The sequence below is a fragment of the Dermacentor silvarum genome, chromosome 7 (genome assembly GCF_013339745.2).
Source record: "Dermacentor silvarum isolate Dsil-2018 chromosome 7, BIME_Dsil_1.4, whole genome shotgun sequence".
Classification (NCBI taxonomy): Eukaryota; Metazoa; Arthropoda; class Arachnida; order Ixodida; family Ixodidae; genus Dermacentor; species Dermacentor silvarum.
In genome coordinates, this window is record NC_051160.1 from 94,399,864 (window position 1) to 94,471,952 (window position 72,089).

The following is a 72,089-nucleotide window of genomic DNA, read 5'->3' on the forward strand; positions in this document are numbered from 1 at the left end:
TGGCCCGGTTCACAATAATTAACTATAGCACGTGTAAGGTGGGTGACACAAGCGAAATCAAGCTGAAAACAACGACACGCAGCTCTATACCAGCTTACGTTTTGAGTCAAATAAAATGCTTATCGCCGCCCATTTTTCAGAACAGCACAAAAAGCAGACCTGTGTACTAGAAAGGTACTTAAGTTTTTCCGACATTCTTGTTTTTTTTCATACCGCTAGTATTATTAAATGGCTGGTTCCAGTCACAATGGTAACATGCTTTTATGCAAGGTAGACATGCTAGAGGATCTTTATATAAGTTTCTTTTTTAAACGTTAACAGGGTTTTTTTAGGACAACCCTGCCACGTAGCTCGATTCTAATTCTTGAGCAAAAAAAATTAAATTGTGGGGGTTCACGTGCCAAAACCACGATCTGATTATGAGGCACGCCGCAGTGGGAGACTCCGGAAATGTGGGCTACCTGGGGTTCTTTAACGTGCACCTTAATCTAAGTACACGGGTGTTTTCTCATTTCGTCCCCATCGAAATGCGGCCGCCATGGCCGGAATTCAATCCCGCGACCTCGTGCTGAGCAGCCCAACACCATAGCCATTGAGAAACCACGGCGGGTCTACGTTAATCTCAGAGATGAACATTATTTGCACGAGAATTCATATTGAATATTTGACTAATCAACGAAGTTTCGCTAAATGACCATGTAACTGCCGATGACTAGTTAACTCGTCGTGAACTTCGCGCAATTTTTCCACTTCCCTTTATCAGCAGTTTCTTTTCATTTTCACAGATCAATAATACACAATGGGTTTTGTTATTTCTTGCTAACAGAACAAGTAAAAATAGAATAGGCATTCCTGGTGTCATGATTTTAAGCGAAGCTTTAAATGGCGACGCGAAACGAAAAAGCGTCTGTTCATCATCAGCATTGGCTCGAGCATCGTCGTCTTCTTCCGCAGCTGGCTCGTTGGCGCCCCCCGGGGTTGCGCTCGTGCTTGTGCTGGGCCCGCACTTGTGCCACTCCTCCCGTGTTCGTCGTCGTTGTCTTCTTCCACAGCTAGCTGCGTTGCCGTTCATCGTTCCAGCGCAGAATTTCACTTCTCTTCTGTCGTCGTAATGGGGAGACCGCGTCTACGAGGGTATGAGCCATTGCTTATGGAAGTATGAGCCATTCATTGTCTTACGTAAAGGACAGAATAAATTTTGAAGCAATTTAATTTCGAAGAATCGCAAGCGGCAATGGCGAGCGAATGCTGCTAGCCACGCCGCCGAGCTAACTCGAGACATCGAACACAAGTGACAACGGTAGATTGCGGGCATACCGTCAATGACGTCTTTCTCTCTGTTGTAGCTTAACGTGTGTGTAACCTCATTAAGAAACGCAAAGACGTAACCAATATTTCAGAAATATTTTAATGAACCATCGCGATTAACCCAGTGATAAACACCGGGGCCGCACGTTTCAGCTTCGATGGTTAACCATCTGTACGGAGTGCCTGGGCGGTGATTTTTTTAATAAATGCGGCAAAATACGCAAGTTTAAAAAAATTCTGTTTTTTCTAAGTTGATTTTTTTTATTTGTCATGGTAGTTAGGGGGTCCAGTTTTCTTCTAATTACTTTATGGCAAAGACAGCAATGAACAAATTGTAGCCGATGACTTCGAAATCGATATCCACTTTGAACAAATCATGCAAAACACGTTTCGAGATATGCGTTGCGAAAGTATGCGAATAAATGCTTTGCTGTTTCCGTAATTTTTAACTTCGATGCACAAAAACTTAGAAAGTTATTTTGGTTAAAAGTAAGTAGAATAAAAGGGCATTCCTACCACAAGTTGGGCAGCGCTTATTCCGAAACTGTGTGTTAGAAATTCGCTCTAAGTGATTGTGCCATGTGAAATCACGGGCTTCGATTTATTTATTGCAATACGTGAGCTATAGTAGTAAGTTAAAATGTTGATTAGTGAAATTTAGTTTGTTAAACAGTTATGCATTTTGATTTACACTGTAAAAATATCAGTCTTTTTTGAGTAATCCAGCTCACTCTTTAGTTCAGTGCTATATTGATTGATTGATGGGTTTTAATGGCGCAAGGGCATCTTTGGCCAAAGAGCGCCAAGTCTATGGATACATTCAATGATTTATAATATAAATATAAAAGTCGTAAAAGAATGGTAAGGATGTTGAAGTGTGCCATACAAAGGGGTAAAAATCTCGTAGTGACAAAGGTGTAAAAGGCCTAGTTAAACAATGGTGTCACTGTTATAAGAGGCGTTTCAACTGTTGCATGGGTTAAAAACAGATATCGGTGACTATGAGCGATCAGTTGGTATGTTAATCTGCGTAACATATAGTTAGCATATATTTGTAGTTTTTAGTGAGTATAAGAGATAAATACTTGCCTCGAAGCCATCAGCAAAGTACTTTTACCATGCGAAAAATCTGCGAGACCTCGAGGCATTCAGTACCTCAGGCTCCTCACCTATGTGATGGAGCATGGTGGCTTGGATTGTATTACATAGTATTTAGGAACTGGACGTTGGCGAGGTATTTAAAAACTCTGTTGACAATAAACATCGGGTCATGGGATCAAAATAATGCAAGATGAGGTCGTATGTTGTGTGTGTAAAGTTCTCTAAAATGCTGTACTCTTGTTTGGTGAAGCCTTGGACATTCAATTAAAATGTGCCGGACAGTGAGTTGTTCTCCACATTTTTCGCATATGGGTGGTCCTCTGCCCGTTAACCCATATGTGTGTTGCGTATGTGTGTCCTATACGTAGCCTGTACAATGTGGTTTCTGTTAGTCTAGTGACTTTTTGCTGGAAAGATTTGCCTAGTTGTGGTTTTATTGCATGTAATTTGTTTTCCGTTTCCTTATCCCATTGGGACTGCCAGTGCTGTCGTAGCCGGTTATGGGCGTAAGGTTTAATATCTCGACTAGGGACCATAGTAGCTTCAATGTCACCACGTAGAGCAGCCTCTCTAGCACTCTGATCAGCTGTCTCATTTCCTGCTATGCCACAATGCCCCGGTACCCAGCATACCACGAGGGAAAGTTCTTCATTGTAAGCGTTATAATTGGATCTTAGCAGGTGATTAAAAATAGGGTTGTCTCCCGTCTTTCCCGAAGCTAGTGCAGTTACGATCCTTAGTGCATCTGTGTAGATAACAGCTTTTTGTATCCTATGTTGTCGTATATGATCCACAGCCAGTCGAATACCATATGCTTCGGCAGTGAATATGCTGCAACTCGTATTAAGAGTTATTGTAATATTATAGCCGTGACTATGTGCAGCACATGAGACTGCCTTGTGCGTCTTTGAGGCGTCTGTAAAATAGGACGTTGCGTTGTACTTCTCTTCCAGTGATAGGAAGTGTTGCATAATAGCCTCGCGTGGCACGTTTTTCTTGTAAAGTGCTTTAAAGGACATGTGTCACACAGAACTGGGTGGAGGCACCAGGGAGCAAAGAGATCACTACGCCCAGTTTCGTGGACATCTGAGAAACTAAACCCAAGAGTTTCGGCAACAGTTGTGATAGCCAAAGGGAACGGCTGAGCTAGTGATGGCCTATTTGCCTACAGCTTTTCCGATGTTCGATTATTAATTAAGGTTCTGCAAGGGCTCCGAGGTAATATGTTGAGGGCATATGTAATTCCTAAATATTTTCTCTGATACTCCAGGTGCCATTGATTGGACTCTGCATAGAGGCTTTAAGTAGGGCTAGTCCTAAAAGCACCAGTAGCTAGTGGAATGCCTAAATGGTATATAGGGTCAAGCATCTTTAATGCTGTTTTAGATGCTGACTGAAATACTACGCTGTCATAGTCCATCTGGGACCGCACAAGACTATTGAAGAGTGATAGCAGACATTGCGTGTCAGTTCCCCAGGAATAATGCGTAAGGATCTGACGTTCAACGATTTTAGGCATTTTAGTTTTAAATTCTTGATGTGTGGAACAAATGTAAGTTTGCTATCAAAAATGACGCCGAGAAATTTATGTTCACTTTTGACCGGCACTGTGTGTCCATTTAATTCAATGGATGGATCATGGTGCATGCCTTTCTTTCTTGTAAATAGTATGCATGTTGTTTTTTTCTGTATTAAAGCGGAAACCATTCTCGTTTGCCCATTTCGATAGTCTATTTACACTAAGCTGAACTTGACGCTCACATATGGATAAATTGCAAGATTTAAAGTTGACTTGCAAATCATCTACGTAGACGGTGTTGGTGATACAGAAGTTCGAAGAGAATTCATTTTCACATTGAACCGCGTACAACTACGTACACCTCCCTGGGGAACACCGTTTTCCTGCACAAAGGTTCGAGAAAGTCTGTTTCCTATCCTCACTCGGAACTTTCGATCAGAGAGGTATTTCTGTATGACCTGGAGCATGTTACCGTTTATCCCATATGCGGTCAAATCTTGCACTATGCCATACCGCCCTGCTGTGTCGTATGCCTTCTCGAGATCAAAGAATACAGAAAGGCAGTACTGATTATGGACAAAAGCGTCTCGTATGTACGATTCGAGGAGGACCATGTTGTCGGTTGTTGATCTACCTGCACGGAAGCCGGCTTGGAGCGTATCTAGTATACCATTGTTTTCCAAAAAGTGTATAATGCGGAGATTCATAATTTTTTCAAACAGTTTGCATAAGCAACTTGTTAAAGCTATCGGACGATAATTTGCAACCATGGAGGGATCCTTGCCTTGCTTGAGGATCGGTATAACGATTGCCTCTTTCCAACTGTTGGGCAAACAACCAGCGTCAAGGATTTTGTTAAAAAGGCCCAGCAAACATTCAAGCGTCTGCTTCGGCAGTTTCTTTATCATGTCGTAACTGATCTGGTCCTTACCCGGAGCTGAGCTTCGGCAACTGTTTAGAGTGATGTTCAGTTCGTGCATTGTTATAGTGCTGTTATAGCCCTCTCGACTTCGCTTATGGGAAAAAAAGCGGTCTGCGTTCAGCCTGTTTCTTGTGCGCTTAAAACTCTTTCGTATAGTGATGTGAACTAGAAATGCTTTCAAAATGCTCACCTAGTGTGTCAGCTTGTTGTTCTAGGGTGTCGCCAAGATTATTTACCAATGGGAGTGGGCTAGGAGCTTGGCCCTTAAGCCTTCGCACCCTCGCATACACCTTCTTTTTCTAGTAGAAAAATTCTAGTAGAAAAAAACTGTCGTGTTTTCGTCGGGGGGAAAACAGCAGACGAAGGAAGAAGGTCTAAGCAAAACCAAACGTTGTTTATTTCATGACGGCTCGTAGTGGAATGCAGCTCGGTGGCCACATGACTGGGCTAATATAACAAGCGGTCGTCGCGCCGCCGCTATCGCTCTAGCGGCGATAATACCACAACACTCCTCCCTTTTATTTTAGAGGATGCACTTGTATCCTTATACAATAGTTAAAGAACGGTCTTCGTGTCGCTCGGGTGGACGGCGTTGTCTTGGCGGGTAGCGCCTTTGCGGAGCTGATGTCTCTGATGGAGGAGCGGGCGCTAGAGGGACAGACTCCACGCGCACCAGCTCTTCCAACGTGGGCTGGTCACCAGTGTGGCTTTGAGGGAACACCAGGAACCCCTCCATGAAGTATGAGTCGGACGCCCTTGGTGTCACCGTAGGACCTGCGCCAGCCAGCACCTGGTCGAGATGTCGACGCCAGATGAACTTGATTCGGGGTGTGGTTACCATGATTTTGTAAGAGACTGGTCCAGTCCTCTTCAGAACGGTTCCACGAACCCACTTCGTTGAGCCTCTGTAATTGCGAACTAGAACACTGTGATTAACACAAAAACAGTCTCTGTTGCTCCTCCGCTGATGCATTTGGGTGAACTGACTGTGAATCACCTTCCCCTCCACTGTAGGCTTCATTGCATCCAGCCTGGTGCGCAATCTTGTACCCATCAACAGGTTAGCTGGAGCTTCTCCAGTCGTAGGGTGAGGCGTATTTCGGTACGCCAATAAGAATTTGTGAAGTGTTTCTTCGACAGACTCGCCGGCAGGCGACTTGCGTAGAGCAGACTTCAACGTTTGCACCAAACGCTTCCGCCAGACCATTTGTGCTTAGGTGATAAGGAGCGCTCACGGCATGTCTGGCCCCGACGTTCCGCATAAACGCCTTGAACTCTTCGGACACCAGTTGTGGTCTATTGTCGGACACCACCGTCCCCGGCACTCCGAATCTGCAGAAACGTTCACGTAAGCAGGCAACAATACGCTCGGACGTTCTGCTTCGCATAACGAACACTTCCGGCTACTTGGAGCGCGCATCTACAACCACTAAAAACATAGTTCCTCACAAAGGTCCCGTGAAATCCAAGTGAATTCACCTCCACGGTGCGGTCGTCCATGCCCAGGGATGCAGAGGTGTCTTAAATGGATCATTTCGCTGTTCCTGGCAGGCTTGAGAACTTCGTACCTTTGTCTCTAAGTCTGCATCAATTGACGGCCACCACACATAGCTGCGAGCCAGCTCCTTGCTCCGGACAATGCCGGGATGACCTAGCTGCAGTTCGTCGAGCACAGATTCCTTAAAAGCGGACGAAATAACAACCCTCAGGCCATACATGAGGCACCTTTAATGCACGCTGACCTGCAAACGTCTGTCTAAAAATGGTTTTAAGCTCGCATCTCGCAAGTACAATGGCCAGCCTATGCTTGTAAGCTGGACCACTTTACTGAGCACCGGATAACGTGCTGTAGCGAGCGCAATCTGTTTCGCGAACACAGGCATAGAGTCCAGACGAAGGCATAAAATTATTCAGGACCCTGGAGCGGCAACCTTGAAAAAAAATCTGCTTGCGCGCTGAGTCGCGTACCTCAGGACTTCCATTAAAGTTTTACATCCATCCATCCATTCTGCGTTGTCACTGCACTTTTTGTACACGAGCGAGTACTTGTAAGCGGACAACGTGACCACCCATAGCTGTAAGCGTGCTGCTGCAATTGGTGGAATGCCTGTTTTTTTTGCCCCAGAATTGTTTGTAATGGCTTGTGATCCGTAATCAACGTGAAACATCTTCCATAGGTGTCGAAATGAAACTTTTTCACGGCAAAGATAACGGCCAGCGCATCTTTTTCTAGCCGACTGTACTTTTTTTCGGAGTTAGTTAATGTGCGCGACGCATAAAACACAGGCCGAGAGCTTCCATCCTCAGTTACATGAGACAGTACTGCGCCCACACCGTACTGGGAAGCGTCACATGCCACTTGCAAAGGTTTATCTGGGTCGTAGTGCGCCAGGATCGAGGATGACGCCAACGCATTCTTGATTTCCTCGAACGCCTCTTGACACGATTCATCCCAGAGCCATGGCTCGTCGCGACGCAGCAGTTTGTAAAGTGGACTCGCCAGAGTAGACAATCGAGGAACAAACTTCCCGTAGTAATTTACGATGCCCAGAAACGATTGTAGTTGCTGCTTGCCTGTGGGTGCGGACGCTTTCATCAGTGCTTCTATTTTGTCTGGCATTGTGCTGACACCTGCTGCACTGTTAACATGACCCAGATAGTGTAATTCTCTTTGGAAAAACGAACACTTTTCTTTCTTTACTCGGACCCCGCGCTCCGTCAACCGCTTCAGAACCGCTTCGAGGTTCTCAAAATGCTCGTCTGACGTCTTGCCGCTGATGAGAACGTCATCCAAATAGCAGCTGACGCCTTTCAGGTCTTTCAACATTGTTCTCATAATTCTTTGGAAAATGGAAGGTGCTGAAGAAACCCCGAACGGCAGCCTGTTTACCGAAAAAAAGTCCTTTATGAGTAATTAGTGTCTAGTACTTTCTTGACGACTCCGACATTACTACCTGCTGATAGGCTCGATTTAGGCCAATCTTAGAAAATTCTTGGATCCCTGCGAGCGCCGTGAACCACTCGTCGATTCTCGGAAGTGGATAACGGTCAGTTTCAAGACAAGGGTTTAGGGTAGTCTTACAATCGACAAGTGGTTCACAGCGCCCTCGTCGCCTATGTGGTGTTTTCGTCGGGGGAGGAGGGGGGGGGGGGGGCGCAGACGAAGAAAGAAGGCGCAAGCAAAACCAAACGTGGTTTATGCCATGACGGCTCGTAGTGGAATGCAGCTCGGTGGCCACATGACTGGGTTAATATAACAAGCCGTCGCGATAGTCGCGCCGCCACTATCGCCGCTATCGCTCTAGCGGCGATGATAACACAACAAAAACATTACGCGTCATTCACTGCAATTATCCCCATTCCCCGACAATTATGATTTTGTTTGTTCGGAATCGTGGTGTATGGGGCGGCGGACATCAGATGTAGGATAAAGCGGGGTAATTAGAGGGTTAGTAAGCTAACGTGACGTGATTACGTTTTAACTGGTTCACTTAAGATGCGTATGGCAATAAATAAATTGGAGTGACTGGTTTGTACATGCTACATCAGCGTTTAGATTACAAGCATTGCGATTCCTCGTGCCTTTTTAGCGCGACAAATCTCCATATCTGTGAGAAACCGAAGCTCTGACGCTAATAAGCGCATGCACCCACGCCCTCACAGAGGCATCACAAGGTTCTGAAAAAAAAAGTTTTCGTTTTAATAACGCTATAAATTATCATACATTAGGCTGATAATATCGGATAATGGCGATGAAATAAAATACCAACACTGATACATCATTCTTTTACCCAGGTAGACGTACCCACTTCTTCTTTGTCTCAGCTGAATCACAGAAGTCATGGAGGAAACGACATCGGTCAGCGTGTCTCCGGAGAAATACAATGACGTCCTGGGAACGCTAGATGTGGGGTTGCTTCAACACCTGACTGCTTTATTTCAACGGCTTTGTGTTTTGATATGCGGTGGATCAATACACAAAAAGGAACGCGCCTCTAAATAAAATAAGAATGTTCCAACATGAACTGCGTCGGGGAATAAATTAGGATCTCTGAATAAAAGCATGGGAGCGCCAACCTATAATGAAAGTGCAAAAGGAAAGACCCAAAATGAGATTATGAGTGCGAACGTTAGATTGTACTTCAGTCATCTTCGGCTCACTTGTCATCATAGGCAAATTCTCGTGGCACTCGCGTAGGAACGTTCTGCTACTGCCACCGTGGACTAGTTGTAGAGCGCCCGCCTCGGCTGTAGGAGGTTGTGGTTTTGATTCCCACCGCCGCCACTGGTTCAAATGGGCACAAATGTACCCCGGCCTGGCGTTCAGCTTTCTTCGGGGGTAATACGCTTTGGAAAGGAGCCCGCGCCCTAATTCCTGTCAAAACTGTTGTGAGCACAAAAAAGTAGGTTTGGGCCGCTCCCATGGTAGCCATTTCCCATGTGGCGCCCCAAATACACCGCAAGCCCCAAAATTGTGCAGATCCCACTCACAGGGGAATCGGTTCTGCGAAAAGCATAACCTTTACAATTATTGGCTAAATGTATGTCTGCGTATGTGGCTCTATCGGTAGAGCATCCGGCTATGAGCTAAAAGATGCTGATTCTTATGTCACCCCTGTACAATTCTTTTTTTATAGAAGAGGTCACAAACCAGGCGAGACAGGAACCTACCTACTGCATGCGTTCCGCAAAGGGGCAAGGAATCTGTTGCATTAGAACTCAGATGCCTTCCACTCGATTCCATGCTACTGTTATCGTCCACCGTTCACGACCGGCTGGTCCCGTTGATAACGTGGGTGGAGAGTCGCCCCCACGCGATAAGCTCGAAAATGTATATAACCGGAAAAGGCACCGCTGTAATATTGCGGCCCAGATACTCCGATGACCAATTTCTGTGGGCGATCACCATTTTTAATCAGGATTAAATGGTTTACGTATCACTGTCACCCTCAATTGGTTGTTACTCCGTCTTCAGCTATACCAAACTCGCCCGGCACCCACAAGGAAGATGATCTCGCGCAGGCCTTACCACGGCTAAGAGCATAGCCAGCAGACCTAGCGGTATGGGTTATGCACAGGTGCCAAACAACAGTGTAAATACATAGTGGCTGCCCACCGTCATGTGCTACCTGCTCCCAAAAACTGATGAACTGTTCGAGGGACACCACCTATTGATCCTTACTGGCCACGGCTAGACAAACTAGGCTTCCATATACATCGACAGGGGTAAACGAAAATCGGGGCATTTAGGCAACGCATTTCATTGCTACACCCACGCAGACCCTGCACCTCCAGACCCTGCACCTTTTCGCCTAGTTAATGTATTCCTTATTTGGAAGAGTCTGCACCTCAGAAAGAATTACGGTTTGGGGCAGGCACTCAGGGCAGGATGAGTAGTCGTCTGCTTCCTGTGCCCATGTCACTCAACTCCACCACATCTCAAATCTGTGCCGGGTCTCATAGTGAACGCATACAGCGACTCAGCCTCGCAGATTTCTAGTTGCACATGCAGGATCATAGTGTACCCAGAGTAACCCAAGTGAAATAACGAAAACCTGTAAGCGCCTGTTTGCTGTTTTGTTACGTTATGTCAAAGGCACATGCGAGGACGTAACTTGCGATATTATCGTCAACGGGCTGAGATGGTCCGCCTCGGTGGCCGATATTTCGTGGGGTCAACAGCTACGTGTACAGTGTATCCCGTGTCCGCATTGAAGACAGCTGAAAATCGAAGAAAATGCACCACCCGGAATAACACAATATGAATATCCTTTTGTTCTCCTAGGCAGCATACTAAATTTTCTTGCAGCTGGTTGTCAGGCTCATTGGTCGGGACAGTAGAGCCAAGAAGCACAGTTCAGTGTTCAGTGGTCGCCTAAGGGTATCTGCATGTAGGTGCTTGTGGAAAAGTCTGCAAGTGCCTTCCCGGCTCTGGACAGCTGTGGCTCCTACACCGTCCTTCCTGAGGTGTCGGCATCGCTTCGAAGTACCGAAAATCACATGGCGCTTTGTATGCCACATAAAGTCGAGTTGCAGCGAAATTTCAGCTCGGCCTAAGTTGGTTATGCTTATGAATGAGTAGCGCTACATGCTACGATATCAATTTTGGTATGGGTACGGGACTTGTAAATGTATGATTTTGTTTTAACAGCGAAGCTATTCTAGTTAACCGTAAAAAGTGGCGCCGTCTGCCGCAAAAACCTCGCCTAGCTATGACGTCACTGCCTTACCTAGCAACCACCTCGTCGAGCGGCGTATGCTTCGCCTCCTCTCCGTGCCGTGCACATGTTGCCTTGACATGGGACGTTAAGGAGAGGGATGGAGAGCATGCGTGCGGCGCGCGCAATGCTCGGGAGAGGGAAAGAGGGAATGAGAGCGAGATAGAGAAAGAAATTGTAGCTGCACCAACGAGGCAACGCACAGAGCTGCTGCCAACGCCGCCCGCGTTGCCTAGCCGCGCATGCGCCGAAGCAGTAGCGACGACGTCACCTCGCGTTGCCTAGCAACCGCCGGCGCAGGTGCGCGCTCGCTTCGCCCGACACTGACACGGCTCCTGCCTGCCTGCTTTTGTGGCATGCCAGGAACGCTGTCGCTCGTAGGCGCTGACGCGTCCAGCGCTCGTCACGCGAAATGTCGCGAAAGGCAAGGTACCTCCGAAATTGATCGCTCCAGAATATCTTCCCTACATGCGTAGTTAAGTTAAACCAAGTTAAGACCTAGCAGTAGCAGCCTGTACGACTGGATGATTGACACTTTCGCTGAGCCTAAGCTTCGCAAGACCTAGTGAAAACTTGCCCGCTTTTTCATTACAGCGGTCAAGTATCACTTAAGGAGACAGCGCGTGCACACCGTAGTTAGCGAATATGACACAAGCCCCGAACGTATTTTCAATGTATTGAGCTAGCTGATTCTCAGTGTATTGAATTCCGCGTCGTTTCAGTGAGCGAGTGGCGTTTTTGTGAGTTTCGGTACATCTATTTCTTTAGCCTATACTAACGCACTCTGCTGTGTTTCAAACGTAGTATTTTTCACGAAGGTTCTTCTTACCTATGCTTTCTGAAACTAGGCCATTCCTGCAGCCCTAAATTGTGATGCACTCATTCTTCAAATGAAATGGCGAATATTTTAGGCGGTAGGGCACAATAATGATCTGTTCGTCTATAAGACAGCGATCCCTCTTTGAACTCTAGTGAGTCCTGTAGAGAAACGAAAGTCTAGCACCAACCTGTCATTTCTGCGCACTACTTACGTTCGACCCATTGCCCTTTTGCCACTCAAAAAAAGTAGGTTTGTCATTTATTTTCTTGTGCCACAAGTATAGAGGCCTCCATAAAAAGGGTTAGATTGCTTTAGGTTGTTTGTTTCAGTGGACTGCCAATACTGTGAGTTTTGGTGCACACCGTGCTAGAAGATCGGAATATTTTTTTCTACGTAATATAAAGACACGGCACATGCTTGTGGTTATGTTATCAAAGGAAAAAAATCTTAGTATAAAAGTGACGACATAGTAATGAGGAACACATTGCAACGTTTTGGGAAAGAATAATGCAAAAATATATTATTTCAAGAGTACCACTGAAAAAGCAAAATCGAAACCAAAGCTTGAGTTATCTGTTTTCGCCCTCTGGTGGAAGACAGTAACACTAAGTCATGTGTGGCCTTTAAAATGTAACAGAATTTCACCACTGCCAGAATGACACGGGGCGATAGGTGCGTGCGATTAAGCCACTGCGCCACTGCTTCCGACGCTTCAGCAAATATACGCTTAGGTTTATTGAGATGTCACGTGGACTTGCACGACTGTGTCTGAAAAATCGCTTTTATTGCGATAGCAAATATATGGACACTTCAAGCGGAGTTCTGCCGCCGGCGTCGCCGTCGTCGTCGCCGTCGCTGTGAGGTTCCGTATGAAGTCCAAGGGCGATAAAATCGTCGCCGCGTGCCGTATGCGAGAGTGAAAGCGCGTGGGGGACGCGCACTATCACGGAGGGCGAACGCACGGCGGAAAGCAAACGCGACTGCCGTCGCGCAATAGGCCGTGTGGGTATGGGAGGGAGGGAGGCGGGGTGACGTTGTGCTGCGGCACCAAATGCATATCTTGCAACTGGGCGGAAGGGAAACTGGCCACTCAATCTCCCACGCGAAAGGAGGAAAGCGGGAAGGCAGCGCAAGAGGGAGGGGGCAGCTTCTGCTCTGCCAACGATTGCGCTTGTACTTTGCCCGGCGGCGGCGATCGCGCGAACCGTCTCTTAAAAGCGATCTCCACACGGCTCTGACCTTTGTATGCACTGTGCATTCTCCGCTCAGTTTCCGTGGAAGCGATAGACCGCACGAACCTTCGCTCGCTGCGGCTGCTGCGCTTGCTGCCAGCGTTTTAACAGTGGTTGTCTGCGGTCATTGAGTGTGATCTATTCATGTTTGCTTGTGCGTGCTGACACCACGCTTGTTAATTCAGTTAGTAAGCGAATGTGTCCAAGTTAATGCAGCCGATAAATCTACTATCCTTACTCCGAATAGCTCTCTACTAATTTGCTATCGCAATTGATGCTTCGCCTTTCGGGCGAAACTGCGACATTTTTTGGAACGGTATTACATCATGCGTGGAGAGTCGAGAAAAACAATAATCGAAATCTGGGTCTTTGGACTACATAAAATCCCTACAAAACAAGCCGCACTATTTTTATCACAGTGACCGTTCTTGTATTGAAAATCGAGTACAAATTTTCGTTGTTTCATTACGCTTCCATGGCTAAATATTTAACCACGTTATGAACAAAATTCTAGCTTTCCACACCACAACCCCTACATTTGTCTTTTGTGGCTTGTCTTCAGTAACCGTTCTGTCACGTGCCATTTTCAATTATTGCCCTGTACGTTTAATTATTCGCGCGAAACCCGCGCTTTCCATCAAAAGCGCGCTGGCTGGTACGTGTCCAGAAAAGCCGGATAAGCTTTATACGAAGCGCCCTCGGTGTCCTTGCGTATTAATTAGGATCTTGTGTATATTTCGGGTGAATGTACGGGCAAAGATCGAACTTTGGGGGTCAATTACGGCATCTACGCCACATTATGCATGGAAGCGTTCCATAACGGGATAAGTGTGTCAGAAAAACGCCATATAAATTATACAGCTGCATTGGCGGAACTTAACGTGCCGCTTAAATCAAGTTTGGTGATCGAGGGAGGATCATTACGGACGATGTACATGGAAAGTTAAAAGGGCACTAGAGTTGGAATTCAAGCTATTGAGTACATAGGCCCACACGCACACAGCGCTACGAGCGTGGACTTGTTACACGCTTGTCCCGTTTTTGTTGCGCTGATGCGTTAAAGAATTTAAAAGGTTTGAGCAAAGCATGGCCCATCTGAAAATTTAATTAGGCCGGTAGCGCGAAAGCGTTATTTTCAGGCGTCTTTAACAGGCCTCATATGCGAGCTATATTTGGAACGGCGTGCTTTTATTACAGACAACTGGAAATGCATAATGCAAGCTCAAAAGCAACAGCGTTTATGAAAACTGGGCTGCGATTTTGTAAAGTTTCACAAATGTGCTATCTTTAACTTGTGTGCAGAATAACCACGCAGCATTTCACAGTCATGTGTAGTAATGGAGTATACACATTACAATACAAATCGGATTCCACAACTTTACTGACAGCATTAGAATTCAAAAAAATATCGCGTTCACGATATGTCGCAAGGTCCGTCGAATAATGCAGCACACATCCATGCACTGCAATTGCACTTCACAGCATATTGTCATGGACGGCCTGCGAGCCAGCGACATTATCTTCAACAGTGAATTCTGCAGGAAAACTCCTACTTGCAGTAGCTGTTATGTTATTACCTTCACCATGTAAGATGTCTAAACATTTACGGGTGAACACTTGTCTTCGCTTGCGCTTGCGTTGTATAGCGCGGTAAAAGCTCTCTGCACAGGTCCAGTGTATCTTCCATAAAGATGAGCTCCTCACACGCAGTTCGTACCACTTATCTGCAAATAGTAAATGTGCATTTGCAAGCCATACTTAGCAAGACAGACATTACAGGGGATTCGCTGCACTCATTTGCACATAAGTTGCACTCCCGGCCACGTTTGGACTTTGCAAACAGCGTGGCCCGTAGATAATGCGTTTAGTACCATGTCTGCAGAGTGTCAGACCACTGCATTCATGGGGTGAAAACAGCTGAAATTTCAGACCGAAGCCCGTGCGCCCTTCTCCTCGAGCGAGAATCAGTGTCACCCATAAACGCATCTGCGTCAGTCGCGCGGCCCGCAACGTCACCGATCACGCCGCCTCAGCCTGGTAAATCGCCCAATGCAGAACGCGCAAATCCGCTCCTAGAAGTTGGCCGAGCAGCATAAGGGGGAAGAGAAGAAAGGGGGAAAAATTCGCCTCCATCCCACCCTTTGAAAGTCAGTGCACAACGACTGTCTGATTGTCTGATTGACTGATTGGTTGTGCTTGTCTATAGACAAGCACACCCGGCGTTAGACGACGTTATATAGGCAAGCACGATGACCACGTACGTCACGCGCTCGCGCACGTGTGCAGAAGTGCACCATACATCCTCATTCTTCTAGACCCTCCGCCAAGCACAAGTGCCTCATTGAACTAATTGAATTATTAAAAGTAAATTGTGTAAGACAATTCCTACCGTACCACTGACACACCCGCTGCAGACATGATAGCTTCGGATTTTAATTCGAATATACGAGAAAACGTACTTCTATGACGCGGAAACTCAAAGACAAAGTTTACCAGATGCAGTTTGAGGTCTGTCTGAGTGGCCGCTAGGAGGCGGTACTGTTTTTGCGTGAGCACAGAACGAGCCCACCAAAAATCCCTACCAACTAGAGGCTAACAGCTTAGCTGTAAAAGGGGAGGCGGGGCTCGTGACGTGAACGTGACGCGGTTCCTATGATAGCGCCCGGCATGGGCTTGCGGATACCAATGCAGGACAGGAAGGGTGAAAGAAGAGACTGCGTATGCAGGCAGAAAAGTTCGCTTTTCAGCAGCATGGCGACGGGACTTTCAATTTCTCCAACGTCCTTTAATATGGACCAATGTAAAAGAGGCTTGCCGTAAAATGCTCCATAGACGGGCCATTGCAGCTTCCACCGTAGGTCTGAAAGTTTCGGTGGTGCCTGGTGAGGGGCCATTTAAGGTGCCCGTGAAATTTAGACGTATTGACGCGAAAGGTGGTTGCGTCTGGAAATGAGCATTGTAGAGCGTTTGAATTCAGGGTTGGTGTCAGTGGAGCACGGACGTTACAAGTTCGTCTTCATTTCTTGCCTTACATATACGTCATAGACCTCAAAGCCTTAGAAAAATCACTGGCAAGCTTCAGAGTGCCCTAGAAAAAATAGTATAATATCCTTTCTACAGCTAATGTCGCTTTTGTTTCGCCACAGGTTTCTAACTCGTGACGTTTCAGTGCAGTACGTGGTCACGTGGGAGAAGGGTGAAGTTTCGGCACTCGCTCCGGCTCTAGTGTTCGTCTCCTGTGCTGCTAAATTGCGCCTCGCAACGAGTTTTAGCATAGGAGTAACCGAGCGAGCGTAAGCGAAAACAAGGGGGAGAAATGCTGGCGCTCGCGTAATTGAGAGTAGATGCAAGCATAAAATGGCAACCATATGTCTTCTTTTGCTACCTGTGGTGCCACCGCCTCCAACCGCTTTTCTTCTTCCAACAGTGCACCGCGCTCAGCGTCTATCGCTACTTTTTCTTCTTGTCGTGGACACTGTGCGCAAACTCGTGACGTTTCAGTGCGGATAGTACGTGGTCACGTGGCAAGGGTGTCGTCGTTTCGAGAAGGGTGAAGTTTAAAACGGGGCGGCACGACTGTCGCTCCGGCTCATGTTATCAATGGTGAGATGGTTGAAATTTGTGCTCGTCTACCTTGTGCTGCTAAATTGCGCCTCGCAACGAGTTTTAGCATCGAAGTACATACTGAGTAACCGAGTACGACGTGTGCCGCAACATCAAACTTCCTAACACAAGCTGGCGTAAGCCGAGTTGGATCAACAAGGGGAACAGGCCGTTGAGCAAGTAGGAACAATGGGGGCAAGCTGGCAATGCTCGCGCTGAACAGCGCACAATTGAGACGCACTCGGTAGATGCAAGCATACGTGCGAAAAATGGCACTGCAAGTACCTACAACCATAGCAATGTCGTTTCTTTTGCTACCTGCCGCCGTCTGTAGCTGCGCAACGAAAGCTGCTGAACGTACACCGCCAATTAAATGGCAACCATATGTCTTCTTTTGCTACCTGTGGTGCCACCGCCTCCAACCGCTTTTCTTCTTCCAACAGTGCACCGCGCTCCGCGTCTATCGCTACTTTTTCTTCTTGTCGTGGACCGCTCATGACTCACGGAACGCTGGCTTTCAAAAGAGCACAGGCAACCCTATCTCAGCGCCAAACTATGTATAGTGCCCTCTATCTGCCTTTTCCACGTCACTATTGCAAATGACAAATAAAACTTCAGCGCACTAGAACTTAAGCTTCAGTGATATTGAGAACAAACATTAGGAAGAAATTCGAAGCAATATTTTTTGTAACTTGTTCATGATGTAATAGCTTATGTAATGCGGTCATGCGGTTGGGGGACAGAGACCGCACTTTCTTAACTTCTGACGGGTAGCCCGGATGATCTCGTTTTGTACTCGCAATGATGTCCTGATTCTCTCGTTTGAGTGCCCGCATATTCTCGTGTGAGTGCCCGGATGAGGGTTTTGTATTTTGGCTCAAGGTCACTTGAAGGTCGCCGACAACGGGAGTTAAAAGCATTTCATGCTTAATACAGCGCAGTTTTTTTTTCTTCCCCAGTGAAGCTGCACTTAGCAGCTTTCTTTCCGCCTCCCCCATATTTTTGATGGAGAAATCAAAGTTCATTTGATTGATTGATTGATTGATTGATTGATTGATTTATTGATTGACTGAAACAGCCGAAAAATTTTAAGTCATGTGGTGAGGTTCTTACTTAGGCCTAAACTTTTTTTCCTAAACAAAAGTTAGAAAAGCACCAGCAATTCTTTTGCCTGTTGATGTACATGTCAGCGGTTTGCCTGAGCTCTAGAAAATTGGCAGAAAGTCTCAACTTTTTATTCCCATACTCTAGCTGTAATTCAGGCGCTTACGTACATCATTTAAAAAGCGAGCAGTGCATTCCAGATGACACGTTCAGCTGAAATGTTCAGCACTGTGAATGCGAAACGGGGAATTACATATGCAGTTGGACTGATACTTTCTTTTTTTAATTTCTTCTACTCTCCTTGTAGGCCTTTTCCTTCGCTCCCCCCCCCCCCCCCCCCCCCCAATCTGCAGACTTACGCCAATACTTCGAGGTCTGCTCGCTCGGTCGCTCCTATGCTGATACTCGTTGCGAGGCCCAATTTAACAGCAGAGCAGGCGAACGATAGAGCCGCAACGAGTGCCAAAACGTCGCTAAGTCCTCCCACGTGACAACCTACTTCATTGTATCACGCCGCTTTACCACGCGCGTTAAATGGTTTTTGGATATTCAGACACATGGGAGCTATCACATGCCCACTTATCTTAAGATCGACGGCATGTCTAACACTCATCCGCCTAGCACACTGCGAAGGATAGATTGGACTGTGTTTAAAAACATTGGCTCTGGCTTAACTCAGTTATGCCTGGGTGTGCGTAGCGAGAGGTGCGGTTAATCTTATTCTTTAGCTTGCTTCGCTATACGGTTACATCTTTATCGTTTAGCTTCGTACGTCTGAGTGTTTAGGTTTGGTTGTTGCCTCTCGTTAAGTTATGGTTACATTAAAGACTAGGCATTTTTAAAGTGTAACGCATTTTTTGAAAGTCTTCATCTTGTTGTTTCTCAATTGCCACAAAGACGGCCCGATGGTCGGTGAGGCAGGAGGATAAGGGGTTGTCGTCCAGTGACGAACACGTTTCGAGTGCTATCCTCATCTTAATCCACTCGCCTGGCCGCCTCGTACATTACGACGCTTCTTGACGCGTGCGGCTCGTCCTTCCTCCATCTCCTCGGCTCACTGCCTCCTCTTGGTTTCGTTCCAACGACGAAGCCTGGCTTCTGTCAGTCTGTCCGACTCATTTTCCATATCTGCCGACGAATGCCACCGAGCCGACCCTTCTATATATACGATGCAACGCCGGCTCCTCCTCTGCTGTTGCAACGCGGTTTCACCGGTTCCTCCTCTGACGTCATGCCAGATGGCTCTGCGAGCGGCGCTGCCTGCTGCGACGGTTGCTAGGCAACGGCTCAGCTCGCGCTGTGGCTACAGGCCACAGGCCACAGCGAAACGGCGAGAATATGGCCAATGTAGCTCTCGCTAGAACACCTACTGGAGGACGCTTGTCAGAAAGGTGTCTCCTCTGGACTGCAAGACGCTATTAAAGAAGCGGCGCAGACTGCTATGCGCACGCTCATGTGCTCACCGCAGTAGTCGCAATTCGACCTGGAGTTGGAGCGACTTCGCGGGATTCGTCGTCGCGCAGAACGAAGGTACCGACGTATGAAGCCCATTCACGACCTAAGTACAGCCTGGCGCGCTGAAAATAAGATCCAACGTCTCATAGATAAACTGTAATCCGAGCGATGGAGAAAATATTGTGAGTCCGTTGACCCCTGTAAGCCACCATCTCAATTATGGAGAACTGTGAGAGGCCTACGTTCTGTACCGGAACAACGCTTCCCATTCAAGGACCTAGCGTTCTTCCAACGCCGACAAGACGCCGGAAGATTTCTGCGCTATGATTGCAGGCCAGTCAACGGGCACAAGTTCTCTTACTTTTAACTACCTTCAAGGCACACGGGATTCACCCATGGATCTGCCGTTCCCCACTCAAGACTTCGACGCTGCAATTACCTTATCTAATCAGTCGTCATCACCTTGCCCAGATGGTATATCTTACCGTATATTCTGCCACCTCGGTGAACAGGCGCGAACTGAATTGTTGCACATCTTCAGTGAGTCCTGGCAGGATGGAAACGTTCCTCAAGAATGGAAGACAAGCCGCCTGGTACCGCTCCTCCAACCTGGCAAGCCTCCTGTAGCGGTTACTTCATAACACCCAATCGCGCTGCCTAGTTGCATTGGGCAGGTGATGGAACGAATGATCCTCGCCAGGATTGAATAGTAGCTTGAACGCTATGAAGTTTACCCAGACGCCATGGCTGGCTTTCGACGTCACCGACGCTCTATTGACAACGTCGTCGATTTGGTTACACAAGTTCAACATCAAAAGGTGTGTAAGCGATAATCTGTCGATCACCATGTTCCTCGGCATCATCATCATCATGATAATGTTCTTCATGAGGCTATATTAGAGGCTCTAGAAATTTTTGGCCTCGGCGGTCGACTGTATCGTTGGACACGCAGTTATTTACATATGTGCTCTCTTGGTGAATGTCGAAGATGCCCAACTTCTCAACACTATACACACCGTGGAGTACCACAGGGTGTTGTGTTGAGCCCAACACTCTTCAACCTTGTGCTCATTGGCTTCATAGAATGCCTACCAAATACGGTGAAGTTCTCAATCTATGCCGATGACATCTTCGTCTGGGAATCTGGTGTGACGCGTCCTGAAGTGCGTGCAAGGCCGCCAAAATCTGCGACGTTGATAACGACGTACCTTAGGCAACAAGGCCTCAGAATATTTCCAGAAAAGTGTGCAGTTGTGGCATTTATCCGAAAGCCAATGACTTCGTACGCCATATCCATCAAGGAGGAGGAGGAGGAACAAACATTTATTTAAACCAGCAGTTTAGTTGGCTGGGCCTAGGCCTCCCACGTGGGTACATCGAGGTCTTGGCTCTTCGCCGCCTCGCAGGCTTGCTGAGTAGCCCAAAGTTGGTCGTCGAGTTGGGAGCTGCGCAGGGCGGCGTGCCATCTCGACGAGAGGGTCACGGTATTATTTGTCGGATATTGGTTTTTACATTCCCATAGCATGTGGGGAAGCGACGCTGCCTCAGTCTTACAGATCTTGCAAATGTTACTATGGTAGGTGCCCGGGTAGATCCTGTGGTAACGTGTTAGTGAGGGGTACGTGTTTGTCTGTAACAGGCGAAGGGTGGTTGCCTGTGTTCTGTTTAGCTTGTGATGAGGGATGGGGAAGGTTCTTCTGTTGAGATAGAATGATTTCATGAGGTCGTTGTAGCTGGTGAGGCGATCGCGTTCCGCGGATGCACCTGCGCAGTCTCCGGCACGGTTGCCATATCCATCGATGGAAAAAATATATCTTATGTATAAGGACGCATAGGTTTTTAGGGGTAATCATCCACCGTGACCTCTGTTGGAGTCCCCATGTAGCCTACCTAAAGAAGCGCCTGAGAGACACCTATCATCTTTTAAAGTTTCTTGGATGAAAAGCCTTGAGCACTTCAGTACACGTGATGATAAAAATGTACCGGACGCTATTCCTCGGTTATCTGAGGTACAGCTTGGCACGGCTTACCAATACCTGCAGAGCTAACATCAGTACACTCGAAAATGCTCAGGCTCAGGTGCTTAGGGTTTGCCTAGGGCTGCCACGATGTGCATCAACATGCCAAACCATTCGAATTGCGCATGACTAGCCAGCCAAGGTTCACATTGTTATGGAAGCGCTCAGAGCACATGTCAGGCACCTTTCCGGCGTCCCTCTCCGCTATCTCGCCTCACTGTCAGAAGACCGACCACCGCCTTAAAGAAATCCCATCAGACTACATCGACAGCCGCGGAGCTGGCTGCTCTTCGTAGCACACTTCGCATAATTGGAGAGGAACCACCTCAAAAATGGAGCATTTTCAGTGACTACAAGGCAGCTCTACATTGCTTGCTTTCTGCCTTACGCTGTGGACCCTATGGACAACTAGTGCTAGAAATCCGAGAGCTCCTTCATCGCCTCCTCGAGCAAGGACGCGACGTCACATTTCAGTGGCTTCCTAGCCGCTGTGGCGTAACGGGCAATGAACATGCTGATGAAGCTGCTCGATCTGCTCATGAAGACGGCGTGCAGGAACCAATCCCGCTGTAAAGAACAGATGCAGCAGCGAACCTTCGAATGCTTGAAAATTGTGCATTACAATCGTTGCGGAACACACCTAGTTTCCAGAACGCACGTCTACATCAACTGGACCCCTGTCTGCAATTTCATCCTCCACCTGGACTACACCGACCCGAGACAACTGTACTTTGCCGATTGTGGCTAGGCGTCGCATTTACGAAGTTGATTGCTTTCCGCATAAAAGCGGAGGATAGTGCTGCGTGTGACCACTGTGGCGACGAGGAAACTGTCGAGCACGTTCTTTGTCATTGTCCCCGGTACAGCGTGCACAGGCTGCCACTCGCGACCGCGCTGGCGCGTCTTGACGACCGGTCGCTTTCGGGGCAGACAGTCCTGGAACGCCCACCTCCTCAGATGTCACGCCCCAAGACAGTGAATGCACTCTTGAAATTTTTAAGTTCGAGTGCCCTATTGGATGGACTATAGTTGTCAGGAATGTTCACAACCTTCCCTTTTTTTAGTTTCTTTCCGTTTTCTCTCCGCTGTGCTTTCCGTATATCATTTCCCCTTACCATTCCCCCAGTGCAGGGCAAACAAACCAGAATCTTGTCCGGTTAACCTCCCTGCCCTTCCCATCCCACTTATATATATATATATATATATATATATATATATATATATATATATATATATATATTCACATCTCCCAGCATTTTGGGGAAATACCTTCTGGGGTCCTTCCTCTCCAGAATCTATTCCTGCAACACTTTATACTGGATTTCTCCATGCACGAAGTGAAAGTGCGAAAGGTACGGTAATACTTACCACGGCTACCATATATGGCCACCAAAAACACACCACATTTGTTGTCCAATGTTTGGAACAAAAGACGTTCATATCCGTACGGCGGACGGCCTGCAAACAGAAGTTATCGTGTGAGCTATCTTCGAGTACAACAAGGTATGCATTCGTTTAGCGTTCTTCGATGTTTCGTCATCTTACACTCAACTGCAGATACTCGCAATGAAACAAGATGTAAGAAATTGCAAAAGTATGTGCTTGTTTTTCAATCATTCATCCATTCGTTAGTTCGTTCTTTGGATTTAGCAGTCTAAATGAAACACAGTATTGGCATTGTAGCGCGTTTCTGTTAGCTCTAACAAATTATTGCATCGCGAAATGTAAAGATCTGCATTTAATGGACAACAGATACTTCAAAGATTATTTATGACAACTTTCTGAGCCCTTAATATGCTTAACGTACTCTAACGGAGTTCGAATATTTGTTTAGAGAACGGCAGCAGCGAATTGGAGTACCGGTTTTGGACAAACAGTAACATGGAACGCCTCTTCACTGAACTCCTCCTGCACATTATGCATGGCAAAACGTGGAGAATTGTTGAAAGCTGTTGGAAGTAACCTTCGAAGTAACTTTCTGTCGGGGACATGTATTGCAATCTTAAATTTGGTCTCTCGTTTGGCGCCATATTTATACGTACAGGCCTCTTGAACTTCCTCTTTCCAGTATGTCATATATTCTTTGTCATTTTTTTATAACGCGGATATGACGCGGGTATTATGTTTATAGCGCGGGTAGCCAATACAAAAAAATATAGTTCACTCGCGAGGATCTGAATTGCATTTTAACTGTAATCCGTTAAAGGAAAACACGGAACACAGGCGGATAGGAGACGCAGTGGTAAAGGCACTGCCTTCATTATTTCGCCCATGAGCCATGTAAAAAGACAGTAAATTGAACTCGTATGTTCGATCAGTAATGTACACCACGTCCTATACGTCATTAATGCACCATTCTTCAATTGCCGACAGGGCTAATTAGGATGACGACTACATCGGCGATAGCAGGAACTGCTTCGAGCCACGAATCAAAATCACGTAGGTGGTTGGTTGATAACGGCGTATTTTCGTTGACTACGACGACACTCTGTGCGATCGCGTTACATTCCATCATTCATAAAAGTGTACTTACATCATGTTTCAATGTGCGAGCCTTCACAAAAAGAGTGCACCAAATAGGTCGTGTAGCAATTACTCTGATCCAAAACTTCATGAAAATTTTGGCCTGGTGTTTATGATTGCTAATGGAATCCCATTTAAATCGTATTGACAGCGCAGAGTCGTCTAGCTTGCATGAGCTAATTATTTGTTTCTGTGTCTATCGGAATCTAGTAGTGTGCCTATGATTCGTTTAGCTCACAAAGGTACCTATGCCTGTAAAAATCCCGTCCCTATTTCTCCCCTGTTTTTTTTTCGCTTTTTTTGCACCAATACTGCAGTTGTCTCTTGATGATTTCTTCTGCTGGCGTATTATTGTTGCCACCGGTTTTGAGCGCCGACGACTCCGGCAGGTGGACATTCCTTCCGGTACCGCCTTCATGGATAGATTCGTATTCCATTACAACGTACTGCGTCCCCTCGGGATGTTTTTCTAAAGCAGGCGCACCGCAGGTGCTGCGAATAGGTGTTTCAGTACGTTTTGTTCTCGAGAAGGCAGCTCATGCCCCAAATACGAAGGTACTACGCCTTTGTGTTATCGTAATAACAACTTCAAAGGGAATAGCTTTATTAGGCTATTTCGCCCGCTTTCGTACTTATCGGTGGTGGTCGGACTTTCATCGGCGATACAAAGGCGTCGATGCAAAGCACGCGTGCTTTGACGCAACTGAGTTACGAGGTACGTTCATCACCGTTTATTACAGCTCTTTGAGACGCACGGACTGTCGCGCGAGAGATTTCGGACGTCTGAATGTTTTCATGCGGAGGTGAAGCAATTGAAATTGACAGAATTCCTCTTACTGCCTTCTCCTCTCCCATTGGGGTGGCTATGAGAGAGGGTTTCGACGCACCGCCACCTAGCGGAAATTTTTCCAGGCCAGGGGCTAGCTAGGTAATGTTAGCAAACGTCACACCAATGGGGCCTCCGTGAAAACGGCCTTGCACGTTTCCAGAGGACACGTCTCTGCAGCACGTTGCTCGAGTTATTCTCCAGCGGGTAGCCTCTACAAACCGCTACGCGACACATACGAGTTGCAGTTTTAGGCTGTAGTGAACATTGTTTAACTGCTTGAACAAGCGGACCACAGAGACAGCATGGAACAAGCAGAGGCGCAGACTTGCAACTAATGTTTATTCCACAAAGACCACATATAAGTACATCCCAGACAAACACCACTGCCAGTGCGCGAAAACGAAAAAGAGAAAAAAAAAGAAATCTTTTTTTGTTTATGAGAACCGCAACCTACCTACGCTCGTCACTAAACATCATCTCACTGTTGTGCTGATAAACTGAGGTGTCGCTGACAGAATCATGTCCGTTTCTTATACGGTGCGCCTGGAGTAGCTTTATCGCTCGGCTATCTCGGCTGCGACACAAAATCTTTACTTCTTCCATAATCTTAATACACGCGCACGCCAAGCAGTGGACAGGAAGATGCAGATTCGCTTTATTCCTAATTGACAATTCATGCTCACGCAAGCGTATATTCACGTACCTTCCTGTTTGGCCTACGTAGACTTTGCCGCATGATAGAGGTATCTTATATACTACTCGGAAAACAATATTAGGAAAGATGCAAGGGGGCGCAAGGATAAGAAACGTAAAGTTGTGCCTTATGTTCACAAGACTTCCGACAACTTAAAAAAGGTTGTGACGTGATATGGAGTTGAAGTAGTGTTCTCGGCTCTCGGTAAGCTCGCTGAAACATGCGCACGCATAGGAAAAAAAATTAGCGTAGCTTGCACCGGAGGCGCAATGCTAAAGATACAGCGAAGCTAATGGGCACCTAGTTAGTCCTGGCTTTTGGGCTAGGCTAAGAACTACCAAGTCATCCCCAGCATTTTCCGGAATTTATTGATTATTGATCGATTATCGATTAGCTATTGATTGGCCAATGATTGGCTATCGCAAGGTATTGGCCACGTATATGGGCTAGGCTAAACACTACCAAATCATCTCCAGCATTTTCCGGAATATATTTATTATTGATCATTATTGATTAGCTATTGATTGGCTATCGATTGCCTATTGATGACTGACTAACCTTAAATAGCCCCAACCATGCTTAGCTCGACTTAGCCATGTTTAGCTTCGCTAGTTTGCACGGGTATGTGCCATTGCGCTTTGACCCTTTCTGCACAACCGCCAGGATCGGCCCACATTTTCTGTCCGCACGTTACGGGCTAACGCTCGGCTTAAACAGCTCCGCTGTTTTCTTTACGCCGCTGTTTACTTTACTTTCAAAAAGAACACAGTGTCAGGACCAGACCGCCTCACCAATGCGATGCTTCGCAATCTCAGTGACACGGCCATCGGACAGCTTGTGCATTTGTTCAACGATTAGGTCTGGAGGTGTGGAGGTCGGGTACCAGCGCCATGGAAATCGGCCAACATCATCATGATCCCAAAACCTGGTAAGCCGTGAGATATCGGAAAGCTGCGGCCCATCTCATTAACATCGTGCATGGGCAAGCTCTTTGAAAGAGTCTTGCACACCCGGCTGGAGAATCAGCCTTCTTCCGGACTCGATGTTCGGCTTTCGCAAGGGAATCTCTGCACAGGACGTCTTCCTCATGCTCAAAGACGAGGTGCTCGGCCCTCCCCCGGGCAGTCTAGACAGTATTCTGCTCGCCCTTGACGTTCAAAAGGCCTTAGACACCATATATCACTCCACCATACTAGAGGGCCTTGTGGACGTCGGATGTGGAGAAAGAACATTCCATTACATTCAGGACTTTCTGCGTGACCGCCACGCAACAATTGCGCTCGGAGCGTCACGGTCACTACCATATGAGCTTCCGGGCCGCGGCACGCCTCAGGGTGCAATATTGTCTCTGCTCCTATTCAATATTGGAATGCGCAAGCTCACCCTACAGTTACCGGAAGACGAAGACCTCGGCGTGGCAATTTACGCCGACGACATTACACTCTGGGCGACCAAAGGCTCATACGGGACAGACAAAACACACTTCAGCAAGCCCTAGACACGGTCGAATCATACACAAAAAACGCCGGCATGAAATGCGCACCGAGCAAATCAGAATACATACATATTCGACCACCAAGAACCCAAGCCAACAGAGCTCCGCCGTTACAACTACTTCTCGACGGAGAAACCATCCGAAAAGTCCAGCACCTACGAGTGCTCGGAGTGCATATATACAGGAAACGGGCAGTGCCGGCATCGCCCTGTCCAAACTCAAGCGCACGGTTCGCAGTGTTACTAGCCTCATTAACGGAATCGCACGTAGCAGAGAGGGAATGACGGAGACAGACACTATGAAATTAGTGCAGGCCTTCGTCATAAGCAGAATCACCTACGCTCTCCCTTTCCAAGCCACCCGACAAACTGAAATCGACCAAGCAAGTCGACTGCTCCGAATTGCCTGCAAGGCGGCACTCGGCCTGCCCGAAAACACGAGCACTGACCGTCTCAGTGAGCTGGGCATGACGAACACCTATGAAGAACTCGCCGCGGCCTCACTCGTGGCCCAGCGCGAAAGACTCAACGCAACACCTCAGGGGCGCTCCATGCTAACAAGGCTACGATACCCCCTAACGCCACAGTTCTGCGAAGACGAGACCACAGTTATGCCACCTGATCCTACGAGCAAGAATACATGTAAGTGAAGGTCCCATCCCACGTCATATGAACCCTCACTTGGGTGGGAATCTGGGTGGGAATCGAACTCTGCCTCGGGGGTGCGAGACGAGAACGCTTCCCCGAAATCACTGCGGCCTCCACGGTTCAGGCAGACTAAAGGTGTGCCTAGTGCGTGCGTCACTGGGCACGTCACGTTGCAGCCATCTGGCTAACTAAAGGTGTGGCCTAGTGCGTGCGTCATTGGGCACGTGACAGCGCAACCAATGGGGTGGAGGTGGCGCTACGTCATGAGTAGTGCATAAAATGAGCGCGTTCATGACGTTCCGAAGTCTACAAATGGTATACTGCCAAAAACGATTTTAGAGGATTTTTTTGTTATTAAAGTGCAACCACATACGCAGTGGCACATGCCCAGTTACCCAAGTTGCGACAATTTGCAATCATTGCGCGTGTGTAGAGAGGCGTATTGCTTTGCTTGTGTTGAATATAAAATTAATGACGTCAAATTTTACAATTATAAAGCATATACAGGGTGTTTCAGCGAACACTTTCAAAATTTATTTAAGGTTGCCTGTGGCAGATAGCCCAATTCTAGTTCATAAGCTGGTCTACTCGAAGAGGCGGACATTACTTGCACAAGCAATTGAAATGCATAATCGACTAATCAACAAAAATTCACTAATTAGGTTTTAACTAATTACCTGATGGCCCACATTGCAATTTACAAATTGTAGCCGTGGAGTTCGCAAGGCGGATTCACTTGGAACGAATTCTCAGGATGACAGCAGTTTCGAGATATTAATTCCCAAACTTTGCGGAGAAATGCATTGGCGTACCAGTTAATTTTGTGCTTCAATGCTCAAAGCGACGTTTTGTTAAGAAACTAACTGAACGCCAATGCATTTCTCCGCAAAGTTCGGGAATTAATATCTCGAACCTGGTGTCATCGCGAGAATTCGTTCCAAGTGGACTCCGCCTTGCGAACTCCATGGCTACAATTTGTAAATTGCAATATTGGCCATCAGGTAATTAGCTAAAAACTTATTAGTGAATTTTTGTTAATTATTCGATTATGCACTTCAATTTCTTGTGCAAGTAATGTCCGCCTCTTCGAGTAGACCAGCTTATGAACTAGAATTGTGCTATCTGCCACAGGCAACCTTTAAGAATTTTTGAAAGTGTTCGCCCAAACACCCTGTATAATAAACGCCACAACAACGTGAGAAGTCAAAAACATGAACATTAGGCAAATCCGTGTACTATCAATGTTTCTATGGTAGCTGAACGACCTCTGCGCCATAATTCACCATACTACTTTTTTAGGAATCCCTCCTTCCTCTTTACATCCTATATCTGTCACTTCCCCAAACCTCCTCTTCAGCGTGCAGTATAGCCTAGCAGCGGAACCTCGCTCAGGCCTACCACTCCAACTTACCGGCACCGGATGGACCCATCACAGTGGTCACTGATTCCCAAACCGAGTGCAGGACTTTGGCACAAGAGATGGTGAACCCTACACACACCGCATCCTTACATCATTACACCCCACAGCGTTACACAGGGTGCGTATTGTCTGGACACCTGGACATGCTTCTCTCCATGGTAATGAACGCGCTAATGCGGTAGCCCGAGAGCTTGCTAACCGGGCGCCATTGGAAGAGCTGTCCAACCCAGATGACGTACCGACAGAACCACTGAACTACACTGAAACTCTACAACATTACAGAGATAGCAGGAGACACTTCCCGCCACCACACAAGTCTCTTAACCGAGAAGATGCCGTCGCGTGGCGACAGCTACAGACCAATTCATTCCCCTGTCTCTTTTACCTTCCCCTCTTCCACTCCACACATTATCCCTCATACTGTCCCTACTGTGGAGCGAAGCCCACAGTATATCATTGCACCTGGGAGTGCTCACACCCTTCTGGCTACTCCCCTATTCATTCACCTTCACCTTCCTCCAGGGACACTGCGCTGACCAGCTCAGAACCGCAAGAGCAGCGACGGCTGATCCAGCAGACACGCGGGGTGGCGCGAGCCAATGGGGCCCTGAACTAAGGGCTCCACCCTACGAGGAAGTCGCCCCACCTCATGAACAATAAATGTTTCTCTCTCTCTCTCTCTCCAACTTTCTGACATTAAAGTTCCTGTCTGTCTCGCTGTGGTAAGGAGGCTTTTCGAAACCATGAACTTAGGCAAAGTATCATGAATTCAGCCCTCGTTTTGTTAATTGATACCTGTTACTGCATTTGTGAACTTTAGATTCAGATTACTGAGGTTACCCGCGATTGTCAAGCAACAGAAAGTAAATAAAAAGAGAGGTTAGAGATTCCCGACTATACAGAGATTGGGGGACAAAATGTAGCCGTCCCAGATATTCGAGAGGTTATAATATATTGCCTTTTAACGCAATAGCGTTAAGGGCGGCGTGTCACAGAAAATCCGGCGTAGAAAATCATCCCGAACCACCCCCACCACACAGGCCCTGCGCGTAGCGCAGAGGCGTTAGTGAACAGAACTGAATTTCTCAAAGTAAAACCTGTCAGAAAAAACGTAAAGTATGACTTAACTACAACCTACAGACATAGATAGCGTCGGATGGTAATTTGAATGTACGAGAAAACATAAGTCTGTTGCGAGGAAACTCAAATACAAGCCACTTTTTCAGCATTTCAATCATACCAACAGCGGCGCGCCCGGGTGGGTTACTTACGAAAACCCCATCCAGATGGCGCTTGCCTTCTCGGCAGCGTAAAATGGTAGCGGCGTGCAGAGGCGAAGGTGGAGAAAAAAGAAAGCTACAGTTGCCGGGAAGCCTGACAAGCATTCAGGGATCTTTGAATGCTATCGCGTTCCACTCTTAAAGGCGAGCTTAAGGGTCCTCCAAATTTTTTTCTTGAACATGTGTCAAACTAAACAACTCGGACATCTAACGGCTTCCTTTTATAAAAAAAAGAAAAACGTAACGCTTGAGAACTCTTCGTTGTCAACATTCCCAGTGTCCTTCCTTCATCTCGTTGACTCTTTCTCTAAGGAAACTGCACGAGAAGAATGAGTAGCAATAATGGGACGACATTTTCCTAACCACAATTATAAGCCCCATTTTAGGTCACTGTCCTTTGAGTGTTTCTACTTTGTGCGATCCCTGTGTGTGTGTGTGTGTGTGTGTGTGTGTGTGTGTGTGTGTGTGTGTGTGTGTGTGTGCGTGTGCGTGTGCGTGTGCGTGTGCGTGTGTGTGTGTGTGTGTGTGTGTGTCATCAATCGGCATTGATCACAAGATCAATGCCGATCACACACGCAATATTCAGGGACATTATTCACCTGGACAACACATGAGACGCATCCGTGGTTACGAGCTTACCTGGGTTGGAAATCGAAATCGCGTTAAACTTGTCAGCGTTGGTCTTCTCGACATCCATCGTTCTAAACTTCCCCTGAATTGTCAAATTGGTCCTGTGACAAGAACGCCAGCAATTATAACCACATCTCGCCATGAAACGTCAGCACTAATCTTACCTGAAGTTTTTCACGATGAAATGACTTTGAAAGACGACGGAAGTGTCACTCATACTGATCTTGACTTCCACTTTACATTCGACCGGAACTCGCTCAGATGACATGTACGTCCACACTGGTTCGCTTGTGTTGAAGAACTGCAATAAAAGGACGACCGACACACACCTCGCACCGTGATTTTATCCGCACAGTGTAGGTTAGCAATATTCGAGCTTGTAGACATCAACTGTCAAAAATATTTTTATCAATATCAGTGGTTCTCCGCAAAAGGAATAACATTCTCGTGAAAGGACGCCATCAGAGTATAAATTATATTTTGTCTAGATTGGTGCCCGGTGCCACGATAACGGATGACTGCAACCAACGCTCCCGAACATTTTCTTTACTTTCTCAACCCAAGATAGGCGCAACAGCGTGGCATGTTTTATAAAGATGTTTTGCATATAATTAACTAATCTACTACACTCCATTGTGTGGCGGCCTGTTGAAGTGTCACTGTAGGTTCCTCTATTCGAGGAAGGGGCCTGGACAATGCATTCACATTCCTCCGCCGACGTTAAGTAGCACACCTTTCTTTTCAATTTTACACCCTCGCCACTAACACACCCTCGGTCGTTACCTCGCCCACCTGCCTTACCCTCTCTCCCCTTTAGAAGAACCGTACCTACATATGCTGTGGCGAAGAGAGCATATATCGCCTTAAAAAAGACAAGTCCACTTGTCGAAACGTTGGCTCCTGCTTGTTCTAGTTTCGCTCATTAACAATAATGGTAATGTGCGAGTATTTATCCTGCTTGAACATTGAACACGCGCTCAGTACTGCGAAAGCAAATATTTCTTTGGAGGTCGCAACCAGTAAACACCAGTTTCGTATCTCTTACAGATCTTTCCTATTCTGGCAAATATTTGTCTATAATTATTTATGTGAGCAGGCGTGATATTTTTTGTATGAAATCCTCTTTGTAGCAGACTATACAGCAGCAAATGTTTTCTTCGAGACTTTTGCAGCTTTTCAACCAAGATATCCTTAACTTTGCTGATGGGGTAATTTTCAGTTACTGTTGTTCTCGACACAGCCACCACAGTGAATGTTTCTTGCGAAGTAGATGCATGCTTTGTTCACCTGTGGCGGAAATTCACATTCATAGCGAGCGTTAATCCTATGCAAAATGGCATCCATACAGCAAAGGCAAGTAAGCAAAGAAAGACAAACTTTCAAATTTAAATAAAACCGCAGCGGTAGTTCTGTGGGTATGGCGCAGCGCTGGTGAGAACGGTGTAGCGGGTTCGCTACACCGAGATGCCATAACGCTCGCGTAGTTAGATTTAGGTGCATGTTAAAAACCGCAGCTAGACGAAATTAATCCGGAACTCTTCATTACGGAGTCCCCCATAGCGCACTTTACAGATTCGAGATGTTAGATTCAGAACTAAATTTTAAATTGCAAGCAAGAATGTTTACTCGCAAATAACAACAGTATCATCACATAATAGCATCCAAAATACAGTGACAAGCCGTCCGAAAAGGTTATCAACGCTCTCTCGAATCTCTAATTTTGAAGTATTTCTGTCTCATTGCAAAAATAGGAAGAATATATGTTCGTACTTACTTGTTTTATATCAATCTTAGTGCGTCGCAGCGGCTTTAATGTGCCGAAATCGCCTCTCAGTCGCACCGCCGTCGGCAGGAGTAGGAAGAACACGAATAGGCTTGATAATTCTTCTATTTGTTTTCTAGAAATCATAGCTGTAGCTTTCTTCGCAGCGATGGTCGTGCTGTGCGCGCTTAGCAGGCTCCAATGCCTTACACTGAGCAGAAAAACAATCTTTGAATTTTAGATATATCTTTTTTTCTTTCGAAAACATACCACGTCCACGATGTGATGTACTTTTGCGTCACAATTTGCTCAGTGCATCGGCTACCTACGCAACAAAATCAAAGCAAGTTTCTTTCGGTCGATCGATATTACCTGTCATGGCCTACTTCTTTTTTTTTGCCCCAATAATAGAAAATGTATGCCGTTGACATGACTTATTTGTGCATTTTCAATCTGAATCAGTAGTCCAAGCCGAACGTCCCTCTGCAGAAAGTGAGTGCTATTGTTCTTACCTCTGCTGTCGCTTTTCGGACAGGATTGGGCCGTGAGATACGACAACAACTGGCCTCACAGACGAGTTGCGGTAAGAGCCAAACGTTTGTTTCTAGCGGGGTCCTCCAGTAGCGTAGAGCATGAAGCGCGTACTTCAGAAATTCATGTATGCCGGCAACGAGTCCGCAATATGTGCATCACCAGCGTGCGCACTTCTTAACTGCAAGAAATGCATTTGCGCAAGTACTCCACGTACGGGAAAACAAGTGTTTCCGTTGCGTGGGCCTCTCGTCATATGGGCCTACTCGTGACGTTCGCCGAACACCCACTTACACCTACAACTAACACTTACAATCGTGCATGCCTGATTGAACACTTGTTCGGCGAGCCCCGATCGCTGTACATACTCTTCTCGCGAATCCCATGAGTTATGGTTTCGGTTATTCAGCACCTCTGGTTCAGAAAGCTCACAAGGTGAATTTCTATCAAGGAATGAACCCTTGCAGAAGGTGTTGGCACTTTGCAATATATGGACCCACTTTCTAAGCGAATCGCGTGACGCCGACTGGTCAGTGATTGCCAAATGATAGCATCTATAATTTTAGCCGCACGATACCGCAATGACATATAAGTGGGCGGACATCCTTTTCAATCGAGTGCCACTGCTGCAAGCTGCCCACGAAATGAAGTATTTGTTTCTAGACCAATGCACTTCAAAGAAATACCCTAGAGGCCGTGTACAGTCCGCTTCTTTAAAAATTCCATCCATTGTTTATTGTAATAGCCTCGCACCCACCGAGGTGGCTACGGAAAGCTTTGTGAGGGGCAGACTAAAATGGCGCAATAGTGCATTCTGTGTGCAATGAGACCAGGTACAGCACATACAGTGTGGCTACAGTTACTGTGCGAATGGCGAAATTCAATGCTGCTACAATTTGCTCAGCAAATGTTGCCTATTAGAGCTGTAGTCGTAGTAAGCAATATGGCATGTTAAGTGGCTCAGAACGTCTTGTAATGTCCTTGCGTCGGAGAATGTCTAGTCCCTGTAAGCCATAATTTCACGCGCACAGTGTGTCATGTCATGAACAACAACAAAGCAAGAGATTCATGAATCACACAGGATTTCTTCCTTTGATTTTCAGTGTAGGCATGGAACACGTGTAGGCATGGAACACATTGCCGGTGAACATAAACAACATATATAGACGGGTCCATTCTCCAAGCAATATTTGCTAACATATTACTTTCTTTGATCCGCATTAATAAACACATTGCTTTCTGCGCAATGCCATGTGCAAAAGTCCCCATTAGTCACGGAATTACCATCAATCACGGATTAGTGTGGCTACTTTGTGAGGGTCACGACAAGATTACATGTTCTTTTATATGAAAAGACTTAGTCCAACGCAATAGACGGTTTTGTTTCGACGAAGGGTAGACCATTTGCGCATGTTTATTTCTTGCAGTTGAGAAGCACGTGTGCTGATGACGCAGCCATCATTCGTGCCTTGCAGACACAGATGAATTTTTCAAGCATTCATTGCCATGCCCCCCGTACGCTACGCTACAAGCGAACGTTAGACCCTGGCCAAAATCCCTCAGACAAGCCAGTTGTTGCTTGAGCTAGTGCTACAAACGCGGAGGCGTGGGGGCAGCCCCCCCCCCCCCCCCTCACCTCCAGAGGCACGAACAATAACAACAAATTCCTCGTGGGGAGACGCATACGTCTCAAGCAGTTAGTTGAAACTGCACAACAGCCGAGCCTCGTTGTACGGCACACACTTCCTATTATTGGTAGCACTCAGGAGCACTCAAGAGCTGCACTGATGGTTTGCAACATCCGGGAGGGTACGCTAAGCAAGTTTTGCTTCAAATGTACTCCATCGGCACGAGCACTCCGATTCTCGCTGCTGTGGAGCCAACATAAATACGACCAATCGGCCTATATGTATAGTCAACTTTACTACCGCTACAAATGTGTGTGTTAACGGCTCTGTTCCTTATGCAACTATATGAAATGAAACAACAAAAACTACTTAATATCCTCACAGCAACAAATCTATGCCATCAAGCGCATGATTCCTTACTTAAAGCAACTAGCTTTCGTGAAGCGTACGGCTATTAGCTCACATTGACGATCATTATTGAAGGGCTAGGCTCCATTTCTTATCGGGATGTTTATGAAGCGCTTCCTATCACCGCAGGCCAGTTGAACAGCTTTTCACCCGAGGGGTTCCTCGGAGAGCCCGCAACCACGCTGAGATGGCCTCGAAGGCCTCCTGCATGCGCCGCCTCTCTCCAGGCGCCTCGCTTGAGGGCAAGAAACATCACTGGAGAATGTCTTCCGCGTAAGTTGAGATATACACACGGCGGTGTCGAGCGCGTTGGTGAAGCCCGTCCAAGGCCTCAGGTTATTGTGATATGTAAAAGAAATGGTGCCACAGCGCTCACGGCTACTGAACCCCCAAATGGGGTGCTGCCGACGCGCCTTGTGCTGTCGGACAGGAAGCTTACGATGATCAACAATGGCCGCCGTGCCAGGCCTGCGTCGTCGGGCACTTCGAGCATGGCTGCATCACTGATGTTATCAAAGCGACCCAAAATGCCTACTATCACGAACAGAGCAATTTTCAATGGATTTTGCAGCTATTTTGAAGCTACAGTTTTCTTAACTTGAGTACAGTGCTCAACAATTAAAACGCCACTATCGGAGCGCGAAGGTGCTGGCACGTTTGGCGCCACCGGCGGGGACTGAGGACACCAAGTTGGCGCATTTTGTCTCACATGAAAGCGAGAGTCTTTGACATGCATTGTGACTGTATTCGGCCCTGCAGCAATCACCCACCACTCACCGGTGGAAGAAAAATCGTCGGCCGCGATGCGGTCCGCGTATCACGTTTCAATTGCTGAGCCCTGTACAAACTGCAGTTTGCAGTGTAAGGTTTGACTGAAGCACCTTTGAGCAGGTAAACACTGCATTGTGGATAAACAAGCTGACGCCATCTATAAGTAGTTAGAAGTCAGCGCTTGAGTTCGTTCTTTCGTTCTTTCCGTCCTCCGTCCGCTGTTGCACTGTTCTTCTAATGGATTCCCAACTAGCCCAGTCAAACACATTCCCCATTTAGATGCCGCAACAATATCTGGGTGCCTGACTATTCAGACAACAAAAGAGAGCAACATGTACTCTGAGATTACTGAAACAATGTTAATTCACGATGTTAGCAGCATTTCTTGCTTAGCGGACAAGAGTTTCGTGCGCAGGCCGAAACGACTAACACTTTGACCACCCCAGCAGGTTCGTCATTGTCCTCTTTTGCTTTCTATAATAATAATTTACTTCAAGGTCAGACGACACGTCGTCCAATTATCGATTTCAGCACTATTAAAACCCTGATTGCCGCAAAATAATTTATGACGTTACACTGCGTCTTCTCTTATCGCCTCAATGGCACATTGAGACATTAAGCACAATCAATCAACGATAAGAGCTTCAAAACGTAGTCCATACGCAAGTGCCAAGTGATGCTTTTGGTGTGTGAAAATTGTGGCAAAACTTTGATGCTTCGCGGCCTAAATGTCCCGCCTGCTTTTCAGAGGTACTACGTGCACTGCGCTGGCTTCATGCACACATGTGAAAAATTTTCGGAAGTTGGAGGACTTAAGGTATGCGGGCTTTTGGGGTAGATTCATTGTGGCATCCTCATAAGTGGGCGGGTGTGCTCGCGTTTAGCAGGTGGCGCGGGAACTAAATTAATTTCAGATCCTGAAGCTGTGAGTCATGATTGTTTTATTCGTTTTCTCCACTCTGGGCATCAAGCTGTAGGAAATTATTTTTGTCATCTTTGTCAGCTTGTTTCTTTTACGAAATGGTTCCTTTACAGCCTACATGTCTGTGAGCAGTCAGCAGCATACACTGACACACAAGGGTAATTATCGCAAGCACAAACATAAGTGAAGGTACCTTCCTTTGTGATAGCGTTCATTTAGAGCTACATTTCGTTACAAGCATGCCTAACACACATAGGTTATGGAACAATTTTCAGGAGTATATCATAAGGCAACCGCATACGCGAATGAAACAAGCGCTCTTTTGGCGCCAAAATTCCTTCACCTTCGCAAACTTTCCCCTTCACAAACTTAACAAGCATGATGCAATATCCATTCAGCGACAAAGCATTACTGCCCTTGAGCGACAGCCGCTAGCATCGCGTGCTCATGGTGACTGGGTTCGGCTAAGTTGGTTGCGCCGTCCCGAAGTCGGATCGGTGTGACAAGCGCCTTGAAACACTCTTGAAGCTAGCACCGCAGTAAAGAGACCGCAAATTCTACCATAACGAGTAACGACCGGCTATAAAGATGACTGCTCATGAAGAAGGACAATGCCGTTGCTTTTTTACCTTAGTACCTAACTGTTTGCCCCTCTTTTCAACTTTATGCGCACCGATTCGTGCAGTTATGAGCAATATAAAATTATATGTCGTATTGTGCTATGTGGATTTGCGACATTGAATTATTACTCAAAAAGCATTCCTAGAGTTGAAAGCACAGTCAGTCCCTCAGTACACATTGAATAAAACAAGACAGACCAGTGCGTCGAAATTGCATTTCGTAGCATTTTGTCACCGAGAGGGCGCCTGCTGACGACATGACTACCGCAAACTGGTATTCACGGGGAACTCGTGGCTCCAGTGCGTCTTACGTCATTCATTTATTTGGTCAAGGATTCGCTGACAGTCTCGGTTGTACACCAGTCTTCGCTTGCCCTTCAATACTGGTAAGAGTTGTCGGAACCTTTTTACGCAAGTTTGATCTGGCTTGTCTACAGTAGAATTCCTCACCCGTATTTCGAGCCACATATCTGCAAATATAAAAAGGCAGCAAGACTTTTGTCAGTAATGTACTGCAGAAATTGCCTAAACTGTTGATCACATATGAACTTTTTCACGCAAATGCGGTTGTGCCTCGTAATTACACCATATAATGTCAGAGTGAGAGAAAAAGGATGTATAACAAGGCTGACAGGTTGACCAAAGGTCTTTGAGGTTGGCTTCCCGGGGCGGTGTGAAAAGAGTAATGGAATTATAAGACAGAAATGCACAGACTGTGTAAAGCGCACACACAATGTAGCAGTGTCAACGGCAGCACTCAGGCTTCTCAAAGTATTATGTAAGCCCGTAGACCTCAGGAACATGAACAACGTTGATTTGGCCTTCTGCGTGGAGTATTGAGCTAGCAATGTTTCTTTTGACTGTGGAAGTATGTCCCAGTATTCCCAGCGCTGCGCACAATACTTGCTTTTCTGCAAGCTAACACGGGCGCAACAGAGGATGTATCTTAATATTTGGATACAGCTGCACGCGTCGTCACATTTAGATTTGTCAGCCATCCCAATGAGGAAAGCATAGGAGTTAGTAAATGCGTCGCCGGGCCACAAACGCTACAACACGATCTACTCGCGTCGTGGTAATCCAGGCCATAGACAGTTGTACGTCAAGGGACACCGAATGTAGGCGCTGTCTTTCATCGTAGACTGTGATTTCGTTCTTTTGCATACAGCGTTAGAACACTCGTACACCATCGTCAGCGGTGTACTAAACTAGCTCCTAAAAACCGTGCGACAACAGATTGGCCCTAGGAGAAAAGAGAAAAAATACACAATGCTTATAAAATATCGCACTCCCAAATCCTTCAACTAAAACCAAAGTCGAGATACTCCCAAAACTTTTCATAGTAATAAAAGGTAAATGTTATAAATACTGTGGTTTTACGTTTCCAAACCACGACATCATTATGAGGCACGCCGTAGTGGGAGACTCCGGTTCAATTTTGACCACCTTGCTTACTTAAAGTGCACCCAATGCCCGGTACACGAGTGTCCTTGTATTTCGCCCCCATCGAAACGCGGCCACCGCGGCTTTTCTATGGAAACAAAATTATCGTCCTTTTATTTCATCATCATCATCAGCCTATATTTATCTCCACTGCAGGATGAAGGCCTCTCCCTGCGATATCCAATTATCCCTGTCTTGCGCTAGCGTATTCCAACTTGCGCCTGCGAATTTTATTTACTTCAGAGTAAATAAGGACACGCTGCGGCTGGTGATATACATAATACTGCCTTGTATTTTACTTCAGAGTGCTGTTAAAAAACACGACATCATATAAAATGCACTGCAAGCAGTGAGCGCGTTTCATATTTATCTGGTCTTGATGCCTTCTCCATCTTAAACCGCTGGCACCGCCACACCGATCTGAAAAGAAAAATGAGTGCATCGCTTTGATACAGAGACTGATTCGCTCTACTTAAACATACTACCCCATGGATTTCGACCCCACCCACTTCGACACTAACGTGATGTTTATAATAATGAGGGCGCTGTGCAGGCGTATAGATGTAGTGGTTACAAAGAGATATCCGCATTGTGCTCAAGTCTTTATTGCATTGGAAGGCACTCTCCCGTCTTCTCTGATACCTCAAACCTAATACCTAGCTTGCAAATATATCCTCTGTGCGTTTTCTCCTTGCACATTTGTTCCAATCCAGCTGCACACGCAGCTAGCCGCTGCAGCGCATTTGACTTTGGTCGCGCAGCTGCGCGATTTCACTACTTGTGGACACGGTCCTCGCTCCTTGGCTGTGCATATTCCATTGTGCCTTTTGCTATTTATGCTATTGTGTCTTGTCGCAGCAGATTTAAAAATAAGGCTGCTTCTTCGCATGTCGACTCCCACTTCTTCCCATATAATCAGAACCGTTATTCCAATTTTGCGCTATAATTTTAAGGCATTTGCGTACATATGCTTCCGGCAGTAGGCAAGTTACTGTGACAATAAGATATATACATGACCTCTCCAGAACTAAGTGCAACTAGTCTCATCCGGTGGGTACAAATATTGTCCATCGTTTCCTGTAAGACATTGTGCGCGGTGGCCCTCCTTGGAAACATTTCACGGGCAAGGGCGAATTCTTTCTCAGAAAAAAATTAGCCATTCCTTTTTCGCTGTTACATGAAGCGAAACCTCGCAAAATCTTTGGACCATCTAGCCAATGGCCTCGTCATTCTTCAAAATTCTACAATTAAGCAAGCTTTGTGTGTAACTTTCTTGCGTCTTTCGTGAAACTCCTCCGACTTCTGCACCTTTGCGCAATTCTTCTAGCTAAACTAATTTCATTCCTTCTGTAACCTTTTTATTGTGATAACAATTACAAGAACACTTATGGCATATTTTCACCGTCGTCGTAGCCGTCGCCGTCGCCGTGAGGTTTCGTAAAGTTCAAGTGCGATAAGACCCTATCGCGCCTCACGCTGCGTACGATGTGGGTGCGAGGAAAAGCGCACTAGGGTTAGCAAAGAAGGGGGAAAGGAGGATGACTTGATGCGGCCGACTACACAATCGCCCAATGTTGGAAGTCACGTGATCAAGCGCGTTCACGGAGGGGGGATGTGAGCACATAGTAACGATATCAAGGGCGTGTTATAAGTGGGCAGTCAGGTGAAGTCACGTCCCCTATCTGCACATGGCTCTCTGCGCATGGCTCTCTGCGCGGCTGAGCACATAGGCCGCCCGCGCCCACTATCTTGAGTAAACATGTGGAGTGTGCGAACGCTGGACAAGCTGATATCGCCGGTCAGTTTATATGCGCTATCTGCCAGTGCGCTTTGCGTTTGAAGTCACATTATCTAAAATTTCGGAGACGCATTAAAGTGGGAGGCATCTGTTAAAGTTAGAAGCGTTCAGCGTTAGGACAGTGAGTGTTCACGGTCACTGAGAGAGATCTGGTTACGTTTGTCTGAGTCAGCGTGACACAATGCCAATTAATTTAGTTAGTAAACAAATGTTTATTGCAATTTACACAGCTTAATTAACTACGAGCCTTACTTAGGGTAATTGTCTAATACTTCGTTATCTCTATGAATGATTGGGCGTTGCAGGCGAAGCTGCGACAATTTTCATTATTCTCAAGATTTTTTAATCCCAAAGGGAGGGGCATAATCACACGAGGTAGCAAATGCAGTGTTTTTTGTAACCTGCTGTGTAAGACAAAACCACTTAGGCCAACAACTCAAGAAGGTGGAAGAAGGCATGATGATGAAGGCTTATCATTTTTTGGAACAAAGTTCTGGACTAGTCGGACATTGACACATTTTGACAAGACAATGTCAAAATGTGTCAATGTCCGACTAGTCCAGAACTTTGTTCCAAAAATGATAAGTAACAGTGCATAAACGACACACGCCATATATCATTATCAAAACACCGATGTCAAAATAACGGGCTACCGTGAACTAAAAAGTATTAGTGCAATAGTGCATACCGACACATACAGTATGATGACCGAACCAACAAACAAACAAAAAATGGTCATTGCTTTTAACCTCGGCACAACATCGCTGGCAACAGCAATAAAAAGTGCCTGTGGTTTAAAAAAAAAAGGGGGGGGGGGGGAGGGAGATGTGATTTTGATACCAAACATACATCCTTAAACACATTCAGAAAAACTTATGGATTCGAGGTGCGTACGTCCGACGTAACAAACATCAAGTATCTTCAATTATCCATGCAAATTACCAGCGCTCTCATGCATGCATTCATTTATATTACTTTCCACACAAAGAGTGCTGGCCCTTTGCATATCGTGTTACCGTTTTCCATTCACATATTTTTCCATGTCGCTCCCAGTACTGGAACTCTGCTTCGGGTGTTATAACTCTCATATTCAAAATCTTCATATATTACCGGTTTCTTATATATTAGAGTCCCATATTTACGTCTTGTATTATATGCGGATCAAAAGCAATATTTACGCGATTGCGTTTAGGGCCCCGTGTCACAGAAAATCCGGCGTCGGCGACCGGCGTGTGATCACAGGTGGCGGAGAAAATCATCCAACCACATCGACCGCGCAGGCCCTCCACGTGGTCCAAGGTTTTGGTGAACAAAAATTGAATTTCTCACAGTGAAATCCGTCACAAAAATGGTAAAGTACGAATTTACCATTCGGCGTCGGATTGTAATTTACGTGTACGAGAAAACCTAATTCTGCTACGAGGAAACTCAAACACAAACCCCTTTTCTAGCATTTCTACCAGACCTGCGCGCTTCGGGGCAATAGCAAACAATTAATAAAATAATAAAAAAGGTGCGAGGGTCTTCACATTTTAATATAAGAACACTTATATTGCCCCCAGAAAAACGTCTTTCCAGCAATGCATTTCATTTTAAAAGTGAAGCCGACTTTAGGGTATCGGTGTAAGCTTGGTCTTTGTAAGCTGGCTTTCCCACGTTCAGTGCTGCAGTGAATGAAGCCTACTTGCCGTATGCTAACGATGCGATGCGAACGGGCCCCGATAACACTATCGCGTTGTACTGTTAAAGGCGAAGCTTAAGCGTCCTCCAAGTTTTTTCTGCCAAGAACCGAGCTAAAAGTTTTGGTTTCGCTTTTGCTGCATGGCTACCATCATCCTCCCACTCTCTAGCGTACGCATAATACATATCAGCAGAAACATCGCTTGGAAATAAGGCTACATTTTTAAGAAGTCACAGAGTGTGAACAATTAGCACGGCATACCAGTATAAAAGTTATTCTGGTGCAGAAAAATACAGATTAATGGATACGTAACAAGGCGCAGCAAACACGGTAAATGGCCTAGCAGCTTAAGTGTACCACTAGTCATATACCATATTTTTAGAAAAGACAGAAAAAGCGAGTGATTTGAATACACATCACATAAACATGTACACAAACCCCATCATCTTACACACAGACAAACATAAATAAAACATAGCAAGACAGCTTGTATAGGCAGAGGAGACACCTATCTATTACGATGTTCACTGTTATTGATTTGTCGTATAACCTCCTAAGACCCCTTATACAATGCATTGCACACTGACTTCAACATTCTTTTCGACATTCACTCGGAAGTGATTACGCCAAATATTCATTCTGTGTATAAAATACGGTGTATTTGTAACTTCAGCGAAGTGGTTTACTCATTTTCTAAGCGAAGGGCTTTCGAGAAATTTGACACTAAATTGATCTTGACATCTCTGTCGTGCTAGACGGCCGAAAGCAACCTGGAGGTGTTTTTCGAAATCACCGAGATTGCGTGAAAGTACCGGACGCGGCCGCAACATGTCAATGTATTACACGTAGTTCTGTATCCATCTCAGCGTTTAAGCAATAAAATGCAGTTTTTACCAAAGCAAACATGAGAAGACGACGGAGATAGTTATTTTCTTCCCGTACGTGGAGACGCACCTTTCGGCATCTAACCGGGGTATTTAAATTTTAAAATTGATTTTCACCTTCATAACATAAGAGTAGACAATAAAAACCACCTCTTGAAGAGCGATTACAGCCCATAGCTGTAGTCGGGTCTCAGGAGAACAAGAAAGCAAAGAGAAAAAGAAAAACGCTAGACTGCAAAGTCGCATTGCTACTTCTAGGGAAATCTTACTTAGTACACAAACCCCACTGCTAGCCCGAGTTCCGCTGTCACTACAGTGTGAAGGAACAGAAATTTGAAGTGCTTACGTGAGTGTAAGAATACTTTTATTCTTTTTCTTGTGGTTATTAAGAGTGACAGTGCCAATAAACTGTACACTTTTTTTTTCTTCATGCGAAATACCGTCAGGCCAGGTAAAACAATTGTTAGGAAAGAACCATGCCATTGATGACATAGTCAAAACAAAAAGACGTTTCTAGATCCGCACGGATCCTTTGTTCACAATACGTTTTTCAGGTTATTGTTCCAGTTTTATTCTCAAAAATCACAAATATATTGGCGAGAAAAGTTTTCCTGCGGAGACGGATAAATAGATTTATCCACTCGCGCACGAGTCTTCTCGTAAGGGTTTAGCGCAATGATTTCAATGTCCAATGTGCTCGTCCATCATTTCTGACTTTGCAAAGACAGTTTAACTGAAATCCTCCTTGACTTTCAAAATATCTCCTAAGCGCATATGTCTATAAACTCTCCATCCACCTGCCCAGTTGCACCCAGCCTCGCAGCTGTATCGCTGAATTTTCCCAAGTGTGTAATTACCAGTACAGACCGTATGATAATACGTACAAGCTTCATTCAGGGCTACCAAAAGGACACCACAGCTGCTGTCCTCCGCTTGATACAAAAGATGCTCATACCCATACTCCGGATGGCCTGCAAGCAAAATAAAACGCACAAGTCACTTTTGTGAACTACTAAATGTGATGCGTGCTTCGATAGTGTTATTCAACTGTTACGTTATCAAGGATTGCCCATCTCCTTTATACGGTAAGTGCGAACTTGCGCTGCAGCTGAATGAAAAGAATTGGCTGAGTTGATACTACTTTATTTAACGTGTAACAGAAACGCTTTTAAGACAAGGCGAAAAAAAATTAGGGATACTTTCAACCGTGCTAAGTAACCGCAGAAGCGTAAGCGTGACGGATGCTGCCGGAACAACGAAAATAGTAACCAAGAGGTGTGCAATTACCATATGGTTAGTACACCCCGTATGCGCGACTATAACTTCGTTTTATACATAGCAGGCAGCGCTACAAAGGCTAGTGAGATTTATCTCGCCTCTCGCTCTCGCGACCGAAAAATTGTGCATCACACAACGAAAGAAATATATAGCTATGCATCAAGTAATATGGAGTAACATTAGATCTTGTACCTTTCCGTCGTAAAATATGACGTATTTATTACTTCAACGACTTGGCAAATATAACTTTCTTTACGACCGAAAGCTCGATTAGGGTGAGATGTTTTTGCGAACAATGGCCTCGGCGCATTGCTCGCGCGCCCGCAATCAAAATGTAGCACGTCGCGCACTGGATTCGACGTAGTCTTGTCTCAACAAGTTGTAGCTGCAACATTTGTAGTGGCAGTTTTGTAGAATGTGTTGCGAATGAAAAATAATTGCTCTACGAAAGGCGGCCGGGAGGGGGGGGGGTGGAGAGACTTCTATGACCGCACTATTTCAGTACCTTCCGGAACGTGAAAAACGTTCACCGTTTAATTTCTTATGTCTAAACCACGATATGATTATGAGGCACGCCGTAGTGGAGGCTTCCCATTCACTTCGACCACTTGGGATTCTTTAACGTGCACCCAACGCATTATCAGCATAGCGCACGCGTGTGTTCGTGTTTCTGTTTTCTTTTTTTTTTAATTTTAGCCTTATAAAAATGCGTCTGTTGTAGACAAGCATCGAACCCTCTATGTCATGCTTTGCTGCACAACGCTGTCGCCACTACCTCACTGAGCACAGGGCGCTTTGTAACCGTCCTGAACCAGCCAAAACAAGCCAGGACGTCTACAACTAGTCAACAGAGCTACAAAACACCTTTTCTATGTCCTATGAAAGACTGTTAGAAGATGTTTTGGTAAGACTTTTACTGTTTACATTTGGTAAGAAGGCTGGAAAACGTTTTGCACAAAACTCCAACAAGATATCCTGTTGACTCTCATTCGGTTACAAGTATAAAATAGACATTTCAGCGCTTTCCTCCGCTTTATAGGGTTGTTAAATATTTAGCGCCCAGAAGGGCCACACAGCTTTCTCTTAAATAACACGCACATGCGCTTCCTTTCCTTCGGTCTGTCAGTTTACACCTTCCTGAAAGATGCACATGTTCCCTAGCTGCACATATGTTGTCGCACTGTCTTTCCAGTTTTATAGCATTTCGTCTGTACGTATGTCACGAATGAAAAAAAAAACATTAGGCAAACCTAAAGAATAGCGCTATACTGCAGTGGAAAAGCGTATGTGAGCATAAATACATGACCCCAGGTCATTAACTGCGTTACTTGAGAAAACAGAAAACGTTAAAAATAAATTCAGCGGCTTCGCGTGCCCGAACCACGATCTAATTATGAAGCACACCGTAGATGGAGACTCCCGAATAATTTGAAGCATCTGGGGTTCTGAACGTGCACCTCAATCTACGCATACGAGTGTTCTTGCATTTCGCTGCCACCGAACCCGCGACCTCGAGCTCGGCAGCGCGACGCTTTAGCCGCCAAGCTATACTGCGACGGGTAACAGAAGACGCGTGCCTACGCAAAGCAACTGCGCAATATTCAGTGTCAGCGCTAGTTTCAGACAGATGGACAGGTGTGTCCAACGATATATTTTTTCCGCAGAAGATCACGCGCAGTAAGGCGGGTTTCAACCTGGCTGGCTCTCCGCTGGCTGTCACTATCCAGCGTTTTTCTTAGGGTACTGGTTCAACCTCCGCACCAGTGCGTTATATGCCACGTTTTCGCTTCTGCCTAAATCTGCACATTGAGATCCATCGCAAATGCGATCTGAGGTGTTCAATCAAGTAGTAAAAAAACGGTATTATCGCAAGCTGATTCATTCTTAATATATTACATGCCGGTGAACAGTGTAATATTAAGAATGAATCAGCTTGCGCTAATACTGTTTTTACTACTTGATTGAACACCTCACATCGCATTTGTGATGCATCTCAATGTTCAGATTTTGGCAGAAGCCTAATCTATATATATATATATATATATATATATATATTGACACGTACACTTGTTTATCTTTCACCGGTGGCCGCTTTCAACATTGGCTGACAAATGTTAAACGTTATCGCTCGGCGCAGGACGCGCCGAGCGATAACGTTTAAGCGCTATGTGTGTTATGACCATCGATGAGCACGTCTAGATCGGTAGACCGGCGTCTGGCGTTGCGGTTAATTCGTGGCGTCGGATCACGGCTGCGTCGGCTTGCTCTGCTGCTGCTACGTCGCGTCGGAAGGTCTTCGTTCGGCGGCGATGTGCTGTCAAGGCTGTTGCTAGGCGGCGTGCTGATATCTCGTCGTGATGATTCGCGAATCGTCGTCGTCGTCGGCGGCGGAGGATCTTCGGCATTGCGTCGTACAGCAACCGCACCTCCATCGGTTGCTGCTTTTAGTTTCCCGGGTATGGGCTGGGAGATCGGCCCCGGGTTGGGCCGGCATACAGGCGGCGATGCGGCGAGATGTAGCGGCCTGGTGACGGCGAGCGTGAGGGCCGTCGTGGTTGCCACTGGGCTCCGGCAAGGTAGTCGGCGATGTCACGTGGTCGCTCGCCAAGCTGTGGACGTGGCGCGTTGACGGCGAACCCTCGTAGGCCCATCTCGCGGTATGGGCATCGGCGGTAGACATGGCCGGCTTCCCCGCAGTGATAGCAGAGCGGGCGGTGGTCGGGGGCGCGCCAAATGTCCGTCTTCCGCTGGGAGCTGCGCTGGGCGACGGGCGGGCGTGCTGGCGGCGGCGGCGGTGGACGACGGAACTGCGGCGTTACGGGGCCCTGGCGCGAGCGCGGAGGGGGGCCTTGACGACGGGCGACGGCGGCGTAGGTCATCGCTTGCGGCTGTGGTTGAGGCGATACCGGAACTTCTGGCACTTCTAGTGATCGCTGAACCTCTTCTTTAACTATGTCAGCGATTGAAGTCACCTGAGGATGCGATCTTGGGAATAATTTCTGTAGTTCTTCCCGTACAACCGCTCTGATCGTCTCGTGCAGGTCGTCGGCGCCTAGAGCTTGAGCTTCGGCGTAATTGGTCAGGGCACGGCGGTTGTATTGCTTGGCGCGCATTTCAAGCGTCTTCTCGATCGTTGTGGCCTCGGAAAGAAATTCGGCGACAGTCTTGGGCGGGTTGCGCATCAATCCGGTGAATAGTTGCTCTTTGACACCCCGCATCAAGAACCGAACTTTCTTTTCCTCGGACATATCGGGGTCGGCGTGGCGGAAGAGGCGAGTCATCTCCTCCGTGAAGATTGCGATGTTCTCGTTGGGCAATTGCACTCTGGTTTCTAATAAAACTTCGGCCCTTTCTTTTCGCACGACATTCGTGAAGGTCCTCACGAAGTTCTCGCGAAATAGGTCCCAAGTCACCAGGGTGGTCTCTCTGTTCTCAAACCATGTCCGAGCAGCGTCATCCAACGAAAAATAGACATGGCGCAGCTTGTCATCGTCGCTCCATTTGTTGAATGTCGCGGTCCTCTCGTACGTCTCCAGCCATGTTTCAGGGTCTTCAGCTGATGATCCACGGAAGGTCGGTGGCTCCCGAGGTTGCTGCAGCAGGATGGGGGACGCTGGGGCTGCCATTGTGGTCGTTGACTTGGCCTTGATCGCTGTGGTCTTCTCGGGAAGAAGTCCGTATTCTGGCAAAAGTCCTTGCTGCCTACGGCTAGCTCGCTGGTCCTTGGCGACGTTGATCTCGTCCTCCGGTTTCGGGCTTGGGTCGCGGCTTTGCGGGGGCGTCCGCTGCATGGACACAAAAGCACCTCCACCAGATGTCACGTAGTAGTGACGCTGAAGGAAACAGTCGTAAAACAGTGTACGACGAAACGGGTTGTTTATTGGGCGAACCTGTGCCCACAAAAGCAAGGTACACTCAAAGCACAACGATAGCGGCGAACACAGTCGGCGATCGTCGAAAATCTGATCAGCGGCGAAACGCGTCGGCTTTTATACCTGAGTCATCGAAGGTTCCAGATTAATCCCTGATGCCCGCGTGTCTTCCAGAAAGTTCTAAACAATTCGCGTCGCTCATACAATCAGATTACATGGGCGTCGGTGACCACAGACGACGGATAGAAGCATTGATAACGTCCTAGAAGCTTCCAATGCAGGCGCGTCCTGCGCCGAGCGATAACGTTTAACATTTGTCAGCCAATGTTGAAAGCGGCCACCGGTGAAAGATAAACATGTGTACGTGTCAATATATATATGTGTGTGTGTGTGTGTGTGTGTGTGTGTGTGTGTGTGTGTGTGTGTGTGTGTGTGTGTGTGTGTGTGTGTGTGTGTGTGTGTGTGTGTGTGTGTGTGTGTGTGTGTGTGTGTGTGTGTGTGTGTGTGTGTGTGTGTGTGTGTGGTGTGTGTGTGTGTGGTGTGTGTGTGTGTGTGTGTGTGTGTGTGTGTGTGTGTGTGTGTGTGTGTGTGTGTGTGTGTGTGTGTGTGTGTGTGTGTGTGTGTGTGTGTGTGTGTGTGTGTGTGTGTGTGTGTGTGTGTGTGTGTGTGTGTGTGTGTGTGTGTGTGGTGTGTGTGTGTGTGTGTGTGTGTGTGTGTGTGTGTGTGTGTGTGTGTGTGTGTGTGTGTGTGTTGTGTGTGTGTGTGTGTGTGTGTGTGTGTGTGTGTGTGTGTGTGTGTGTGTGTGTGTGTGTGTGTGTGTGTGTGTGTGTGTGTGTGTGTGTGTGTGTGTGTGTGTGTGTGTGTGTGTGTGTGTGTGTGTTGTGTGTGTGTGTGTGTGTGTGTGTGTGTGTGTGTGTGTGTGTGTGTGTGTGTGTGTGTGTGTGTGTGTGTGTGTGTGTGTGTGTGTGTGTGTGTGTGTGTGTGTGTGTGTGTGTGTGTGTGTGTGTGTGTGTGTGTGTGTGTGTGTGTGTGTGTGTGTGTGTGTGTGTGTGTGTGTGTGTGTGTGTGTGTGGTGTGTGTGTGTGTGTGTGTGTGTGTGTGTGTGTACGGTGAAAATTCACAACTACATTGAGTGCTATAAATATTCATGTACGCTTTTGTAGGAAAGCAGCATGCCCTGCATTTCATCCAGACGTGTTCATTCCGCCAAATTATTCTCAACAATACCACGCCGATGCTCAAGGGACACTAAAGGAAAATTAAAAGTCAACCTAAAGTGATAGAGTAATGCTCTAGAACGTCTAAGGCGTCAATATAATCGCGAACAGAGCTTTAGTAGTCGATAAATTGAGGTAAATGCAGGACACGATAAGAGACTCCCCAGGGACACTCAGGTACTTACCCGACTACGAAAGCCCTCCTGAAAAAAATAATGTCACTAGTACTCATTTCGCTAGATTATAAGACGGAAGAAAACGCTACTTGTCTACTTCTATTAGATTCTTAGGCAAAAATAACTTTTTGGCGTTAGCTTTGATAACGACATGGTTGGTGTAATGGTTTCGTGTTCGCTCGACTCTGCACCGCATGTTTTCGAGTTTCAATAGTTCCGTTATCGCGTAGTGCTACGCAAGTGTTACTGGCTCGCTAAACTCGCACTTTAAATTGCAAGCAGCAGAGAATGCCACGTCCATATGATGTCGCGGGACGCCCGAATGGTCGGCGCGACGGCACGTCCACACGGTGGCCAGCTTCGTCGCCCGACGTCGCATTGCTGGAGTCCACGCTGCTTTCGCGCTCGGAAAAGATGGTGTCGAGGCCGTCGTCGTAGTACGCAACGACGCCGGCAGCGCGAGCCCTCAGCAGCATGTCACGCTCATCGGAACTTTTGGATTTCCAAGCAAGCACTTCTGTGGCTGAACCCAATAATAGAGGCTCCAGAAGACAGGATCACAGGCTCCGATAAATCTAGGCCAATATTGCGAAGCGGGATTTCCAGTAGTCTTTTTCTTATTGCAGAAAAACGCCTACAAGACAAAAAGAAATGGTCTGTTGTCTCCGCTTGGCCACAGAATGAGCATAATGGTGAGGGGACCAGACCAGACCTGTGTAAGTAAACGTTTAACGTAGGGATACGGCAGCGCAGCCTAGAAAGAAACAATCAGACTGGGAAACGAGTATTGTTTGAGAACGTCGCACCGGTGATTCATAAATTCTCAAGAACGTCTGCTTCCCGAACGCCGGCTTCCTTCTTCTCTTCTTCTGTTCACTCGTCCAGCATCCGTGTGTCTTCGTGATTGCCTGTTGGCCGAGGTTGTTGTCGTTGTTGTGGCGTCGAGTCATGGTCCACGACCGACCGCCGCTTGAAGTCTCGCAGGAAAGCATCAACAATTCTCAACACACCATCCTACACGCATTCGAGAGAGGACGCCTCAATCATACGAAAAGCACAAACGCACACATTACTCACACCACACTATACGCATTACATTAACAGGGACCCAGGCTCCCCCACTTGTAAACAGTGCGGGGCCTATCCATCAAATAAACACCTCTTGTGGGAGTGCCCTGCAAAAGTCATCTTCAAAAAGACAATACTTTCGAAATTACCACACAACCAGCGTCCTGGCAGCTGGGAGGAGTGGACCACTCCCCCACGAAGGTTTGAAAAACTATGGTGGCCGCTTCTGGTGCAGCACGTCAAGAACTTGCTGGGCCAGAAGGTATGAGCCTACCAGGAGGCCCGGACTTTAGTTCCTTCGGGGCTAATAAATGTTATTTCTCTCTCTATCTCTTGTTGTGGCCGAGGTGCCGCGTCAGGCGAGCTCGTGCCCGAATCCCTCCATTCTTGTTCTTCTTTTATAGTCACTGGCCGTCCGCCGCACCACACGCGCACATAAACGTCTTTGTACATGACAGTAGACCATCTCATGGACTAGAATTGTGCTATTTGCCGCAGGCAATTGGGAATTTTTTTTTTGGACAGGGTGCGCTGAAACGACCTGTATATGCAGAGAGTATGCTGTTTTGAAGATTCAATACAAGACATCTTTGTCGCCATTTCTCTGCACTGCTACTCTCTCTTTCTGCGTCTCGCTCATTTCATAAACACGCAAGAAATAATACTAATACTAAGAAATGTAGGTGGGTTTGACCACCCGAAACATTCAAAGCTCTCAATTTGCTTACAAAGCTATGTACCTGAGTGAGTGCTCTTGGAAATACTAGCACATTCAAACCCAATGTGCCCAATTAGCGTTTTACTGCTTCGTAGCTAAAGCCGTATGAGCATAAATCCTACTGTAGTGGTCTGAGGGAGTTTGGTTCTGACTGCATAGTTCGCTTTTCAGCATATTGCGGCTAAATAAATGCATCCACGACTTCCTCATGAAGAAGCAGGATTATTTGCCCGTGGGTCGTTTTGTACATAATTACGGATGAACCAGCCAACGAACGACGGAACATTCATGTGGTGAAAGAGCGTGCATTAGCTGCGGCTACTGGCTTACCTGGATCAGCGAGCAAAATCGTGTCATATTTGCCGGATGTGTTCCTCCGCTCGTCCAGTGACGCAAATGTCCCATTGATGGTCACGTTTATCCTGTTAGGGCGAAGAGGCTAGGCTGTGTGAGTTTATCCCGCAATGGAATTTTGCCATTTTACCTGTTGCCCTTTAGGTAAAAATGTCTTCTAAATAGAACAAAAGTATCCGTTATATTGATCTTCACGTCAACTTTGCATTGGAGCTTTAATCGCTCGGTCGACCTGAGTGTCCATATAACTTCGTCTGTGTTGAAAAACTGGAATAGAACAACGAAGATGAAAGGCGTAATTTACCGAGATTGTCAATCCGATAATTTACCGAGATTGGCTCCTAATTTGCCAGTTACACTATACAAACAGGCAATACAAAATTTTGCTCTTTATTTCAAAATTGTACAACTTTCCGTAGCATGTTAGTGAAACTGAGAAATCTCACAAAGGTACATCGCATTCTGGCCTTCCCAATCACGTATGCCCCAAATGGCAAAAAGAAACGAATTGACGCAAAGCCTATGTAGTGTATGTGCGACGCCGAAATTGCCACATAAACATACATGTTTCATAATGATGACGATTTACATGGACAGCACCAGTTCGGATTCTCTGCACCAGCTATAGTTAACCGATGCGAGGCTGTCATAGAAAGGAGATAGTATTGTTATTGTGTAAGACTTTGCGGCGCGAACAATTGGTATTTTCGGTTCTACCTCTCCCATTCACCCATCATTTTACCGTATATCAGCAGTGAGCGTTGACAACATTTGTCATAGGTCAAAGTATAACGAATTCGCATGCTCAATGCCTGAAGAAAGAAGTCACAGTTTCGCCCGACAGGAGAAGCATTGATTGCGGTATCAAATTATTAGACAGCTGTGCGAAGTAAGGTTATACGTTTTATCAGCTGCATAAACTGCTGTAAACATTCGCTTCTAACGAAATTCACGAGCACGTTGTCACGCGTGCACGGACATACACGTACACATCTCACTCGATGACCGCGGACACTCGCTGTCACAACGCTGGCGCAACGAAGAGCGGCAGCAGCGGCGAGCGAATTCACCTTCGTGCTACCTCTCGCTTGAACGCGAACAAGGCACGCGAGAACACAGTGCACATGAAGCCGTGAGCTTTATCTGGCCGGCTAACCTTCGAACCCAGAGCAGATTGCCTCCAAGATAGGACGCATGCGGCCGTGCTCATGTGGCGCAGCTGGAGTATAAGAGGAGATGCGCCACTAACCTGCGCCCCCCCCCCCCCCCCGCCCTCTCCTAGCGCACCCACATCTCCCCGCCCCCCGCCCTTGAGCGAGTGAGAAGATGGCACGCACCCTCCGCGCCTTCCTCCCTTGCGAGCGCCAGAAGACAGCTCCGGATAACCCCCCCCCCCCCCCCGGATTCTTCACAAGCTCAAAAGAAGCCAAACAAGCATGGTGCACCGGATTCGCCTTGGTGTCGCATTCACGAATCGGTATAGACATATGACTGGTTGCACTGACACTAGCCCCAATTGTCAATACTGCCAGGTACCAGAAACACTTGATCATATATTTTGCGTTTGTCCCGCGTACGCGCAAGAACGACAGAAACCGGTCTCTTCAATTGCAAAAGTCGGTAAGAAGCCCCTATCAGACGAGTTTCTGTTAGGTCCTTGGCCCAATGCAAGCAGCGCAGCCCTGATAACCAGTGCTGCTATAATCTTTCTACAAGCCACTGAGCTGGACGCACGGCTTTAGAGATGACATAACTCTGTAAACTTCTATATACACACCTCCTACTCTTATCATCATCATCGTCATTCATTAACCCTTTTGCTCCCCGTCCCTTTTCCCCAGTGTTGAGTAGCAGGCCAGAGCGAGTTACAGCTCAGGCCAACCTCTCTGCCTTTCTGTAAATATTTCTCTCTCTCTCTCTCTCTCTCTATATATATATATATATATATATATATATATTTTTTTTTGTGCCAGCTGAGCCCATGTCTTGCTTGCAAATTTGTTAATGTCGTCACGTTGTCGTCATCATACTTGCCATTTATCTCTCGTGAGCTCTCCGTCGATGAAACAGGCGATTGCTTGTTCACAAAAAGTGGCGGCTAATCCAGACTACCATGGCCGAACACCATTTTAAACGTTTTTAAAGTTTCCAGTCAAACGTTTAAGGACTTGAAGATGGCTTGTAATGAGTGAAATGCAGCACAATCGAATGCATGGGCAGCCGATATCATCATCAGAAGCCTGAAGCGCGTTCTGAAGTAAACAAATAAACAGAATAAACACTAAAATGTTTTCTACCTTGGTAATAATAGTATATACGTAGGAGAAGTGGGTTCTGCGGTAGCTTATAAGTATTTGGCCACATTTTACGGCTATTTGATTATGAGGCACGCCGTAGTCAGGGACTCCAGATTATTTTGACCACCTAAGGTTCTTTAACGTGCACCGAATACAGGGAACACGGGCGTTTTTACATTCCACCCCGATCGAAATGCGGCTGCTGCGGCCTAGATTCGATTCCGCACCCTCTGGCTTAGTAGTGCAATGCCTTATCTACTACGCCACCACGGCGGCTCTTTTCAATGTTAGAAATTAAAGCAACCACAGCAGTGTACCCACCTCCTCTCAGCGGTATGTCTTGCCTGCAGCGAATTTAATTGCGAGGGACGCCACCGTTCTACGCTGGGCTATTCATCCACCGCCTTACATTATGTGACATTTGCATCTCGTTATCTTGAATTAGCTTCATGTTTAGCACAGTATGGAGGCTGAGGGACAATTCTCCCGTTGGTCCTGCCATTTGTTTTCGTCACATGGTTTTATTCACGTGCTACAAAGCCCACCCTCGCTCTTTTAAAATTTTAATTTCTGTTTTTCACATGCCAAAACAAGGTTCTGATTATGAGGCACACAGTAGTGGGGGACTCCGCATTTAATTTGACCACCTGGAATTCTTTAACGTGTACCCGATGCACTGTGCATGGGTGTTCTAGCATTACGCTCTCATCGAAAAGGAGGCCACTGCGGCAGCGGATCGACCTCTTGACCTCGTGTTTGGCAGCGCAATGTCAAAGTCCCTACGCCACCACGTTCAGTCGCAAACACAAGAAGAGAGATGCAGTGCCCGTACTCAGAAACATCTTTACGCGAGAACCGTTCGAGAGCTCCCATGCCAGGCAATGGTCATATTTGACATTTTATTATCGAGGGTGACCGATCACTGGCAAACTGCAGTGAGGCACGAAAGGCTTCGTGAATTGGGCCGGAGTTAAGCTGCTCAATCAGTACGGACTATGGCCGTCTCTTCTGTTTGAGCCGCCACTGTATACCATGCGGTAAAAACATAACTTGAGATGAGAAGTGAAATCGGCATCGTGACTATACCGGCATCATGAGGCCCACACTCGCTCGTAGACACTCACAACAAATCCATTTTACAGCGGAGCTGTTATGCGCTAGTTTCCAGCGGATCGCTGCGTCTGTATACCGAGCGCGTAAACCAAAAACCATCATGATCAGCAATGGCTCGAGCGTCGTCGTCTTCCACAGCTGGCTCGTTGGCACCACTCGGCGCAACCGCGCGAACGCGCTCCTGCCACTGCTCGTGCGTTCGTCATCTTCTTCCACAGTTGGCGTCCTTGCACAAAAAAAAAACTGAAAAGAGCTAATGAGTGTATCTCTTTGGCTGGTGGCGTCACGCACTGCATAGGCACGTTATCTCAGTTGCGTTCCCGTAGTGGGATGGGTAGGCCGCGTATTGTGTGGACCGAGGAAGAACCGCATGCCTACGAAGAACGACGGCGCGAACAGAAAAAGGGAATGGGCGCGAAGGCGGCGGGTGGCTGCTAACGCCGAGTCCATGTCGGTCGACGGCTCTGGTTCGTCACGTATTCTCACACCGGAGGAAGGACAGCGTGCCCGTGTACACCAACATCGACAACAGAAACGCGTATGGGCACGCCGACGGCGGGAGGACAATACGGACGATGACCGGGCCGCTAAGGCCAAGCGTTTGCGTATCGCGCGTCAGGACCCGGAATACCGCAAGGCGGAAAATGCTAGCAAAGGAGACCTGGAGAACTTTATGATTGACGCCTTTGGTTGGGTAACCCCTAACGACTCCACTCCCATCGTGATTGGGGGTGATTTCACCGTATACTCAAGGGAAATAAATATACCTGGTAGCGAAGCTTCGATAGAAGTCCATACGTTTAAAACATGCATGGCAGTTCATCGGCGGTGTGAGGAGTGGAACACTTCCGGCGAAAGAAAAAATAATATGACGTCACATCCGTTAAAATAGAAGTGACGTCAGCTAGTTCTCAAAGGTGTGAAATTTGTTTTCGGACGCCTGTCATTAGAGCTGTATATTCAAATGCCCCGCCATTCGACTTGGACGTTTCGAGCTTTCAGCGCGGAATGCGATGCAGGAAAAGGTCAGCCGTACGGGTGTCGAAATCGCACCCCTGAACAGAACATACTTTCTTTGGAGGCCGGCGGACGCTTTGGGCGTGGAGTGCTCGTCCTGTCGTCGGACGCCAAGCCCGTCGGTCAGCGCTGTCGCACGAAAATAACTAAAGTAAACAATTATCTGGTGGCTGCAACTCACTACTTTTGACTTAACAGATTAAGAAAGAATGAAACTACCCTCGTCACCAAATTCAGACAAGCGTCGACAAGCAAAACAACCAACATGTGAGGGGGTCTTATTGTAACCGGTGAACTTTACGGGCGCGCCTTTCTGCACACTTCAAGAGCTGCATTGCATTGCAAGTGACAGCGGCGTGAACGCCCACCACTATGTGTGGGCGCTCTTAAGGTGGGTGCTGGAAAAAAAAGTATTTATTTATGATGATCAAGTGAAATACAGTTCTTTCTTCTTTTGTCGCCATGCGTATACGAAATTAGTTAGGCATTTTATTTTCGTTGAATGAATCTAACTGTATCTCGCATTAATTCAAAAACACTTCTTTCTTTTCCATGGCAATGTTTGTTCCCTCCAAACATAGTCGCGCTTCAATCGCTGCTTCCATAACCCTTGCTGATGTCGGTGACAATTCGTTCTGAACCGTATTTCGCCCAAAGCTCCGCGACCTATTTGGATCGACCTTGGCTCGGACAGACGGAAAGTGGTTGTTGGCGCTTCTGATGGAAAGGTTGGGCATTCAGGGCTATACAAACATCGGTGGGTCTACCACACGTCATAAGGTGCTGCGTAGACTTGACGTTCGCGAAGAACTTTTCAAGTATTTTTACAGAACTCATGGCCGTCAAACATAGCGACCACAAAGCTAGAATCCCTTTAGTGACGAAATACTAAAGACCCGAGAAAATGAAAATTCATGCGGTATGTGTCTTTATTGAAATCAATATATAGTTTATCACCATATATACAGCTCTACTGGTCATCCACCTTTACCGAGTAGAATGGCACAGATTTTTTTTATCGTCCTCGTTATGCGATCAGGACGAAGACACCGTGGCATAACAGACGATTGTTTGTCTATTTCGTGGTTTCCGCAAACTGCATTCCACATTAAAGATATTGAAGATATCTTTTTTTTCTGAGTTTGTTACGGCCTTTTCGTTTTCCTTATTCCGACGGATAGGCTACATTCCGCCCCTCGCTAATTTTTATAGCACTCAGTTTTCGTTAAAAGGCAGAGACCTCCAAGTGCCAGCAATTGAACGAACCGCCAAGAAGCGCTCTTCTCGCCGAGGTGATCCGCATCAAGTTATGGTCACTGTGAAACTGGTTGCGACCCTCTCGCTGTTGCAAAGATGGCATGTCTTCCAGCGTTTTCGCCATTTAACCTTGAGAAATAACGAGCCCGCCCTTAACTGAGCGCTATACACACGCGGAGAGAAGTTTACTCACGGTCGAAAGGCAGCATCATTTCACGTTGCACCAAAGATCAGAAACACAATAACCGACATGCGAGTGTTGCACTATTGCACGCGTCTTCACTAAATATTATTTTAAGGCACAATAGATGGAACTGTACTGCGCATTCGTACTTACTTTTTTTATGTCACATGTGGTGCATAACAGCTGTTTCAATGTGCTGAGGTCACCTCTTAAAGCCACAACCGTCGACAGTAACAGAATGAAGACGAATAAAATCGGCAATCTTTTCATAGTTTGTTTCGCGATATGCTCGTTTCGCGAAGGGAGCATATCCTCAACAGCACCATCTGCTTTTCCTCCGCAATTATTTCAATGCACTTGCTAAGTAGCATAAACAAAGAAACTACTGCTGTATATGATCCATCTTAGTGACATGCCTGGCATTCTTACTTTTGTGAGCCGAGAATAGCCACAAACGTAGAGATCACAGACCAAGACGAGACATTTGTTCATTTTTTGTTTATTCAGGCGACTAAGCCCGTCGGAAAATAACGTATTTTTCTGTTCCTACCGCAATTGCCGCTATCTGCTACCTTTTGTCGTGTAAGGTAGATCGACATATGGCTTTTCAGGCGAGCTGTGGCCACAACCACGCGTTCGCTCATCGAGAAGCCCGCCACGTGCGTAGGGCATGAAACGCTGTCGTAGAGAACTTACATATGCGTGTACGTCGCCTTTGCGTTCTGAGAATTCGCACTGGCTACCTGCAAGAGATCAACGCGCTCGATTTGTCCACAGGAGCGGATGCAGACCTATTAAGTTTTCTATGTATCAGTGATTCGTCGTCCGTGAGCGCCGAGAACGCACTGTAAGAAAGCCAACTTATACAATGGAACTATCTGCGCATCTGCGCACACAATCTTCGAACACTACAGTTTACATTCGCAGTTGTACCGATAAGAACAATGGGCAATGCAACGCCACGCTACCCAGACGAACTGTATATATCTGCATTGCATTACGCGTGTCACGCAATGTATTCGCGGCCTTTACCATGGGTAAGCCGCGGGTGCAGCGCATGGCAGAACAAGAGGCTGCCGTACGCGAACCTAAGCGCGAGCGAGATCGTGCACGTAAGGCCGGTCCCGTGTGTCGGCAACGGCATGTAGTCCGTGAAAGTGTGAGTGTGTGTGTGTAATCAACGCTACATGATCTAAAATAAAGCCTAAGCAACTTAACGACATGTGTCTTCATTCAACTTCAACGCTCAAAAAATACAATCCTAAACAAGCAATCAAATCACATAACCATCGCATCGGGTCGCTCAGCATTTCTTGGGTACGTTGCGTGGTCATTAGGTTTGGACTTTGATTCAGTTTGCATGGGAGAAAGCTTCGCGTTCAACCATGTTTCTTTGAGAAAGGGGCTTTTATTTTATTTGCCTTCGTTTTTAGGATGCAGTGCAGGGGGCTCACCTGCTGGCCACCCTCCTATAACCACGAGAGGCGATAAGAATTGGAAACTGTTTATTTTGCCTAGTAGTAGTAGTCGTCGTGTTGTCATTTTCGTTTCGAATTTATCACGCCACCCGCTCATCCTCACCCTTTATTGAGAGTGCCGAATCTAAAACCTCGTCTACCACCGCCACTATAAGTAGAACACACGACCGTGGGTAATATGCAATGTCATGTTCGACATGTTTATCGACATGTTTTTGAGACGCATCTGCAAAATCCTCAAGTCGGAATATTGGAGACAGGTGAGGCATCTGCAAGACTGGCTGAAGTGTATGTGCATGGGAGGGAACCATGGGTGGGTCTACATGCGTCAGTTTGAGGATCTGTCCAGCATTTCTGCACGCTTCGCTGAGTTTTGCGGGAACTTGGTGAGACCTAACCTCCCGAGGAAAAAGAAAGCGTCTCCTCAGACTAGTTCGGTCTTGTACCAGGATGGCACAACGTTACCACCGGCTATGCACGCCCTCCTAAGTAAGGAACCCAAGTACAGCCTACACCCACGTGTCGAGGAGTATGAGCTGCTTGCTAAGGCTCAGGCAGTCGCAAGGCCCCACAGCAGGAAAAGGACCGTTGTCATTCTGAGGGTGTAGACTGTCTCCTGCGTACTCAAGACCAGTTACAGGAAAGAAAGAAGGATATTTTCCGCCCGGTGGTAGATCATTTTCGTCAAAATGGGTTGACCTTCATACAGTCAGACAAGGAGGGAGGTTTTGTTGTTCAGCGTACATAATGCTTCAATGAAAGAGCCTGCAGGGCGATGGAAAAACACTTTAAGCCTGCTTCGATGAAACCTGCCAAGGCAAGGAAGAACGCGATGATATTGTTAGAGAAGTGCAACCAAGGATGGTTGGCTAAGGCAGCGGAAAAGTGCAGTAACGACCGGCTTCACACGGCAACTGGGCAAACGATCACAAGGGCTGACTCTATCCGGGGTTTTAGTCATGATAATCGAGGCCAACAGACTCACCTCGCACGTGGAGGGAGTAATTAGACTAATCTCCAGGGTATCCAACAATAGAGGAGTGCTCAAAGAAGACAACCTTCTCAGGATTTACCACGCGTTCCTAATAAGTCATGTAAAATACGTTGCACTTATGCACAAATGGCAAGTTCACGAGAGAACCAAACTAAACACGCTCATTCGCAAGAGTATAAAGAGGGTCCTTGGCCTCCCCATGCGTACTAACACCGAGAGCCTCATGAGCCTCGGTATTCACAACACCCAAGAGGAAGTCATCGAAGCGCAGCAGACGGCGCAGCTTGCTAGACTTTCGTCCACCATCGCGGGGCGAAAAATTCTTAAATGCGTTAAGATCAATCCCATTTTTGCGATGGAACGCAACAGCAGCTGCCAAATCACACGAGATCTTACATTAAGGTTTCTCCGCTGCCGAGGAACGTACTACCACAACACAATACAGGCGGAAGTTTGGCTAGGGCCTCTGCACTCCTGACACACGCACACGCGTCGGAAGCATGTTTCGTCGATGCGGCTCCGTACGAGCGTTCCGCTAGCAACACCTCCCGCTTTGCGGTCGTCGCGTCACTGACACCAAGGGCCGGGTACTTTCGGCCGCATCAATCATTACCTCGTCGCCCGGTAAGGCAGAACAGCTAGCCCTAGCATTAGCGCTGTTAGATCCAAGCAAAACGGAAGTCTACACAGACTCGAGATCGGCAACCAGAGCATTCGCATCTGGGGCCGTCTGTAAGGGATACTTGAAGGAAAGGTACTTGTTCATCACACCATCACTTGGTTCCCGGCCCAAGTAGGGTCGAAAGTAGGGGGGCTTGTCAACGACAACGAATTGGCCCATGCTCGGGCACGAGGTCTCGCTTGCCGCGCCGGGCTATCCGGGGCCGGTGCACCGGGCGAGGCCCGCGACGGGTCTGGTCCGATGGTGGCAGAGACGGAATCCCCCCCCCCCCCTTTAGGGAAATACTCTCCACCTTTAACGAAGTCACAAAGCATTATCAACTTGCTCGCAGTGCATTTCCGTTGCCCCACCGAAACCTATCACGGCCTCAATCGGTTACGCTTAGGTTATTACAAACGCACTCGTATCCAAGCCTCTCGATCTACAGTCGTTTCGCGGAGGTCTCCCCTTCGTGTCCCAACTACAGCGGATACAGCGATTTTAACCATATGCTCTGGGAGTGCCCCTTTTTACAGCACCACACGCACCAAGTGATCTCGCAAGACTATACTTTATTCACTAATCAAGAGTCATCACTGGTTCCATCAACTCAAGGCTGTCCAAAAGGCCCACGATGCGGCGGTGAGGCTTGGCCTTCCCGTCCCGACGTGGGGAGCGGCCCGCGGTCCTCCCTCCATGAAAACGGGGAGTGACTACTTCAGGACCTCAATAAAGTTTACTACCTACCTACCTACTTCAAACCAGAACTTACGCGAACCCGGTACATCTTAACCGCATGTTTACAGATTTATAAACTCAGGCCAAATGTAAGTTATGTAATGATAGAGTAGCCACCCTAGAACACAATACTCTGGGATTGTGAAATAGTTCAGAGGCGAATTGCAGTCCCCCCGGATGAACTAAGGGCGCGGAGGAGAACCGCACTGACTAGCTCTGATCTTCAGGACCAACTTTGGGCCATCCAGCAAGCCCGAGAAGCTACCGAGAGACAGGGTCTCTCTGCTGCCCCCGGCGTGGCCTAGACCCAGGCCATCAATTTGCCGGATATTTATTAAAGTTGACTCACACACACACCTACCTACTACCCACTTGCCCTTTAATTCATACGAACAATACGAAGCGTTGACCGTTTCCAAATTGAGGAATAAACACCTCAAGCAAGCACGATGCCAACATGAGCGTTGCAACTGCCATATATATATATATATATATATATATATATATATATATAACTTTTTAGGTGTGAAGCACGTTATGCGCCCGGGCTGTTAGTGTCTCCTGTCGTAATCAGTCGTCGTCGTCGTCGTAGGTAAGCAAGCGGCTCGTGCTCGCGCTGGGCATGCGCTCGTGCCACTGCTCCCGCGTTCGTAGTCGTCGTCGTCTTCCACAGTTGGCTGCGTTGCCACTCAACATTCCAGCGTAGAGTTTTACTTCTCTTCTGTCGTAATGGGGAGGCCGCGTTTACGGGGTTATCAGCCATTGCTTAAGGCAGTATCAGTCCATTAGCGGTGCATCACTGCATGCTTCGCACCTACCCTGGTTTCACGTTAGTGGAGCTGCATTTCGCTCAATGGGTCATTCGAGCACCGAGTTTTTTCATTCGCCACACCCCCATAGTGGGTTTGTGCCATTGTCAGAGATATCATCATCGTCATCCAAGGGCGCCTGCCCGCTCAGTTGGTGCCACGTATCACGAACAATCAGATGTGCGGGTCCGGCTCTCGTCCCCGGCATTTCCATCTGGCTCCGAAACCCTCCATGTCGTCCGGCGCTCGACACTCGGCGATGGAAAAAGTCCACAGAGCGCCTGGCATCTTCCGGACCGCGCGCATTGCTCGCCCGTGGAGGACTGCGAGGCTGTCCTTCCAGACGTCGCGGCAGCCTCACATCTGCGCTGTCGGCGCCCTTCGCTCTAGTTGGAAGCAACGGCCCCATCCACCCGCAGCCGCGCCGACCACCTACCCGACGCGAGCGTCCACGGCGAAAGGCAACGCCGAGACACCAATCGAGCGCGAGGCGTCTGTGCCGAAGACCCGCTGGAGGAAGGAGCTGCAGGCGACCGCTGCCGACAGCAGCAGTGCCGGTCCTTGGCGAGTGCCTCCCGCTGCCAAGGCGACTCGGGTAAGTGGCTCGACTAAGGACGCCGGTCAGCCTACAGCAGCCAGGGCGAGGACTTGGGTTCCGGCGTCGCGGCATCCGAAGCTGCCGCCGCCGGTAGGACACCGAGCAGCGCGAAGAAGGTCTCAGACGCCGCGCTGCCACATCACCAGGTCAACGCTCCGTCAAACAGCGCGGGGTTGCCAGACATCGCTCGGTTCTCTTCCCCAAGTGCGTGATCCCACTGGTGGTACCAGTCGAAGTGCCACTGGGCAGGAACGACCAGAGGCACGGTTCGGAGGGGTGGACGCCTGAAAGGAGGCGCCAGCGATCGCGCTCCTCTTCCTGCTAGCGGTGCCGGCGCTCGAAGTCGGAACGCTGGGAGTCCCACTGGCATCCCCGATAACGTCCACCCATGGCCACGGCGGGTCAGAGCACCAAAACTGCTGCCGCCCTGCAGCCAACAGTCTTTGCACTGCAGTTACTATCTACCGGACTCGCCGGCAAGCTCGGCTCGCATTCGCTTAAGTTTATTTCGAACAGACGCGCATATCTGAACGCGTTGCAAGCAGTATTTAAGGCAATAAATCGAGTCTATGGTTGTCATTGCGCTTTAAGGCTCTTTATTGCGAAGTATTCTTTGCTGCATTATTGGCACTTGGAAGTAGGTAAGTTGTAGGTAGGTACGTAGGTTCTTGTTCTGCCTTGTTTTAATAAAAAGAAAAGAAATCGAGGACGCTTAAGCTTCGCCTTTAAGAGGGGAACGCGATAGCATTCAAAGATGTCTGACTGCTTCTCACGCTTCCCGGCAACTGCAGCAAATGTAACCGGAATGTTTACCGGGAAACGCTGGCCGCGAGAGCACGATTAAAAGACAGGAGAAACGACACACAGGGACACACATTACGCCAAGTGCCTCGAGCAGCCAGTCGCGCGGATTGCCTGCTTGCTTCCTATATCATGGCTCATACCCACTACGGGGGATTGGCCAAGAAGCCGGCGGTTAAACGAGTGGGGCGGGGGGAGAAAGCTTGAGGGAAAAACTGTTGTGAGGGAACAGTTGAAATAATGTTGCGCGTATTCGCGGGCTTGTTTCACACTCGGAAAAACACAATTATGTAGCCCGTATGACCAACAGAAAGCTGTATCGGGAGTTTTTGAAGTTGCTCTAAAATTTTCTCATTCAGACTTTTAATCTAATCATACTTTAGAATTTGAATAATAATTAAGCCTGATTATGTTATTAGGCGGTATGCAGAGAATAACCTGAATGCCTCCAAGCAACAGTAAACATCATTACCTTGGTTCTGTCCAGCTACGTGGCATTTTCCTATTTTGAAAGTTTGGCCCAAGTTACGTGAATCTCTGTATACATGGCCATTTTCGTTCATGGGACGCCAACGCTGGCTACGACGCCAACACCGGATTTTCTGCGACACGTGGCCCTTAACGCTGTCGCGTTAAAAAATGGCTGCGGCTTAGCTCAGCTAACCCCGGATATGCAAAGCAAAAGCTTGGCTTAGCCCGGTTAAGTCTTGGTTTCACTTGGTTAACCTTTGATTTAGCTGTAATTATTATAGTTAGGTATACACTCATCGTTTGGCTAGGAATAAATTATAATCCGACAAGTCCAAGCGTTTTGCGAGCCGAACGGCTCGCTCTTCCTCAGTCTCCGACGCTAGCTTCGCGCGCTTGGCATTCCGGACCCTCTCCAGTGAAGCAGCTCGCCCCGCAATATCCGCGGGGTGGTCAGCGACGGCTCAAAGCCTCCCGCTCACGCGCAACGCTCAGGGAAGACGGCCCAGCCACGCTCTCATCCATGGCCAAGCTCGCACTTACTAGGCGAACTCCTCCTTAGCTCCTCCTAGCCACTCTCATTAATTTTTTTTCCTGAAAGTCTGATTAATAGCTGTATACAATTCTCATCAGAACTACCAGAAATTCTGGTCACATTGTGATGCGTTTTTGTGATGAGTGCTTGATAACATTCTGCATGTATTTGGCCACCGCGTTTCTGGTGAATTCTTGGTTACTGAGTTTGTGGTGCGTCCGTGATTACCGAGTTTGTGGTGCATTCTTGATTACTGCGTGTGCGGTGCATTCTTGGTTACTGCGCTTCTGGTGCATTCGTGATTACTCCTGTTCTGGTGCATTCTTGATTACTGTGTTTCAGGTGCATTCTTGATTACTCTATTTCTGCTGACCCTCTGAGGCATTTTCTTGGGTAAGTCCCAATTGTTTCTGACAATATTGTATTGGATATGTGATAAATTCATGACTTGCATCAGCATTTGCAAAATTTCCCTCGGATCACAACCTCCGCCCCATGTCACAAACAACTAGGACCGCGAGACGGTACGATCAAAGCTGGCCAACCAGCCATCCACTGGCTCTGCTGTGTACTTTTTGCAATGTACCCTCAGTTGCATTTAGAAGCAGCATTAGCATGGACGGCAGTAAGCATGACACACTAAACAGGAGTAAATAGGTGCTAAACATTACTTCCTATAAGTGAATACAGTACAATCTATCTACTCCAGCTCTCGAGCCAACATTGAAGAAAGGCCTATTTTTGAGGTGCCGGGTTGTTGTAGCAAACTTGCTCCATGTGTAGCCTGCAGGAAATGTAATGCAGAGGTTCATAGGTTTGCAAAGTATCCACAGCCGTAAGTGCAATGCTTCACATCGATTATCTGAATGGCAGACAATACTCGGCAGAATGGATACTAGACTACTTTATGGCTGTTCAAGTTGAACCCCTAGGCACTGCCCTATATGTATGGTGGCGCAGATGTATCCTATAGAGCCCCCAACATTAAAAAATTATGTTTTAACCCAAAAATATATTTTTTCTCTTTCGCTGTACGATGCAATTAAAAGGCTGTTCTGCGCACTCTGATTATCACGGGAACCTCTGAATTGTTACTGTTGCTGCTCCCCATTGGGGCACTTCAAGTACGCGTGACGCGAAATCTCATTGAGCGAGACATCACTTAACTCGGGACTGGAATTTCTCCCTAGAAAACGAGAGCATCCGCGCGTTTCTTTGTACTTACAGCTGTTTTCACGGTGTGCATTTGCGTTAAGACATGATTGCCACGCGTGACCTATGTACCGTTATTGTCTGTTTGGAATGACAAAACCTGCTGAGAGGAACTCAGCGCATGTGATCGTATCTTCTATTTCGTCCGCGTTTACGGTTATTGCGCTGACGAATCATGAACCTTAAAGTTTCGTGTTTGCCTTCCACAAACTTTTTAGGACTTTCGGAGAGCTCTGAAACGACTCGTCGAATTTGAGTCGCGGTGCTCCTCCTGGTATCAATGACGAGAAGCATTCGCACTGGCTTCCAAAACATTACCCTGGGGTGCTTTATGTATCCAGCCCATCTATATTATACATGAAAATGCCTCTACCAGGGCCTCACCCAAGAGCGATACAAAAGTGACTAGTTTCCGAAGATGCGGACGCGTGCGTGGCGTGGTCGCGACTTTCGGGCCATTCCGATACCGTGCAGATTTCAGATCAAATCACTGCGTATCATTTTACGCTCCCAGAGTATCATTTGTTGAAATTGCTATACACTTTTTGACCAAAATGTTTATGATGGTTTCCGAAAACTTGAGAAGAGCGCTAGGTTTGCTGAGTTCTCGAAACGTTTTCTTGTAGCATGTGCTCAAACATGCTTTTATTAGTGGCAACTATGAGTCTGTTTACAGAGCTGAATACTGAGTAAATATGAAGGTCTTTCTTCTTTTACCTTCGAACTTCACTACTTCACATGATGTTTCGACAAACTCTGTTAATAATCCATTGATTCTTACACGTTATTTTACCTCGTTAACCCAGGCGCCATGGCGTGTTTAATCGTCACATGTGTAAGGGAGATTGCGCTTGCGGGATTCTGCGCGGTTAAGGAAGAGAATCTGTCTATAGCGTTATGCTCTCATTCTGATTTGTCAGACTCCACGCACCGATCGAGAGGATCGGCACATAATTTTTTTTTTCTTTTTGCGCTCAGTTGGTTGAAGGCACAATGCTTCCAGTACACATGAATATACCATGACGACGTTGCTAAGTATGCAAGTCAAAAGTGCACGTTTCGGTTATTGCGGTAAAAACAAGGTTTCGGTAAAACAAGGTTGCGGTAAAAACAAACACGCCGCTAAGCGGTGCGTGAATACTGTCAATGAATATATGCGCCTAACGCCCTGTATTTCTCAAGGTACGTCCACACTATAGCGGGGAAAAAACTCGCACGGCATGCCGCAAACGGCACCGAGCAGGCCGCGAAAACAGGCGAGCGGCAACATTTTTCTGTGGCCAAGCGAATTGCCAAGGAATGGGTCTTCGGAATGCCGTTCGCTCCCAATCGGGGAGACTAATGAGTAGTAGCTAATTAATTCACGTGGGCACATGCCGCAAGACAAATATACCCCACTCTCTCAACAACGCTAATCACAGCCGCACAGGAATCCGGCTGAGAGCTAGAATATCACGTGCTCGCCACGGCGGCAAAAATGTCCGCTAGTGTGGCCATGCCAATGTTGGCGCGTTATGCCGCGAGCGATTTTCTGCGCCCGTTTTTGCCGCTAGTGTGAACTAAGGTCCCTAAATATATATATATATATATATATATATATATATATATATATATATATATATATATATATATATATATTTGCTTTCTTTAAGTAGCGACAAGCTTTGAAGCACCGCCAACGGATCTCATTGGTCGGCGCTCATTCCAGCAGCCATGTTCTTCCTAACGCTGTTCCCCCACTATCACTTGCACGCTGCTGCGAGCAGCGTAGATAGCAGCAGCCGTTGACGGTCGCATGCTATCTAGGAAGATAATGGCAGCAGATGGACTAGATGTCGCTACTTAAAAAAGAACAGGAAATCTAGGGACTTTAGTGTGAACGTGCTACCGGTGCTTAGTATGCGCTGCAACGCGAAATCACGTGAGAAAACGGTCACGCGTTGTATAGCTCATACTGAGCGTGATAGTACCTCAATAGCTGCTTGTCATGTTCCTCGCATTACATATAAAGCGCGGCTGCAATGGAATCAGTTGTAGATGCAATACAAGAATGACAATTTATTTCATGCTAGCAATTCTACAGCATAATCCCAGAGACATCGGAAATTAGTACAAGTGTTAATTAGGTCTATGGAGTTCTGACTAGGCGCGCTCGCCTGACGTTGAAAAGTGCCAGTGTTCCGGGTTCGTGCGGTTCACCTCGCGCCAATCTAAGTGCTTCTGTTTCATTCCGCTGTTTGCCGAGGGACGAACTTGTGCGCGGGCTTTCCGCAACGGCGGCTGCCATCCTCTTTCTTCTGTGTATGCGGTATTCCTGAAAAGGAACAATAACAGGCGCAATAGTTAGTAAAATACACGAAACATAAATAAAATTTCCATATTTCTATACTGAAATTTGTCACGTCGAGGAAGATTTGCTCGACCAGGAAATTCTTTGAATCTCTAAGGAAGTCCTTTGCGAGCCATAACATTTAAAAGCAAATTGAATATTTAGGCGAAAGTATAATTATTCCTATTTTCGACGGTTCTATCGGGACTGAAACATACCAGCTGCATATGTAAAGTTCGATTGCTTCATCACGTTTGCGCGCGTCATCGTGCAAAACCATGATTAAAAGTAAGAATCTTTGTATTGCGGTCAGACATTCACGCTACGGCCGCGGCGGCTGTATTTCGATGGGGGCGAAATGCAAGAACGCCCATGTCCCGTGTGTTGGGAGCTCGTTAAAGATCCCTTAGTGGTCAAACTTAATCCGTAGTCCTCCACTACGGCGTGCCTCACAATCAAATGCATGGGACGTGGGCGTTTTTGCCTTTCGCCCCCCGTCGAAATATATATATATATATGGCTGTATAGATTTTCACTCGGTGAAGAGAACCGGCGTCTGTGCATTGCCAGCTGGAATTGGTAAATATTCTCACTATCCAATCCCTTGATGCAAGAACTGAAAAAAAAGTGCATGTTCGTGTATGACCACCCCAATGCAGCCCCGAAACATTCAAGCGTCAATAGTCACAAAATCTTTACTGCAGCTACCGACATTGCTCTAACGCATTTCAAGTCTAGTAGACTTCAAAGCACTATGTGATGTCTACGCTATAGAATATTGTGTGAGACCGATGGCATTACCGAGCACAGCGATCACGGCGGTTGGTAAACCATCATAATAGCTATAAGCTCTGCAACCAATCTCAGACGATAGTATTTATGGCCACTGAGCGCGAAATGGAAGCAGAAAGTGGGAGCGTACAAAGTTTGTCAGCGATATAAAATTGAAATTGTTCAATATGAGCCAACTAGTCCAGCCACATGTACTAGTGATATAACCTTTGTGTTCAGACATTGCCTTTTTGCTCTGTAAAGCAGTGATATCAGAAGCGGATCGCATAAGGAGAATCCGCCGTCTATTTGTGAGGACACAATTTCCGTAAGACAGGTTAGTTCATCGTAGAGGACTAGACGAACGAGACCAAATCAAGAAAAGTCGGTTATCGTCCTCTTTTATTGCGAGAAAAAAAAAACACTATAAAACCTGTTAACGCCGCAATGAAACCTCGCATGGTCATGCCACATGCTTGGACAATGCGCTATATAGAACAAACATATCCATAGCCAAGCATCTACGCTGCTTCGAACGCTCGCGCAGTCCGCAGACGGTCAGTCAACCACTCAACAGTGCAATTCACACGGTAGGGTATGCTGCTATTACTAAGAAGAAATATTTTATTCGTGGGCGAGACGAGGCAGTCGTGCAATGTATCGACAGATAACGATTTTTACGCCTCTCAACGTAAACATCAATACTTATTCCATAGCGTAATTGTACCCGAGCTGTTGGAATCATCATATGTTTCGGAACTACTCATTGCTGCTAAACCACAGCTTATAACTACAGCGAGAACGCAGCAGTAAGGTCACACAACTGAAACTCAAGTTTCAGAAATACACAATTGATCTCCGAGGCTCTCTGTAGGCTCAAACACGTGCGCACACATCGCGCTGGGTGCTCCGTCCGCCTAAACTCCACGGAAACTCTAGCCATGCTACCTTAAACCGCTTCAGTACACGTCACAAAACCGTTTCCCATGTGGAATATGCCACTTTAAACTAGATATATCGCCCGACGCAAAAACAGAAACACCAGAAACTGCCGTTGAGCGTGTGTACCTGCCATACAACACGGAGCGCTCGCCCAAGCCAGCATGACGACTGTCCATAGATGGCGCTTCTAGCTGCTTATGCAATATGGCCGCCCATTTAAAGAACGTCTATATATTCAGACAAAATGTGTGACTTTATATGACGCAGTTTCGATTCTGCCAAGCACCAAAGGAATCTCGAAATTTTTTTATTTTTTTTCATTGCAGAGCGGCAAATACCCAGTGGTAGATGTCCAGTGACGAAATTTAGCCTCCAAGACGTTCATCGAAGAGCGGCCCATATACCCAGCGCCACAAGTTACCCAAGTGGTCACGAAAGGAAAACGGTTAGATACCGGCACAGACACTGGAAAGTGAGTGAAGTATCCTATGACTGCTACTCACATTAATATAAAAGTTGCATCGACTAATAACATGGCAAGAGGAATGAGCTATAGGCCCAGGAGACTTTTTTTCGGCAGTGAAGTGAAAGTTACAGAAGCATTGCGCGCACAGGTAACCACACTTCAGAAAATATCCCTTATTCTCATTTGCGGAGAATAGAAAACAAATATTTTATTAAATGCGAAGCATTTCTTGGCGAACATTTGCCACTTTGAAAGTATCTATCCATCTATCTATCTATCTATCTAGCTGCCTACGTATGTGGTGCTCTCGTGGTCGTATCGTTAACTTGATATTTACCAAAATTGGCATACTTTGACGCGAGTGTATGGAACATGAATGATGGGTCATGACATGAATGTCATGACACGCGTGTCATGCAGCTCATAAAACAGCCGCCTAAAATGACAATGGCCCAGCGAAAAACATTCACACTCAAAAACCACTCAAATGGCTACGGACATGGGTACTAAGTGAAGGCAACACTAAAGGATGATGCTAGAAGTCATAGTCATGAGCTTGACTCAACAAAAATGACAATGACAGCGAAAAAGAGTAACGCTCAAAAACCACTCAAATGGGTACTGATGTGGGTGCTAAGTGAAGGAAACGCTAAAGTATGGTGGTAGCAGTCATAGTCATGAACATTACTCAGCAAAAATGACAATGACTCAGCCAAAAAAAGATAAACACTTAAAAAACCACTGAACTGGGTTCGGACGTGGGTGCTAAGTGAAGGAAACACTAAAGGATGGTGGTGGAAGCCATAGTCATGAGCATGGCTAAGGCCTTCGCCTTAAGGTCTCCTGGACATTGCTAAAGGGACTTCTGAGGAGTCATGAGGTGATTGTTATGACATGCATGTCATGTATGTCATGAAAAAGCCGCCTACGTCTTGGTGCTCTCGTTAATTTTCGTTAACTTGGTAGGCACCCCGCGCACTACTTCGGATAACATGATTCCCACAGGGCGTGGGATCTGACGAATTTTTTTTTTTTTTTGCTCTAGCACTTCCAATAATATGAAACGTAATACAGGGTGTTTTATTTTATCGTTAACCTGATTTTAAAAAATCAGCGTCACATATATAGCACAATTCTACTTCTTGAGCTAGATTAAGAGGCAGACACTAAATTGAAGGAAATATCTGACTATCTATATAATTAACAAATTTTAGTAATTGCCTTTCAACAAATTACTTTGCGCCACATATTGCAATTTACAAATTGCGGCCGGTGACTTTTAAAGTCATATCCACTTGGAACGAATTCTGAGGACGGCACCAGCTTCGAGATATGCATTCAGAAAGTTGGCGACAAAATTTATTAGTGTTCCAGTAACTTTTGAGCTTAAATGTATAAAAGGGGATCTTGTAAAAAGTAAATGGACCAAGTACATTCTTGCGGCAAGTTTGACTGCGCTAATCTGAAAAT

General features: G+C 46.9%; 2 protein-coding genes across 11 annotated transcripts in view; both read right to left on the reverse strand.

The window, feature by feature from the left end:
• Positions 1-14,483: 14,483 nt before the first annotated feature.
• LOC119458283 (uncharacterized) lies at positions 14,484-58,192 on the reverse strand. 10 transcript variants are annotated; one of them, XR_007467943.1, is made up of 9 exons: positions 57,827-57,964; positions 52,080-52,216; positions 51,926-52,017; positions 44,151-44,237; positions 37,772-37,930; positions 30,983-31,119; positions 30,828-30,919; positions 22,669-22,758; positions 14,484-14,844 (listed from the first exon to the last, which is right to left on the reverse strand). XR_007467943.1 is itself a non-coding variant. In XM_049671001.1 (8 exons), exons 4-8 carry the CDS (start codon positions 37,778-37,780, stop codon positions 14,597-14,599), a joined length of 576 nt encoding a protein of 191 aa, XP_049526958.1. In that variant the 5' UTR covers positions 37,781-37,930; positions 51,926-52,017; positions 52,080-52,216; positions 57,971-58,192; the 3' UTR covers positions 14,484-14,596. The 10 variants fall into 10 exon arrangements, 9 of the variants coding, with proteins under 9 accessions (XP_049526958.1, XP_049526959.1, XP_049526960.1 ...); XM_049671001.1 differs by lacking the exons at positions 44,151-44,237; positions 57,827-57,964 and adding an exon at positions 57,971-58,192; XM_049671002.1 differs by lacking the exons at positions 51,926-52,017; positions 52,080-52,216; positions 57,827-57,964 and adding an exon at positions 57,971-58,192.
• Positions 58,193-68,173: 9,981 nt separating this feature from the next.
• LOC125947169 (uncharacterized) overlaps positions 68,174-72,089 on the reverse strand; it is a 7,259-nt gene continuing 3,343 nt past the window's right edge. Inside the window, exon 3 of the mRNA XM_049671554.1 lies at positions 68,174-68,425. Coding sequence (XP_049527511.1) covers positions 68,254-68,425 — 172 coding nt within the window. The 3' untranslated portion in view covers positions 68,174-68,253. The remainder of the gene's footprint in view (positions 68,426-72,089) is intronic.

Bases quoted from the DNA above. Each gene is read 5' to 3' on its own strand.
- LOC119458283 (XM_049670999.1), bottom strand. From the start codon at position 32,727: ATGATTTCTAGAAAACAAATAGAAGAATTATCAAGCCTATTCGTGTTC. The intron at 31,120-32,592 runs GTAAGTACGAAC...CTTTTATTGCAG, and splicing joins CTAAGATTGATATAAAACAA to TTCTTCAACACAAGCGAACC. The intron at 30,920-30,982 runs GTAAGATTAGTG...TTCTTGTCACAG, and splicing joins TTCATCGTGAAAAACTTCAG to GACCAATTTGACAATTCAGG.